Below are 60,948 nucleotides of genomic sequence, written 5' to 3' on the forward strand. Positions count from 1 at the left end.
TAAAATTGCATCAGATTGCAGCAGTTATTTTTATGCAATTTAGCAATCCAGCCAGCCTAATAAACGCAAAATGAGCTTCAAACTCTAATATGAGACAGTACTAAATTTGAATTCCATAATTTTTAACTAAAAAATCGTATAAAGTGATTTTAAATTACCCACAATTAAGTGGTAAATATACTTACCAATGTACATTCGATTATATTTTTACCCTTAATGATAAGTGGTAAGTAAGCTTACCATTTTCAGTTTTCTCTGAATTATCTCTGGTATGTATATTTACCACCCCTTATTTTATAAATTAAATGACAAATCAAAGAATTTTTGACGTTTTAGTATTTTCATCATCAATTTATTATGATATAACCCTAAAATAATTTATTGGTCAATGTCCCGGAATTATGCCATAAAAAGGCTTAAATCTTCACAGGGACAACAGATATTGATATATATACCTTTTGGAAAGAGAGAGTGAGGAAACAATTCCTTCTTTCTCTATCAGGAATCCTCTTTTAAAAATTTGGTTGGGAATCTTATTCACAAGGAATCTAAATTTGTAGCAGTTGCATTACTCTATCTTCTCTTTTAGATAATAGATGGCGATACCTGATTAGTTACGCATCCCATAGTGCATTGCGATTGTTACTATAATGTGATGTGATGAGATTCTGTTAAGAGGGGCACGCTTTAATGCCTTGTCTTGTCTTAGTGTTTGTTTTGTGCGAAATGTGATCATTACGAACATACGTCTTCTTGCTGCCATTGCACAGATCAAAATGATCTTCATTCCACCACCAATTTATATCGTGATCTTAAAGTTCGACTTATTTTTATAATTTATAGTTATACACAAGTACTGATAAATATGACATTTGCTGTGTATTGCAGGTGCTTCTTCTAATTTTTTTTGTCCTTTTTGCATGGTGCAATGGACAAAGAAGAGGTTCAGCAGGATCAATAACTGTGGCAAGGGCTGCAGCTGAAATTGGTAGAAATGGCAACAGAAGACAAGGTTCAGCAGGATCAAGGACTGTGGCAAGGACTGAAGCTGAAATTGGCGGAAGTGGTACCAGAAGACAGGGTTCTAGAGGATTTGAAATCGGCTTAGGTGCCGCAGCTGGAGCTGGCGCTAGAGCACGCTATTGAAAGCGTGGATGTTTTTATTTCCCCAATTTTGTTTCTAAATATTACAGTATTTATTTTATAATGTTGCAATAAAATCATAGCATAAAGAATTATTTTATTTTTTCAAGAATATAAAATGTTTAAATAACTTGTCAAAGAGCGTATGCAATTAAGTTTCTTTTGGAACATTTTCATATTGAATTTTCCCGCAAAACCTCATCAGTTGATACAACGAATAGTTGAAAATATATTATGAATAATATTATTTAATTTTTTAAACAATAAAATAAGATTATAAGATACAAAATATAAAGCAATAGATATGTCATAATTTGTTGGACAAAAATTGGCAGATTGAAATCTTAAAATTTATGCCAGCTCATTTTATGAGAATTTCAATGTTATATTTAATCATGACTAAAAACTTCATATTATTTAGAATTGAACTTTAAAATGGAAAAAGCTCAGTGAAGATTGTATAAATGGTAAAAGAGTATAAACGATGTGCAGAATTTTTAAGTTCAAACAAGCCGTATTATAAAAGTTTGAATAATATTGCATACTGCAGACTATCGCACCGCAGCAGCACATAAACTTAATCAGCTCAAATTCTAAGATTCTGTGTCTCTGTCAATTTTTGTATAACTGAATTTAGACTTTTTGTGCTATAATCGTTAGTATACGAGTATCTAGCACTTTTAACATCTCACTATAAGGAACTAGGTACAATATAAAAAGTTAAATTTAATAACATTTATAAAAATTATTATTTTTTTAAAACTTTTCTTATATTTAGTATAGAAAAAATATAATAATCGGCAAAAAGTTTGAACACTAGATTTTAACGAATCTCCACGTTTTAAACCTCCTTGAGTTCGAAGAATATATTTTTGGAAAATGTCCGTCTGTCTGTGACAAAGATAACTTAAAAACGATTGGAGATTGACAGTTTAAATTTGGTGTAGGGTTTTCAATCAAATTCGTAAATTTCTATCAAAGTTTAAGTAAAATTTGTTTATAGGAAGTCCGTTTGTCTCCTACCACTGTTCGAATATATGTTAGTACGTTAATTCAAAAAGAAAAACAGCAAGACAGATAAAATTAGGATCACAGTTTCAACATCTATAGTATAGCCACCTTTCAAATTTTGAGCTAAATCAAACAATGGGCTGATAATCTGTTGATCTGTATTTTCGGAAACATATAAACAAAATAATTCAAACAAGTAATGATTTAAATACATCAAATTTGGCATTGAAATCTGTATTACAAATGCAGTTTTGTATCAAGTCTTTGTTTCCATCGGTTGAGAAAAACGTATTATTATTAAAGCATGCCAAGGATTAATCGCCAATAAAATCGCCAAGGATGAAGAGATATATTCAGTAAAAATGCTAAATTAACTCTAAAAATTAATATTTTGTAACTATTGTCCCCATGCCCTGTGATTCGTTCTCCAGCAAGACAAATTTATTAGTGAGTATGAGAGAAAGTTTTGTGGAGACAACTTCCACTGGTTTACTTTCAAAAAATGCCATAAAATGATAGTTTATTTAATTTGAAATGTTTTGGTAACAATAATTAATATCTATGAAAATAAAAGCCCAAATGAAGAGATGCATTGTACCATATATCTATATTAATTTCACATGGTATTTTCCATAATAAAAAAGAGTATAAATTATCTTTTAAATGTATGAAAACATTGATGGTAATTTCTGCAGAAATAGACGCACAAATTATATGAAAATAATTCATTTGGTTATATATTATTATTCAATAATAGTTTCTACAAATGTGTAATAGTTTTAGCAAGTTAATATTCAAACTCCTTTTAGCTGTTTATATGAATTAAGATTAACGTTGAATCCGTTTTATTTACTAATTTCTATTATCACTGAAACGCATTAAAGCGGACTCAAGTTCTTCATGACTGAGGTATTTTTTTTTGTTTTGCAGTCAACACAGCCATAAACTGAGAATAAATGCTCATTAAAGACGCAAAATACGCACTACTTCTAAAAAAATACCGAAATTTCGGGTTTCATGCGTCTTTTGTCGACTTTTGCTAGCGTACTATATTTATGATATTTCATGGCATGTAGGAGATTATGAAAGCGTGACGTTCTGAGGTATATATGAAAAAATATACAAAAAAAAGGTTTATATCGCTATTATTTTGCATTATACGAAACAAACGATCATAAAAGCAAGAGTTTGAAGACAAAAATGACGTTGACTAAGGTACATTTCGGGATAAATGGATAATTAAACTAAGTGACTCAGATACAAATTACTTCTACGTAGAAGTGACTCATGCAGAACAAATCGGTAACGTGTAATAGGAGCCTAGTCAACAGAACGATTTATTTGCATTAATTTATTTTATACTATCCGCCTTTGGCGACCAGCCGGTTTGCAAATCTTAATGCTCGTTAAAATTTTAATAATTAAATATTTTATGTAATTCCTACTTTAATAGCTTCTTCATCAAATATTTTAAAGCTTCAAATTTTGATAGTCATGTAATTCACTCATAATAATATAAAGTCCTTCAGCCGTAACATAATATGTATCTCTCTAATTTTCTGTTAGTTCCGGTAGAATTTATGCTTAAAATTAAAATGGAAATGACTAAACTGCAATTAATATAATAATATTTTTTATTGGAACAAAGCATTTTTTTTAATAATATGATTACTGATAATAGAATCACTGAGCGTTTAAACTTTATGGGCACTAAAGAATATCTTTCTTAAATTATGTAATATCTCAAGAATTTGTCAACAAAATTTTCTCAGATTCATCATGAACAGATCGATTCATTAACAATGTTTAATTTTAAATGCATCAAACTTTAAGAAAATAAAATGAATCGTTTAAAATAATCGGTCGGAAACAGGTTTAAAAAACTACTTAAAAAACGATGTACTTAAAACTATAAGCATATACAAAAAATATATAACTAACATAAATACAATTTAATTACAAAAGCATGCAGCTAACCTAAAAATAATTTAAATAATTGAAAACAGGTTAAAAAAATCTACTTAAAAAACGATGTACTTAAAAACTATAAGCATGTACAAAAAATATATAACTAACCTAAATACAATTTACTTACAAAAGCATGCAACTAACCTAAAAATAATTTAAATCATCCGTTGATAACGGTTGTCATGGCAACAATTAGAATGCGCATGCGTGAATTTTCTTCGCCAGCTCCGGTAACGCAAATGCGTGAATTTTTCTACGCCAGTTGGGGTAACGCTATGCAGATTATACATTTTTAATTTCCTTTATTCTGTGTTATTTTAATTCAAAAGTACTACAGAATGAATTTGAAACACGGATTCATTAACAATGTTTAATTTTAAATGCATAAAACATTAAGAAAATTAACAGAATCGTTTGAAATAATCCTCCGAAAAATGTTAACCCTAGCCTCGTGACTGTTGGGAGAAAAAAAAATTGAAGCCTTACTCATTTGGCGGTGGGGAAAATGGAAGATTTTTATCGCGGGAAAGTTAGTTTTTAATTAATAATTAAAATTCAAATTAAAATTTCAAAAAAAGGGACCCCAGGTGCACATTCCCGACCTCTAAGGTATATATGTACCAAATTTGATAGCTGTATGTAAAATGACCTGGTCTGTAGAGCGCCAACACACACACACACACACACACACACACACACACACACACACACACACACACACACACACACACACACACACACACACACACACACACACACACACACACACAATTCTATTCATATTCATTTATAGTTTTCCTATTTTCGAAAACTTTTATATTCTCCCTTTTAGAGAACATGGTAACAGCGCCATTTTGAAGTTCAAACCGTATTCGAATGAATATATACCTGGTGCGTATTAAATTACTCTAATACAAAATCCAAATCGCGCCCAAGCCAAATTGAAACGGGAAAACATCCGGCTAGAAAATGCTAAACAAAATCGGAGGTTACCAAACAGATAAACTGAAAACCGGTAGCCAGTTTATATATATTTAGGTCCTTCGGAATGCTAAACACTAGTAAAAGCAAACTGTAAAAATAGAAAATACGGGAAAAAATAGAACAAGGAGTAAAAAAGCAAAGATAAAATAGTAGAATATATTAGAAAATCATAAGATGTTCATAATTAGATTGATTAAGCATCTTAAAGCTTTTTAGTTAACAGTCTCTCAACAATCAGGATTGCAGGGTTCCTGACAGGTTGGAATTTCAATCAGATTTTCATTTCCATTTTCATCTAGCCAAAAGGTCACAGTTCAAGTTGATTTTTCTAAAGTTCCTTGAGTAGAAGGATTTATTATATATAAATATATAGGACCAAATTTTGACAAGTATCTACACTAGAGGTGTGAAAACCGTGTATCGAATTTTATCTGTCTTGCTCTCTTCGTTTTGTAAATATCGTATTAATTTACATACGAACAGCTGGACACTCGGACTTCCTTTGAAAAAATTTACTCAAAATTTAATAGAAATCTTCAAATTTGATATAAAAACAGTATACCTAATTTCAACCGGCTAATCTAATTGGGTTTGAGTTATCTTTGTCACAGACAGACATTTTCCAAAAATGTGTTTTTGAACTCAAGGAGCTCTTACACGCGGAAATTCATAAAAATATCAAGTTAAAGTTTTTTGATGATTACTATACTTTATCTATGCTACATGTACGAAAATGTTAAAAAACTCTCAGCAATAAAATTCATTTGGGAGGCCATTTAATAACTATTGTTTATTACCAACTTCTTAGACTTGTATGAGTTCAGAATAGCAAACAAAATATCATAAGGTAATCACTCTTTGAAAGAGATTAAAAATTACGATTTATTTAAATATTTATCATAAAAAACAATATTCTTCACTTTAATACAAATTCGCAAACTGGAATTCGTCAAATTCCTTAAATAAAATTCTGATTCATTCGGCACGTGGGAAAATCTTATTGCATTCTATTTTTAGAATATGTTTCGCATTATTTTTTTTTATGACGCTTGATCACATGATACTATAATTTGATCTACTTGGTTCCAAAATGTAGCTCTCTTAAGATACATAATTTTGACGAGTAATAAATGGATATAACACGTGTATCAATCATAGGCCTCTACTTATTGTATCTTGATATCTGTTAAGATCACTTAGCTCTTAGGTTTTATTTACTGCACAACAGCAAGTTGAATTATAAGGGGCATTTATATTTTATTTTTCCTTTACTGTACCGATATTTACTACGTTTACGTCTTACGAATTCATCATAATCATATGCACAATAGATTCTTCCCGAATGTATAGACTTTTATAGGGATATATAAAAATAATATTTTTTTTCTGTATAAAAGGGTTTTTTATTTGGAAACCATGCTACATTCTTACTCTAAACTTTTCAGCATTCTTAACTTGCTTGGAAATTCGTAAGACTTTTAATAATGAATACCATGGTAAGTTTTTTCTCTGAATTATTATTCTAAATTTATTCTGAAAATATTGTTTATAAACCAGCCTCGGCAATCATCTTATTCACTCAACATTTTAACTATGTATTATATAATTTTTCATTGAACTTTGAAACAACTTATATAATCTTTAATAAACTGAAAGTCTTGCTGTAAAAGAACAAATAATGAATTAAAAATACAGGGTGGTTATAATTAAAGTTCCACTTTGAAATGGTCATAAAAGAAAAACTACTGCATCCAATGTTATTAAATTTGGTAATAGTTTAAAGAATATGATGGGAATTTCCTTTCCGTCAAAAAAATAAAAAAATAAAAAATAAAAAAAATAAAAGGTGTGGGGTTTTAAAACTCCCACCAGGGGATAAATGGTGTTGCATGCAATATTGATAAACAATATAAGACATGGAGACATTGGTTTAAAATGTGTTTAATCCTTTCTGAAACGTGTTTATTGTGTTCAATTTGGCGTCCCCCATTTTCTAAAAGCAAGTTAAATCGCATTACTGCATTCTCAACAGTAGCTCTTAACATATCAGGAGGAACTACTGCATCCAATGTTATCAAACTCGGTAATAGTTTAAAGAAGTTCATGGGAATTTCCTTTCCGCCAAAAAAAAAAGAAAGTTGTGGGGTTCAAAAACTCCCACCAGAGGAGAAATGGCGTTATACGCAATATTGATAAACAGTATAAGACATGGAGACATTGGTTTAAAATGTGTTTAATCATTTCTGAAACGTGTTTAGTGTGTTCAATGTATCGCTGCCCACCATTTTCTGAAAGCAAATTAAATCCCATTACTACATTCTCAACAGTAGCTCTTAACATATCAGGAGGAATGTTACGCACATGTCGGAGTATCGCATCTTTCAGTTCCATCAAATTGTTTAGATTATCACGATAAACAGTATTTATGACATAACACACATTGAACATGCTTTTAACTCGTCTCAGAAACTATTAAACTCATTTTAAACCTTTGTCTTCCTGCCTTATATTGTTTATCAATATTGCATACAGCGCCCTTTCTCCCTTGTTGGAGAGTTTTTTGAACCCCCACTCTTTTTCTTTGACGGAAAAGAAATTGCCATGACCTCCTTTACACTATTACCAAGTTTGATAAAAGTTAATTCTGTAGTTTTCTTTTTATGGCCATTTCAAAGTGAAACTTTAATTATAACCACCCTGTATAACGGGAAATAAAGAAGAAATGTGTTAGTATTGGAACCTTATATTTTTTATGTATAAAAGAAAAGATATCGAGTTGAATGCTTGTATACATCAAAGTGATGAGTTAATCTTTCTTCTTTAACTGTTAAAAAAGTACCAGCAAGGACAGCCCCAAAATATATAAAATGTAATGATTATTACTGTGTTTTAATCACTATTTTAAAATTAAAATATAATAAAAACATCAATAGTAAATTAAATTAGTTTTAGATTCTGCTATGAATAAATGCTTTCACTGTAAAAATATGAAAAAAAATCAACATCTTCGCATGGAATAAATAACTAAATGCAATTATAATTGATCAGTAAATGTATTTTAGTTATTGGTTTGCATACAAAATATATTCCCATCCCAAATATAAGCATGAACTATAAATTATCATTTTATTAATATATTAGAAGGTGATATTTCAAATTATATTCAAGATTTAATTTTTAAAAGTATGTTGGAAATTAGACACAAAATATTTTTGTTACGAAACTGACATAAGTACAGCTTTTAATTTCGTAAATGATTAAGATAAAAGAGCGCACAATGAAACGCCTCTTTTAATAAATGAATGAATCTTGTTTTATATTTCAAAGCACTTTTAAATGAATAAATATGTTAATAATTTATTTTAAGATATTTTTTATTTTAATAAATTTGTGAAAATGTGTTTGTTTTTATTTAGATTCATGACTACTTTGCATTCATTTTTATACATTGAATTATATCAGCAGCAGCTTAATGTATAAGTACTATACGGTTAGAAATATATTTCATGGATGCAAAATAAAAAAAATATTTTATTTCAATTGAAAAAAATAAGTTTATTAGAAATTACCAGTTTAAAATTTCAGTATATAGCAATCCTTAAGCGGGTTTATGATATCCATACCCCCCCCCCCCATCCGAACATTACTACTCCAGGCGGTTTACAGCTAGTTCTGATTATTGTGGAATAAGTCTACCTATTGAAAGTATTTGTGTTAAAATTTTCTGAGCACTTTTAGAGTTAACATAGAGAATGAGATTTGCGGATCAGTTAGCAAGATAGGCTACTTATAATACCCCTGTGAACATGAGGAATGATATTCCTATACTATGCCTGCCGTAATAATAATCTCAAAATGTTTTTCAACTCCTTTGAAATTTAAAAGGATAGATGCTACTTTTTGAAATGGAATTTTGTATCCTTTTTTTAATATTGTCCAAGACTTTTTCAACAAAATTTTTCAATTTATTACCTGCTAGTATTAGTCCTTTGTGACCAATCTCCATAAGATTTGTTTATACTGTAAGATTTGTAGTGATAATAATGAAGAATACGAAGATTCTATCAGAAAGAAAGTAGAAGATTTTCTTTGACTAAGCATGACTTATGCATTGATTATGCATGACTTAAGTTTTGACTAAGCATGATTTAATGAGCATGACACTTAAGCCTTGACTAAGCATGATTTAAGTTTTGACTAAGCAAGATTTAAGCATTGATTAAGCATGATTTAATGAGCACTACACTTAAGCCTTGACTAAGCATGACTTAAGCATTGACTAATGTTTTAATGAGCATGATTTAAGCTTTGACTAAGCATGATTTAATGAGCATGACTTAAGCATTGACTAAGCATGGCTTAATGTTTCATTAACAATTAACAAATTCATTGTGTTCTGAGTACTTATTTTTATTTTTCTACTTATATCCTAGATTTTTCTTTAAGCTGAAATAGGGAGGGGCAAGTATTTAACCATAAAACTTATTAGGTTTATTTCCTCTTGGCAATTTAGTTCTGATAATAATAAGCACCTTAAGATTGCTAATGACATTAATACAACACATAATCTGGGGATGAATTAAATAATATTTTAAAATATCACTTCATTTGAAATTTTTGCAAAACTTTCAGATTATTTTTCTGTTCGTCATTGCTGCTACGTTCTACCTTGCCGAAAGCTTACCTCAAGGAATGCCTGACATACCGAAGATCCCGGAAGCTCCAACCATGGATAAAGTTCCAGGAGCAGATCAAATGGACCCAGAAAACGTTCCCGGAAAAGACAAATTATCCGAAGTACCAGGAATGGACAAAGCTACCGAAGAAAAAGACAAGGCAGAGGATATGACAAATCTAGAAAGCATAAAAAATATTTCCCAAAATCCAGATATGGTTAAAGATATGCCGCAAATGCCTTTTTCTTAAATGCGCCAGTTTTGTACCAATTAGTACTGAAAATATGTCCTTCAATTTTAACTGTGTGAAAAAATTAAATAAAGAACAATACCTTTCAAAATAGTTGTTTCCTTTTTGAGCAACATTTAAATATTTTTTTATTCTCTATTAAATTTATAAACGCATGTCAACTCTGTTTTTCGGTTTTAAAATTAACATTTAATAAGAGTTTGTTTTTTCACCATAGAAACGATTGAAATTATATTTAATTGTAGTTTATACGTTGCATTAAGTTTTAATGATCCTATATTGTTGTAAATGATAGGGCTTCTGAAATATATTTTAGGTAGACACCTATAGGAAGACTACCTATTTCAATGGTTCTCAAGACACGACTTTAGGAAAATTTCTGTAGATCTTCACAGATCAAGGTTCCTAGAGCCCAAAACCACCCTTCATTTAAAAATTTCTATATCTATATCTATCAATATATATTTATAAATATAATACTTTCCCCATGTTATCTTGTGAACTAGATAACAGCAGTAATTTCATTTGGATTTTAATCGGCTTGGAATATGCAGTTAGAAATATAGAAATTTCGGATGAGTTCGTAAATGGGCCATCTAGGGGGTAGAAATGGTGGGAGGTTGAAATTTTCATTTCGCTATAACTTTTTAAATATTAAAAATAGAAAAATAAATCTAAATTATCGCCTTATTAACATAAATAATTTCTGTATTTAAAGTCTTTCGATAAAGGCAATATCTTAGAAGTTAGGGGCTAAAAAGTGATTTTTCAAGCCCTAATTTTGCTTTAAATTAGATTAAGGAAATATTAATTCAGATGCAAAGGAATCTAACTTTACCTTTCAACTTGCAGAGAGGATTTTTTTTTATTCATGATTTTTTTTTTTTCATTTGAAATTTTTTTCCCAATCTCATTTCCGTTAGAAAAATTTCGTTCCATTACTAATGTTCTAATCTTAATATGAAATTGATATGATAATTAATAATGAATGAGCACTATTTGGAGTCAATGGATAAGGAATCGTTTTTAATCTTTCTTGAAATTTAGTAAGGAATTAGATCTTGAATAGTTGATATAACCTTGTCTCTTAGGATAGTTTCTAAATAAGCAACATGTAAGCTTCTTTGAGATTTAGTAAGGAATTAGATTTTGTATAATTGATATATAACCTTAGAGCTGAATATAGTCACTTGATAAGCAGTTGCATGCAATCTTCCTTGAGCTTTAGTAAAGAGTTAGATCTTGCATAGTTGATATAACTTTAATGCTTAAAATAGTTACTAGATAAGTAGTTGCATGTAATCTTCCTTGATATTTAGTAATGAAATATTTAATCTTTTATAGTTGGCATAACCTTAGCATTGAATATAGTCACTTGATAAGCAGTCAAACTGTGATCTTCATAGAGATGTAAAAATGATTTTGTCACTTGATAAGTAGTCGCTTGTAATCTTCATAAAGATTTAGTATTGAATTAGATCTTGTATAGTTAATATAACTTTAGTGCTGAATATAGTCACTTGATAAGCAGTCAAACTGTGATCTTCATAGAAATGTAAAAATGATTTTGTCACATGATAAGTAGTCGCTTGTAATCTTCATAAAAATTTAGTAATGAATTAGATCTTGTACAGTTAATATAACTTTAGTGCTGAATATAGTCACTTGATAAGCAGTCATTTGTAATCTTCATAGAGGTGTAAAAATGATTTTGATATCATTTAGTTGATATAACCTTAGCGCTACAAATAATAATAGGCAATAGGTGCTGTTGAAAATATATTACGAATTGATATGGACATAAGATATTTTCAATATTAAATAGTTCATGAAATTTGATGAATGGTACTCAATAAACGAATTTTAAACAAATGCAATAAATTGCGTTATGCATAAGGATTCTTGGAAAATTTTTACAGGAAATGGCACAAATGTCATTTATGAAGTCTTAATGACATCACGACATGGAATATTCTAAGAAATATTACGTCTAAAAATTCACTAAAAATTTTTTTCTCCCAAAAAAACTTTGTTTCATTCAATTTGCGTTTTATATGATTAAAGTCGCAGTTCTCCGAATTCTGTCTAAAAATCTGTTATGAATTACAACTTGCCACGCAAAGTCGAATATTTAAAGTATTACTCCACATATAATAAACAAGTTCCGGAAAAATATCAGGTAAACTGAACTGAATTATAACTGAAATAGGAGAGGGTGTATTATTTGTGTCTTTATTCAGAAGTGAAAATACGCCTCTTCTGTATTTGTCACCACGCAAAAAATCACTCAAGCTTTCGCAATGTATTGATTACAGAGGAAAGGACTGTTTATTTTCGACCTCAGAAACCGTTTGAAAAACTATAATTTGTTACATATACATATTTAGAGGAATTTCCTTTAAAAATAGGTATAAAAGACTTGTGAATGATCAGTTCGAAATATAAACATATAGAAACGTATCTACATACATCTTGGATTATATAATCAACTGACTTGGAGATGAAGAAAATCATGGTAAGATTTGAAATTTCGTTTTGACCAGTTTTCTTTTCTCTTTTCTTTTGATTAATTTTTCCCCTATTCACAGAAAAAATTATTGGAATTATGTCTATCGGTCTATAAAAACGATAATTCTAAAAAGCTATAAGTAGACGGAAGAAATCTGATATGCAGTCTTTACTCTAAAATTACAGATTTCTGTCAAAGTTTAAGTGAAGTCTATTCACAAGATGTATCTTTGTCTGTGCATATGAGTACAGTGATAGTTACAAAATAAAAGAGTTAAATAAATAAAATTTTATACTGTGTTCTAGCATTAAAACAGCAGATTTGCCTCCATGTTTAAATAATCTGTTATAAAGTTTGCTTCTTTCAATCTTCGCATTTGCATACATATAAAAGCAATCATTCAGAAACGAGACCGATGAAAGGACAAGATAAATGAAATTTGGAATATATTCTGATTATAAAATGTTATATTCTACTACTATGGTTGTAATAAGACGAAAATAGATGTTCAAAATGTATACTATTGTATACTTTATGTATGCATTATTATATTATATTTATTGTGTACTCTATGTATTATATACAAAATGTATACTATACCAAATTTATACAAATATCTGAGTAACAAATGAGTATGAAATGTCAAAAGTTAGATGAATGAAATTTGGCACACAGATTAAGCACCCAAAATGTTATTCTGGATCAAAGTTGAAAAAAAAAAACTGACGAGAGGTTGTCTGTAATTTAGAGTGAATATGAACACGATATTTCAAAAATATAACTCCTTGAATGAATGAAATAGGATATGCAATCATGTAACAGCAGCTGTATTTCTGTATCAAATTTTTATTTTAATAGAATAGAGAAAAGGCTCCAAAATAAATATTCGCGATAAAATTACCAAAGATCTTTCATTAGATTTGCATCCATGATCGATCCTTTATATTTATATTTGCACATGCCATTCATTTAAACCTTGATAAGGCCGTGGGAAGTATGCTTCCCACCAAATTTATCAATCTTTGTATGAAATTATGTAGGTTGGCATAAGTTCTGACACATTTTTTTAGAAAGACAAAAATTTAAATGCTTCAGTTCTTTATCTCACACCAAATGATGTGTCTTGGTTTGTCACTTAATTATTAATTAAACAAATTAATTAATGAATCAAATTAAATTTATCTAATAAGCTAAATGAATCTCTTTTCTTATTCTAATTTCAAGCCTAAAAATATTTTAACATAATATGACTAGAAAAAAATGGCCCTTTAAAGGGTTAATATACATTTTTCATTTTCCTTTCTATACTATGTAGTATACAACTCTTATGTGTGCGACTTTTAAAATAAAAATTTTAACACTCATAGATTTCACAGCCTTGCTTAAGGCTCACAGTTTTACTCGAGGCAAGGCTTAGGAGGCAAGAGCAAATTTATTAAAAATTACGCGAGAAAGATGTGGTGAGACCAATCCCGTCGGTTTGTTATTAATTCACATTACAGTTTTGTGGCACCACTAGGACTCATTTGGAGCGAATGTTGTTTTTTTAAGCCGTGTCCAGATGCTGCTACCAGACACGAGCATAACCTTTTCTCTCTAACATTCAGTTTTTTTCTAGACATCAGATTATTCTCCGAAAAAAGGTAAGATGATTTATGTTTGAGAAACTGGATAAAATCCTAATCCCTAAACAGAAAAGCAGAGATTCTATGTCTACGATAATTTCCTTAGATGACCATTTATAAATCAAATATAAGAAGTCCTGTAAGCGCTTTCTTTCACTATCATTTTTAACTGCCTTGAATGACCTTTAGTGTAATTTGTTAAAAACAACAACCGGGATTTGTCTTTATAAACGTTTTTCTCTTTTCTTCTAATTAAAATGCTAACCACCCAACATCCGCATATATCTAAAATCATTGGAGTTAAGAAAGGGCATGGTGGCTACGAGTACTCCGAGTTATTTTTTTTAAAGTCCCTCACACTAAACTTTTGTGCTTCGTGGTAAAGTAAACAAATTTGCATTATGGGTGCCTTTTTTCAACAGATTAAATCTGAAATTTGACACAGAATTGCAGTTTTAGAAACAAGATCATATATCAATATTCACTTATTTATTTCATAGTATTTAAGAGTTGTTGTATTTACATAAATGAACCAGCTGGAGTGGTTTTCCCAAAATTCTCTCGCATACTCTTTAATAAACTAATCATGCAAGAGAAAGCATGATATGGTACTGTATAGGATACAATAGTTACAAAATATTAATTTTTGGCGTGAATACAGCATTATTACTCAATCTGTCGTGCCATCCTTGGCTAGTTATTTGGCGATTAATCCCAAATGTGCATCAATAGTATTCAAAAATCGAATTTGTATTTTAGATAGGTTTTTCTTAACCAATTAAAACAAAAATTTGATACAAAACGGAACTTGTAGTGCCAAAGTATCATAACAAATTCGATATATTTAAATGACTACGTTTTTGTTTACATGTTTTTGAAAGTTCAGACTGACAGACAGACAATCTGTAGCTGGAATTGTTTGAAAGTTAGACAGACGTCTACAATACAGATGTTTAATATATGTACCGAGTTTTTTCTATTAGTTCCCTTCGTTTTCTAATTATCGCTTTAACTTATGTGCAAACAGCTAGACAGACAGACTTCCTCTGAACTGAGATTACCCAAAATTTTATAGAAATCTGTAAATTTGATGTAAAGACTGCATATCAAATTTAAGTCTTCTAACTCAGAGAGTTTTTGAGTTATCTTTATTGCAATCAGACAGGCAAACAGCGATTTTATAAAAGCGTGTTTTTCGAAATCAGTTAGATCTAACCCGTGGAGATTCGTCAAAATGTCACTTTCGAATTTTTCCATGATTACTATAATTTCTCTATACTATGTAACTCGAGAAAGTAAAAAGTACAGGCCAAATAAATATCAATGTTTTTCTAAAATTTCTTTAAATTTGATATAGATAACAATTTTGCTGCGAAAATCTGTATGAAATTTATTTATTCTTTTATGAATTATTGCGTTTCTATGCATGCAATAATACGAACGGACAGACAGATTTTACTCAACACTCTAATACAGATTTACATTTTAGATTATAAACATGAATATTAAATTTCATCCATTTATCGCTTAAATTCTTCCCCGTGATCTGGGCTTCCCGGGTACGAATCCCGGTTCGGGCATGGTTATTCTTCATCTGTGTTCTATCTGTGAGGTGTGTGAATATGCCCCCCTGTAAAAAGGGGTTGTGCAAGAGAATGTGTGAGTTTCATCTTCATATGAGCTAGAAGTCAGACTTCTGCCCTCGGGTGTTCAGGGATCTTTACCCTCAGAAGCTACTGCACCCCCTTTCCGTGGTAACGCGGACATGGCATCATCATCATCGTCATCATCAATTGAATTTTGTACTTATCATACTCACCTTGCACTAGAACAGCAAGACAACAAAGCTTTCTTTCTGGCTGTTTTGATGCAACTAGGATTTTCATTCCGAATTTGAACGAAATTTATAAATTTATCCATCTAATTAAAAGCGTTCAATTTTGAGTTATCTAGTCCATTATAAAAATTCAAATACACAGAGTTATAATTCAAAAAATGTCTTTTCTCAGAGTTGTTAGATAATCTCTATTTTGAATTTTTTGACGATTATAATATTGTTACGAATCTGCGATGCGGCTTCCCAGCATAGGTGGTTCCATAGGAGGTCCCAGAGCTTGGCGACAAACTTGGCAACCATTTGGCGACGAATTTGGCGACTTTGACGCCAAAATAGATTATACCCGAAACATCGAGAATTTTCCCGATCCGTCGAGTAGGAACGGAGATACGCCTCGAACTTTCCTGATTGGTTGAGAGGCGTCTAGCCCCGCCTCCTGAGACTTATAAAAGGAAGCAGCCGCAGCTGCCGGGCAGTCGTGAACCGGAGCGGTGAATTGTAAAGAAGTCGCAAGCGGCAGAGCAGAGTGGAGGAGTGGTGAGTCGAGTGGTGAACCAGTGGTAAATTGGAGTCGTGACCCAGGAGTGGTGAACCAGCGGTGGACCAGTGGAGTCGAAGAGTAGTCGGAAGCGACGGTGAAGAACTCGTCTTCCAGGGACTTCCAGGGAGGGACAGAGTAGAGCTGATGTTGTATGCTGCACGTCTCGTCTGAAGATAATCGTCTTCTGTGCTGTATATAGTTGTCGTCTTTGTGCTGTCCTGTGTGTCTTCGTGTAAATAAACGTCGTTCTTTTATTTTCTACTGCCACCTGCTGATTGAGCGTTCTCCACACCATATAACTCCCACTATCCAAACGAACCCCCGGAAATTCCGTAACAATATTTTTGTGCACTTCGCATTCGAGAAAGTAAAAGATATATGTTGATATAGGCAGTGAATTGTCAGGCCACATTGAATTTCTATTGTCAAGTCTTAGGAAATTCACTTCAAAAGTGTAGCTGGAAGTTGGTATATCAAGAATGTAATTTTTTTTAAAGTGTTAATCAATTTATTTATAAAATTTAGAAATTCAACTACGACCATTATGCCTATGTAATAAAGACCTTATCTGAAATATATATAGTTCCTAGATGAAGTCATTCATGAATGTTTACAGCTTGTTAAGAGTGACATGAAAACGATAGGATATCTGAAGTAGTTGTGGTGGTAACATCATAAGCCAGATAACAACTTCCGGAGAAGAGTGTACACTTTTGTCTAGTGGCTTTATTACTCTGTTATGAACCCTAATTTTGCGAGTTCGAGCCTCAAACTTGCACATTGGTGATCCTGGTTCTGAACAACCGCATCCTTCATTCAGCTGTCGTGGCTCCATCTACCGACAGCAACTACTCACACACGCTCGCCATAACACTTGGCGCGATAACAACGTTCGTCGCTCGCCATAACGCCTGGCGCGATAAACTCTACCGACTCACTGGTGGGGGACTATTGTGGTGGTAACATCATAAGCCAGATAACAACTTCCGGAGAAGAGTGTACACTTTTGTCTAGTGGCTATGTTACTCGGCTATGAACCCTAACGTTGCGAATTCGAACCTCAAACTTGCACATAGTTTTTTGTTTTGTCGTGTGACTATTTTAAGCCAAGTTTTTTGAGCAGTAACTTCAGAGGATAAAGACCCCTAAGCACACGAGGGCAGAAGTCATATGAGGAAGAAACATGCACACACTCGCTTGCACAACCCTTTTTCACTGGGGGGGGGGGGACTCAATCCCGCACCTCACAGATATAACACAGGGTAGAGAACAATCATGCCCGAACCAGGACTCGAACCCGGGACGCCTAGATACCCCTACGCCAGGACGCCGGCATCTGAAGTAGTAACACTTTTATTTATAATTCGGATGGAACGCTTTATGAATATCAAAAACCTTTCGATAGACACTTAAATCTGATATTTTTTAACCACTGGAAAGACTGTGTTTCATTGTTTTGTTACTTTTATTGGCGAAAGATTTATTTTTTGGCTAAGCTGCTTAAAATGTTTAAAATAAACAGAGTGGGAGTTTCTCTACCTTGCTTTTAGCTCTGTGATTCGATTTAATTTCAGACAAGAATAATTCCGAATTTGGTGGAACCACATCTTTGCATTTGCTACATAATTTTTAAAGTGATTGACCATTATATCCAAGCAATTAGCAAAAACACTTACTATTTCAAGTAATCTAATATTTTCCAAATTCCTGAAACCAGTTGCCGCCAATATTTTTAATCTATGCAGGTGACTATTTCGAAGGATTATAAATATATTAAGCTAATACCACGCTACATCAATTGTAAATAAATGATTGCATCTTTTAATTTTCCATCTCCTGCATTAGCTATCATTTCCAATATTTAAAGTCGACATCTCGAAATCAGTTCAATTAGCAATTTGAGAGAAATTTGGCAAAATTGACTAGGTACATTCATTTTATAGGTAACTGTTGCTGCTGTTCTGTTGATGACTTTGGTGCTTGTTGAGGCCGCTCCTGGAGGAGGACAATCTGGAGGCGGAGGTGGAGGTGAAGCTGGAGCTGGAGCAGGCGCTAATATGGGATTTGGTGGTGGTGCTGGAGGTGGTGGTCAAGGGCAAGGAGGCGCAGGAGGTGAGGCAGGCGCTGGTGCTGGAGTTGGTTTCGGTGCAGGAGCGGGAGCAGGAGCTGGAGGTCAAGGAGGAGCAGGTGGCGGCAAATAGAAAAGTCTTAATGCGGAAATGAAAAATATATTTTGATATTTAACTGTACTTCTGTTTTCTTTTTTCAATAAAGTTCTATTCCTGTTATGCAATTTATGAAATGTGTTTCGTTCTTTAATAATTTGTATATATTTTAGAATTACAGAATTATAATTTTTTTCTAAAAATAATTTTGGGTTTTGATAGTTCTAAAAATAAACCTCTTAAATTATAAAGCAAAAAATTCTTTTATTATAAATAGATAGTTTATAAAAATTAATAATAATAGAATTTCCACTCTATTGAAGCAAATTCTGATTGCCTAAGGCTTGGTTTTGAAAGTAAGGATTGATATTTGGTTTAACTAAAGATATAGATTAGATAAAAATATACATTTTTTTAAAAACAGTATTAAAGACGATGTGGAAATATTTACCGATTGAAAAAATCAACTAAATTTGCTTTATTCGATTGTATAGGAATTTTTTGGAGTTTAAGTATGCTAACTTCAGCATTGTAATTTGAAAATAAAAATTAATCTAAAAAGTAATTTCAGATTTTATCAGGGATATTTAGAATATAAACCGCAATGAAGTAGCTGAACTACAAAATATAATCTGTATTACATTAATTGACTGTTCGAAATGTTTGTTTGCTTTTAAAACAAAATAATTTATAAGCTAGATAGTTTATTAGCACAGAGGAAAGTTAAATGGTATGAGCAAGATTTGTGATGGATCATATTTTCAATGAATACTGTAAAAACCGTGAATGTATCATTTTATGCAGTTATTTCGCTTATAGAAATTTAATTACCTTTCTTGGGATGAGATTTATTTCAGTCATTCAAAAATGAAAAAAATTCTTGATTTAAATAGTTTTTATCACATTATGGAAAAGGAATATCGTTTAAAATATACCGAAAAATATTAATTAGAAAAATTTTTGGGAAAAAATTGATCATTTAATTATCATGTGTGATAAATTTAATTAAAAGATTTTCTTATGTAAAATCCCGAATTTCTGTTATATTAACTATTACTAACAAAAGTAAATTTCGCCATATTTAATTAAAGTAATGTTGCTAAAAAGAACAAAATAGAATCAATGAGAAAATTCAATGTAACTGAGTAATATACTATAAAGAGTAGATAAAAATTGGTGCCATAATTTGGAGCATTAGTACTAATACCATGCTAATGGTTTTGGCTTAGCTAAAAATTAACGCCATTTGTAGACATGATTTATAGAATAAATGGCTAGATAAAAAAAAATCAGGCTAATATTTGTAGACAACGTAGCATTATAATCGAATATTGGTATGAACCCTTTGCACATTAGTGTCATGACAGCGAAAACCATTCAGAGACGTTAGTTTGGATGTTTTATTATTTAATTACATTTTAAAACTTGAACAGTTTCGTTTAAGAAAACTGCATTTAATATTTGAATTGACCAAAAGTATAATTAGTGCACTCATAGAAAATAAATATAATTCTCCAATTTTAAATAAAGTTTTTCTTGAACTTGAATGGATATGTTCAGATAAAAATAATTAATGACTAAAAATGCATGTATTATTTTCATGTAATGTGAACTTTTAAAATGTTCCGGTAAATATGTTTATTTTTATGGAATTGTATAATATAATAAAAACGTTTTGAAAATAGGTTTAGGGAAATGTTTTTTAGTTTTTCGTACACCAAATACAAAAAGAAGAAGAATTTGATATCGTCAGGAAGTTTGACATCGAATTCCAATCATCTCCGAGTCCGAAAAACACATTTTTGGAATTAAATCTATCTATATGTCAACATGAAAACTCAAAAACATTTTCATCTAGATGGGTGAATATATAATATATAGTCTTTACATCATATTTGTAGATTTCTATTAAAAATTTGAACGAAATTTATCTCACTATTCGAATATAAAGCCAGATAGATGAATAAAATCTGGTGCCCAGATTTAACATCTAAAATACAGTTATCTATCAAAATTAGAAACAAATCCGTCCTGCGTTTGCTGTCTGACTGTCTATACCTTCACAAACATGTAAATGCGATAACAGAAAAACACAATGACTTTAGTAAATGAAATTTCAGATGTGATTCTGTGAGTACAAATGTAGTTCTGGGTCAGATTTTGGATTCAATCGTTTGGAAAAAGAAGGGACAAGATGCATAACAAATTTTCTGGTACTGACATTAACTTATTAGTATCTGGCCTTATTGGTATTATCTTATATCTTAATTGCATCCCAGCGATTAATCGCCAAATATAACACTCTATTGGGCTTTATAATAACTATTGTAAAAATACATTTGTAAGAGATAATGAAAAAAATATATTAGAGAAATCCACTCCGGCTGTTCCATTGACAGAGATACAATCCTGAATTTCATATATATTTATTTTTTGGTGGGCATACTTGAAGTTATTTTTCAATTTAACAGTTTATTGATGTTTAGAATTGTCATGCTTCCTACATATACGTGTAGCAGAATAGAGGTCTTTATGTGAAGGAATTTGTCCAAAAGAAAATTCAAAACCAAAATTTTAAAGTTTAGAACATGTAAAAAATTTTTAGCTGCCTATTTTCTCACATCTTTGTGTTATAGGAATTCACATTCAAATGGGCAGACGGACATTATTTTATTGTTTAATGCAAGGCAAGCCCAAAATCAAAATCTTATGGTCGAATTTTTAGTCTATTGCATCCTTAAACAGTTTTATTAAAACTTTCTTATTTCATGTTCAGAAAAATGGATATTTGTAATTAATTTTTTTATTTCATTTATAGCGCAGTTATATACAGCTCATAAAGATCGGTTATTGCAAGGGATTATATTTCCGGAATGATTAACTCAGATTATATTTCAAATTTAAATGAAGCGAAACTATATCATGTCGACATATTTTTAATTCCAAAACTAGCAACTGGTGTTGCCAATTTTAAAAAGAGAAACTTGTGAAAACAAAGAAAATAATATAAAGATATAGCTGCTACATATTCTTTAGTTATCAGAGTTCTGGACGTTTGCGTTTGGAGAAATCCTGAATGAAAATGCTTTACTTAAACAATTTTAGAACTTAATTGTCATTTAATCGGGAGATTTGAACGAGAATTTATTTCATACTATTGGTACTGTTTATTAACCAAGATGTCATATTATTCCAAGATTCTTGAATATCAAGATTCCATAATATTTATAAAGAGGAATTATAAAAAACGACTAAAAAGGGAAGATGATTAAAATAATTGAAATTCTACTTTTTAGCACTTAAAAATTTAAGATTGGAAAGTATAAAAGGATTAAACTGAAAAAGAAGTTACTTTTATATAGTGCACTATTAAAAAGGTGTTCTTTAGTGACTACTTTTATTAAATTTATTTCTATGTAAATTTCAGGTATGAGGTAAGTGCGAAAACAAAATCAATATGCAATCAAAATACGTTTTAAAATCTGTTATAAATAGTATCCCACATGTAATAGAAATGCATGACATGGGACTGTATTACGTATAGCTAAAATAAAGAAGATAATATTTATGGTAATTATAGGCTATATTTTTTTTAACATTTTGAATTAGAACTATAATTTTCTATACAAAAAAATGTACATCATTATAATTAAAATTTTAAGTAAAATTACACACTCTAAACTACATTCCATGTTAAAATATATAAAGGGTATTTCTATCTATAAAATCTATTTTAGGGCTGCTTACGCGTTCTTTTTTTATGACACGGAATCACTTCACAAAACAACCGAATCTCTGCGGTTTCAGAACAAAGCTTTTCTGGATATTCAGAATTTTATGCGCAAGAAAGGAATTAATCATAGATTTAATATTCATATTGTTCCTAATCATTTGTTATTAGTTCACTCCTTTTAACACTTGGCATTTTACGACTACACTCGACTGCTGGATTATATAGAGCAATTATTGTTTATGTTCCTTTTGAGATACCATTTTTTACTATGCATTAATTCGTCTTAAACATATGCACAATGGATTGTTGTTGACTGCATATATTTTTATTGAGTTACATAAAAAAATAATACTTCTTTTTTTTTCTGTATAAAAGCGTTTCTATTTTTTGGAACTGGTACAACGAACTTTCAATATAATTTTCATTATCTTGAGTTTGCTCTGAAATTATAAACCCTTCAACTATGAAGACTGTGGTAAGTACTTCGATAAGTTTATTATTATTATTATTATTGGTATTATTTTTATACTAGCATTATTTAAGAAAACATGATTGCTTTAATTCTTTATGAGCATTTTAAATACTTAAGAGTTTTTATGAAGGCTTATAGATTTCTAAGTAATGCTATTCTTGAACAGGGTATACCCCCCCCCCAGAAAAAAAAATCTTGAGGCATTTTGAAAAGCTATTATAGAACTTTATTATTTATAATTCTTAATAAACCATTAATACATATTCATTTTAATGTGTCATTCACCAAGTGCACTAGTTATTAATAATTATCGTTTGGTTATAGCTAATAAAAACAATTTATTGAATTAAAAACGGCGCTAGGTACCTTAATCCTCATTTGGACATATTTTATTCCAAGAATTCTCTAAATTCGTTGGAGTTATAAATAACACGTACCTTGAAATACACAAAAAGTTATGCATCGGAGTAGTATTTGATGATTGCGTGCGATGGAATTTCATATTTTTTCTTCATACCTCACTATTTCTTTAGTAGAGATCCTGCCCTCCCCAGACAGGCCACCCAAATCTTGTAAATTGTAAAACGTAAGATTTTCCACATGATGCACGATATTTTTCTTAATATTACACACTGTTTTACGAATTAGTCTTGGTAACTACATTGTTGATGTCGTGACATAAAGATTTAAAGGAATTTACATTAAATTTTATTAATTTATATAATCATTAATTTATATAAATAATAATAATTTATATTAAAAAAAGATTTTTTTTAAAAAACATTTTGGGAACAAACTTTCTCTAAAACTTCTGTTTCCATTCACTTATTTAAATGCTTACATTTTTTTCTCATTGAATCACATTTAATTTATATTGATATATAAGTACGATTTCTTTCCTTGAGCTCGATGGTTTTTTACCTGAAGCTCTTTCTTATGGGGCTAACCCGAGGCAGAATTGCGTGGCAAATTTTTTATGTAAATTAATAAGAAAATCATTAATTCTATCATCAATCATCAGTTAGTGATTAGAACACATTTATTTCAAAGTGAGCTTCGAATATCTGTATTACTCTACGTTTACTACAGAAAAAATTCTTCATAAGTAGTTTTTCAATTATTTAAATTTATTTAATGTTTTTGTAAAATAGTTACAAATAAATTCACAAAATTAAATCGGAGATCCGGGATACATTATTTAAAAACTGATCTATTTCAAATGATATGGTGTGCATTCTCACCTAGTGTAAAACATTTTTATAATCAAGTACGAAATTACAATAGAGCTTTCGATAATATATAATAATAATATTATTTTTCATAATAATAATAATGATGATGATAATATATTTCATAATAAGTACAATAATATTTAATAATAATAATATGTTTCATAATCATCATCATAATAATAATGTATCATAATAGTGTTTTCAATAATATAATATTTCTGTAGTATAAACGTTGTTTAACATAGAGTTTATGGAATTGTTTTCACCATTGATATGTTCTATGATTTTCATGAATTTCATTTTTGAAGCTTTTTTTTTACTTCATCCATTTTTCCATCTATTTCCCAGAAAAAAAATTGATTTTGTTTTTTGTGAATAATAATTTTTATTTGTTTTTGAAATATAATATTATTATAATCAAAAATTTAACCTAAAGATTTCAATGTTTTAGACTTACATGAGTTTAAAAAAACAATTATGTGATAATTTAAAAGCGCAGTAGGCTAGAAGAAAGAAATGTGATACGTGACACATGACTCGCATTTAAAGACGCATCAAATTTTGAAAGAAAATCTCCAACGGAAGTTCCTTATTGGTGATTTTCATTCAAAATTTGATTCACCATTTCCTAGTTCGTCTATGCGCATACAATTGAGGGGGAAAACCCCCTTCAGAAATGTAGAAAGCTACAGATTGGTGAAATTTGGCGTACGATTTCAGCATTAAAATTACTAATGTGTATGAACGATTGGACTGAAGTTACTAAAGAGTGAATTAAGAGTTCATCTGTCTATTTACTTATTCTTTTTCTTTGATCTTCCTTGTTATCTATTTTAGATATTATTTAGTCATGTATCTTTCACGTTGAGTCACTTGAAACTAATCTACTTAAATGCATATTAGTTTACCGTAAGTCATCCATTGAATAAATATATATTAACTATTTTCTAAAATATAATTCAGCTAGTTATAATTAAAATATTAGGCTATTTAGAAATAAAGTTATTTTTTAGAAATTGTATTTTAATTATATTCTTTTAAGAAAATCCTTTTTCCTGCACGCGTTATTTCTGAATTTATCTATCTTAAAATTATTTGAACTTTATATCTAATAAGGCCAAGAAAGAATTCCGAATGCATACTCAATTCTTTTCATTGTACTGTCCAACTTAGCACTAAATTCAAAACTCATTATATATGCAATTTGAAAGAAGAAATTCACTCATAATTTCTCTAAATTGATATGAATATGAATATTTTAATCATCAGTCGGAAATGGGTCAACCGAAATTTTTGAAATGAAACTTGCCCATTGAATTCCTTATTAATCTAAGAATTATTATTTCATTTAGAATTTTTGCTGATAAACTAATATTAATTAGATTTTTACTACCACATTTACTGTTGAATCATTACATTACTGTTTTCAGTTAACAATCTTTGCCAGTAATTAGATTTTTGCTTCAAAATTTACTATTGACTCATTATATCATTTATTTCATTTAACAATTTTTGTTTTATTTTAGATTGCTTTGTTGGTTGTCAGTGCTGCTATATTTTATCTAGCTGAAGGCTCACCTCAAAATGGCATGGAGTATTTCAAGCAAGACGCCTACTCATCTGCTTTCAAAAATCCAATGGATCACTTTGGGAATATGGATATGCCAGGAAAGGAGCAAGCCGAGGAAGGAATGGAGCAAGCTAAAAAAGTAGCGGAGCAGGGAATGCAACAAGCTCAAAGCTTCTCCAGCTATGGAAAATAAATTCCTTGAAACATGTCATGCATAAATTAGCTTCTATCGAACGAAAGAGTCTCTAAATATTTTTTTCTGTAGTGTCTGGATATAATAAATACTTATCAATAATTGAGACAAGTGTATCTTTATAATGTAGTTCTCCAATTATCTCTGTGCATAAAGTATCATGATTTCTATAAAATTAATATAATGGGAATTAACTAATTCGAAACTGACGTGACTACACTAAAAATTCGATTTATCTAACTATTCGGATGATGAAAATTTACCCTAATATAAATATGGTAGGGAAGATTATAAATTTAAAATTTAAAATTCCTGTTATAATTTATTCTATTTATTTAGTGGTTTTTATAAATTATCCACATTTGAAAAATAAACGGTCAGTATCTTTTAATAAATATAATATTGACAATTACAGATTTTTTATATAGTAAAAATAATCTTTCTGTTAAGTTTAAAATAATTTTTAAAAATATAAAAATAATTATAATAATTTTTATTAATTTATATAATATTATATATTATTAATAATAATTATTAAAAAATTTAAATATGTATTGATTTTTAAAAATTAAAACAATTTTTTATCCCATCTAAATAATTTTTCTATTATTTTTATTCTATTCTTTAAATTAAGAAATTAAATTTATAGTAATTATTTAGCTCTGTTCATAAAATAATCTATACTTATAATAAAGCTCAATGTGTGTGTGTGTGTGTGTGTGTTGGCGCTCTACAGGCCAGACCGTTTGACCTACAGCTACCAAATTTGGTACATGTATACCTTGGAGGTTGGGAATGTGCACCTGGGGTTTCTTTTTTCGAATTTTTAATTAGAATTTTAATTATTAATTAAAAACTAACTTTCCCGCCAAAAAAATCTTCCATTTTCCCCACCGCCAACTTTTCCGCCAAAAAAATCTTCCATTATCCCCAGCGCCCAAACGAGAAAGGCTTCCGTTTTTTTTTCTCTCAACAGTAATGAGGCTAGGATTAAAATTTTTCGGCAGATTATTTCAATCGGTTCTGTTTATTTTCTTAAGGTTTGATGCATTTAAAATTAAACATTGTTAATGAATCAATCTTTCAGATTCATTCTGAAGTACTTTTGAATTAAAATAAAACAGAATAAAGGAAATTAAAAATTTCTAATCCGCATAGCGTTACCTGAACTGGCGTAGAAAAAATCACGTATTTGCGTTACGTAACCGGCGAAGAAAATTCACGCATGCGCATTCTGTTCTGATTGTTGCCATGACAACGTTATCAATGGATGATTTAAATTATTTTTGGGTTAGTTGCATGCTTTTGTAAGTAAATTGTATTTATGTTAGTTATATATTTTTTGTATATGCTTATAGTTTTAAGTACATCGTTTTTTAAGTAGTTTTTTTAAAACCTGTTTTCAACCGTTTATTTTAAACGATTCGTTTTATTTTCTTAGTGTTTGATGCATTTAAATTTAAACATTGTTAATGAATCGATCTGCTCATAATGAATCTAAGAAAATTTTGTTGACCAACTCTTGAGATATTACATAAATTAAAAAAGATATTCTTTAGTGCCCATAAAGTTTAAACGCTGAGTGACTCTATTTTCAGTAATCAGATTATAAAAAAATGCTTTGTTTCAGTAAAAATATTATTATATTAATTGAAGATAAATTCTTTCCACCTTTAATTTAAAGCATAAATTCTATTGGTGCTAACAGAAAATGAGAGAGACACATATTACGTTATGACTGAAGGCCTTTATAATATTATGAATGAATTATATGATAATCAAAATTTGAAGTTTTAAAATATTTTGATGAAGAAGCTATTAAAGTAGAAATTGCATAAAATATTTAATTATTAAAATTTTCACGAACATTAAGATTGGCGAACCGGCTGGTCGCCAAAGGCGGCTAGTTGAATAATAAAATATTAAATTAAACATTGTAATTCATATATCAGTTATACGAAACGATTTTTAGATCCCCCCCTCAGAGAAATTATTGGTTGTATTTTTGATTGAATGCATCGTAAATTATTTAAATCTTTAAGTGATTTAAATGTCCCATGATTTAATAATTTTCAGTTTTGACTAAAAATTAATCAAAATTTATTCGATTTATAAATGATCTCTAAGCATTACATTTTTTTGAAAATTCAAGGATTGTATTTAAAAAAAAGAATTAAAAACTTTCAGATGAGTTAAAGTCCATTGATATATTTGATTTCAATAATTTATTAGCTGAATATATAAATTATATGTATTTACAAATTATATTATAATTAGAATTATAGTTTAAATTTTATTTTTGCCATCTAAAAGCTGTCTTTGGCGACCATTTGGTTCGCCAGGAATATTGGGTGAGCTTAATTTCAATGAAATGCCCTATGCATAACTAAATGATAGTATATATTCTCCCAGAAATGCATATTTTAAAATCATGTCATGGAAATTTGCGGAATTGGGAATTAGGCGGGCCAATGCAAATTGGGATTCTGCTTGAGCAAACCATACGACTGTTTTGTCGGGCCAGAAAGGATACAATTTTGGAGAAATTCGATAAACTGTGGGCATATCAGTTAACTCGTTTTCATCCTCTGGAGCAGATGTTATCCTTTGCAGCTGCTGAATTGTTTCTTGAAACTTCGCAATTTCTTTTTCAAATTCTCCTCTTCACTCTTGAGATGAAATGTGAGGAAGTAGGCAGAAAATCGGAATTCCTTTGAATCGTGGCAAAGTTCAACTTTTCAGACTGAGAGAATGTCACAGATGGCGTTCCAGTAGGTCTAGATTACGACGTTAAGAGAGTAATGCAAAATCACCATTGGAGACTAGTAGCGACATCTGCAGCGACAAAGATTAGTAACAACATTCACAACGCAGAAACTGGTGGCGACATCTACAGCGGCGAACAGAAGAGACAGCCAAAAGAGCGGAATGTGACACACGAGTAGAGTCCAAGCGGGAATAAGCACCAAATCCACACAGAAGGAGTAATCAAAGAAACTGGGTTACCATTGTAGGTAGCTAGTTAGCTCAGGCTTGTTTTGTCTGAATAGTAACCAGCTATCTACAAGCATAATTTTAACAGATATCAAAGCCGTATCACGGACACTTACATTCTTTCTGTCCATTGTATATGAACTTTCCTGGTAGAATACTGCTATTAAAAATGTAAATGTCCGATTCATCTATCTTATAAGTTTTTTGATACTGTGATCTCATTTTCTTATTCTTCATATAAAGTACACAGATATTAAAGGCAATTAATTTTTCTTAATATAAAACAATGGAAAAAATTATTAAATACCCCATGAACAGTGGAACAATTTTATTCAAAACACTGAAGATATGGCAGTATAACATACTATTTTTAAAAGTCAATTAAATTTAATTTAAAACGTAATAATTTTACAGAAACTATATTAACATCCACAAAAAGATTTTTTTAAACTTTAAGACGGTATAATATAATTTATGCACGAGAATATTTTCGGTAGTTATTGTATAGAAGTACAGAATATCACTTTATTTTTAATTAATTAAAATTTTAAAAAATTGCTCTGAAGTGCTCATTCTTACCCATCTAGCACATCTATGTTAAATTTGGTTCTCTAGATCACACACACACACACACACACACACACACACACACACACACACACACACACACACACACACACACACACACACACACACACACACACACACACACACACACACCTTTATTATTAGTTCTTAAAATTGTTCTGGATAGTATTTTTTTAGTTTAATAGCTATTAAATAATATTAAATTATTTGTGAAAGTATTTAATCGGAAAGCAATAAGAGGAATTTAAAATAATATTTTTGAAGAATTCTAAAAACTGATGTAGTATCAATAAACTTAAATAGCTACAAGTTAATTGAAATCTAATATTTTAAACAGCTAGATATTATCTTATTTCTCCTAGTGGCAGTTATATAAAGTTTTAATTGAGTAGTCATTAGAATTATTTCCTTAACATATGCATTACACGAACCCTAATGAAATATAATATATTTGTACTTGAAATTAGGATTTTTAAACAGAAATGAGTCCTTTACAGTCGCTATTTTGTTGGAAACTTGAAAATAACGACTTTTGGGGGTTAAGAATCCAAATGAATCTAAAGGCATTTATTTGCATAGCTGAGCAAGAAATGTGACTCTTAGATATGAATCAATAACGGGACAAAAAGAAATCGAAATGAGTTTTTAATGTCTGGTTTATATAAAATGTTTATAATGACTTTCAATTCAATATAAAAAGTTGAGAATTAAGAAGTTTTAAACTACAATAGATAAACTTCAGGTCTCGGAAGGATTGTCGATGTTTTAAAACTATATTATTATTAGTCGATATCAGACTCAAAATATAACCATTGCGCATGAGGTTTATTAAGAAGAAATCTTTTAATCACATTTTGAACCTTAAGAATTTAAGATGTAGTCCTTAATAGGGAAGAAACTCTTTCAGAAATAATGGAAATAAGTTGAAGTCTTTGGACAAATGCGAAAGCCAATAACATTCTCATACGTTTCTGTACTATACCATTTTTCATATGTACTTTTAATAAAAGTACCTCCTTTAGGTTAATTTGAACTAAAATTTAACATGGATTTTCAATTTGAATATGAGGATTTTATAATAAAATTAATAAGCTAGTTATGATTTTTGAATTAACTGAGTTCACATGCATATAAACAATTAGAAGGAAAGATTACCTTGTGAATTGATTCTAAAATTTGATTATTCACCTAAAATTTTTTTCCTAAAGCCATAGTTAAATTTAATGGCTCTAGCTCGACTTTTCGTGTATTTAGAGCCCTGAAATGCACACAAATGGATAGATAGATATCTTGTTGCCAGGTATTGTCCCAAATTTGACCGCAATCCACAAGTTTGGGACCAAAATCAATTTCATTTGTATAATTTCTTTCGTTTTTAAATTATAGAGTTTGCAGATAGATAACCCTAAATTTAATAAAGAATTTTTGAACTTAGCAAGAGCAAAAAATTGTACATTCAAAAAAATCGTTTGGTAGAATATTTTAAACAAGATAATATATATATTATGTGAATATGAATAGGAAATCTTATCCTTAAAATTAAGAAAATATACATAAATAAAATACAAATATTTTTTATATTAACAATTAAAAATATTAACAAACGAAAATAATTGAAATTTTGCCAAAAAATTAAAAGAGGCAGCGATTAAAACTGAAGTGAAAATTTTGACCCTAGCCACAACTGTAAAAGTATTTTTTTCTTGTTTACTTCAATTTCCAAACGTATTGTACAATATACTACACGATATTAAGGCCATATATCTTTGAATTCCGTTCATATTTTTTGATGTGGGTGGATATAACACAATCACGCGATCCTGAGTTTTCAGCAATTACAACCGCATAAATCGAAAACAAGTCCAGGAAGTGCAGCTTAAAATTTATTTATTAAACTTGGAACAGTGATAGGATTCATTATTTGTAGCTTTATTCAGGAGTGAAAATACACCTCTTTTCAATTTATTTTCACGCAAACAAAAAGGAAAGAAGCCACTAGAAATTTCTAAATACTGTGCCTACGCAATAAGGGGTTACACTGTTTATTTTCATATTTAGAAATCATTTGCAAAACTGCAACTAACAATACACATATTTAGATCAATTTCCTGTTGATAGGGTATAAAAGATTCATCGATGATCGAGTTATATTATAATCTGTACAACTGTATTCAGATTTATATAGTCGCGATAAAAATTCCTTAAAGATGAAGAAGACAATGGTAAGGTTTAAAATATAATTATTTGTACTTTTTTTCCATATTTAATGTTTTCTTTTGATTAAATTTTCGGTGGATTTTTCGCGCACATTATATTTGTCTTTATATTTGCTGTCTATATGTCGATTTGATGAATAAGTTCAAAGAGTAGATGCCCTGCCTCCGTTAGGCGTATTCAATTTGTCGTGGTGTCTGCTATCCTTATGTTACTGTGGTAAATAAGTTTGTAGAGTAAATTGCAGATCTTTAAAACTTCGGTAAATCCATCGCAGTATTTTTATTTTTATGTGGGTTTGGTAAATAAGTCAGAAGAGTAAATTACAGATCTTTAAGACATAGTAAATCCATCGCAATGTCTCCATTTTTATGTGGCGGTAATGAATAAGTCCTTCTAAACTACTGCAAATATACATATAATCCCATTTGGGAATATGTTTAAAATGAAGGAAAGAATAATATTTTATATAATTTGTTTCAAAAAATATATTGCTGAAAAAGTTACGAATTCTTACTTTTTATACTGTCCATCTATCTATTAATCCTATTGAGGAAAGAAATGTTGACTTCTAAAATATATTATAAGAAATACCATCGTTTTACGTCTAAAATATACTGAGCTGTTTAACCAATCAAAGCAGTCCTATACAAAATTGTTTTAAGGAGAAATTTAATAAAGTAACACAATTATATATATTTCAATTTGCAAACGATCCGTTAAAATCGTTCTCGCGGAACTGAATTTGTACCTAAAATGTGGCACATTCAAATTAAATCTTTATGTAAAATCGTACCGGAGGAAAGTTTAATAAGGCAAATATATTAATTCCTCCAAGATAAGTATTTTATATTTATTTAGTCACTTTTTTACTATCATTTTTAAAAAGTCATATCATTTAAAAAGAGAGTAGTTTATCGAAAATTTTGATGCACACAGAAAATTAAAAGCCAATGATTTGTAGTTTTGATATATATTAACTCTTAAGCAATCAAATATTTTAAGAGAAATTATTAAAAAAATAGTTTAGTTTTTCAGATTTAGTCTTCCATATCTAGGCTATCTAAAATTCAATCTTATTGTGAATATTATGAGAATATATTGTACTAACAAACATGAGAATATATATAATGTGAGGATATGAGTGTTTGAGCACATATTCTATTCTTCTGTTTAATCAAAATAGCCCTGCATTATTTCAGCAGGAGAAAATCTATTTCTCATGCTTTGACTTTGATTTTTTTGTATAAATATTGGACCGAAACAGTAAAAAAAAAAAGAGAGAGGCTCGGACTTCTCTCGAAGAAAAATGAAGATTTTAGATTTCATACCTTCTACCTGCTACAAAATTAAAAAAAAAATCAGATATTTAAAAATACTATTCAAATTAAAAAGAATTGAGCTTTTTTCTGCAGAAAAAAAAGAAAATCAAATGATAAATTAGTTAGGATAAGTTTCAGGTAATTTAAATACATACAATATATGCTCTGATTATAGGTATTCAAAGTTTATAGCAAGGAAAAAGATAATGAATTTTCTTTGATCATAAGGATTAGACTGAGCAGCATGGTTGTACAGTTACCTTAAGAAGGGTGCATTAAATTCTTAATAAGCTTATACGATTGAAAAATCTTTGGAATACCAAAGATATCTGGAAGACAGAGTGATGAGAGATTCCTTACGATAATGCATTGTCTCACTGCTGCATCTTGGTATTTAATTACCATTAAAATCATTACAATTCAATGCATCCACAATAAATTTTTTTTACATCGCTTAATGTGGTCTTTACTTTGATTAAAGAATACATTTAAGTAGAAACGATTCTCAAGTTCCGAAGAAGTGCAATGACTCGACATTAATCGATGAGGCAAAAGGAAGCTTGCAATCTACATTTGTGTGAAATATGACAAATTATCTAACCACGCAGGATATTCAGTTCTGTGAAGCCACCAAATAAACAGATTTAATGTGTATCCGTTTCTCAGCAGCAGAAAGAGCATTTTTTTATATTTTGCTATTGATATGTTTTTGTGTAAACATTTTACATAAACGGTAAAGAAAAAGAGGCTGAAACTTGCTTCGATGAAAAATGATGATCATAGATTTCACGCTTACTACTTGTAATTGAGTACCAAAAGTTTCAAATCTTTAAAAATACTTTTCAAATTTGAATGAATTATGTCATTCCATTAAATTCTTTAAAAATTATATGATTCGACAAGACATAAACAGAAAGATCTTCAGTAAGCTCAATGATAGTAATTTCTTCCCGATAATGCACTGATGCACTGATTGATTTAATGCACTCTCTTGGTATTTAATTAGAGGCCGCGGTGACCTGGTGGTAACATCTCGGCTTCGGAACTGGAGGGTTTGAGGTTCAAGACCCCATTCCACCGAAGAACCGTCGTGTAAGGGGGTCTGTTGCACGTTAAATCTGTCCTGACCAAACATCCTCCCGCTGGTGTGATGTGGTGTGGAGAGGGGGATGCCAGCTCAGGTGTCGTCCTCGTCATCTGACCGCGGTTCAAAATTACGAGGCCCATCCCGAAATAGCCCAAGTGTTGCTTCAAACGGGACGTTAATATAACTAAACCAAAACCAAACCAAACCTTGGTATTTATTTACCATTCAAATAATCATACTTCAGTATTTCCATAATAAATAATGGATTTTCTTCATCTCATTTATTGTAGCCTTTAATTTAATTAAAGAATGTGTTTAAGAAGAAACGATTTACAAGTTCCGAAAAAGTGCAATGACGAATACCTTAATCGATGTGGTAAAACTAGACTTGGAATCTGCATTTATACAATTGTAGAAACATGACAAAAGTGCCTAACGGCACAGAATATTTACTTTGGTGGAGTCATAAAATAAGCAAATTTAATATGCATTTGTTTTTCAGTAGTAGTAAAAAGCACTTAGGAAAATTTTGAGATTAGAAACGTTCTATTAAATATTTATGTTCTTAAATTATGTTTATGCAGATTAATCTAAGCCATTTATTCCTATTTTAGGTTATCTTTGCTGTTGTTTTGCTCGTGGTGCTTGTTCTCGTCCAGAGCAGGCCTGGTGATAGTGAAGGAGAGGGAGGTGCAGAAGGTGAAGCAGACGCTGGAGCAGGAGCAGGATTTGATGTCGGTGGAGGTGCTGGAGCTGGAGGCGAAGGAGGAGCAGATGGGGACAGCGGAGGAGAAAGAAGTGCAGGAGGTGATGCTGAGGCTGGAGCTGGAGCAGGGTTTGATGTTGGTGGAGGAGCTGGAGCTGGAGGCGAAGGAGGAGCAGGAGCTGGAGGCGAAGGAGGAGAAGGAGGTGGAAACTAAAGATGTCCCATTTAAGAATTAAATAATGATTTAAAGAGCTTTTTTTGTGCTTTTCAGAAAGTTCGTTCAATAAAAGCTTTTCTTTTCTTTTTTTTTTCTGAATTTCGAAATTATGTGTTTTTATTTCTCTTAAAACGAATTCCATTATTGTCTTATATTTGGCAATTACCATCCTTGTAAGCAGTGCAATTTAAAAATGTATTAAATGTTACATTTACTTCTTCAATAAAGTTTACTGAAAAAAAAAACTAATATTGTAAAGATAATCGTAATTTACTAAATATTTTTCATTTTTAAGGAGTCTTCCACATATGTTTTAACCTTAACTGCTTTTTAAATAAATCAACTTATAAACAGATTAAATGTGATTGGAAAAAGCAAAATAGTTTTACTTCTGCTTTTAAATTTGTTAAAAGTTTGTTATTTTTAATGCATCATTTCAAATTTGCGATCTGAAAAATAAAAATTAGAAAGAAATTTTTAAAATATATCATTATAGAAAAAAGTTAAGCATATAGAATTTATTGAGTTCATGTTTTGTAAGGTTGAGTTTCTTTAGATATTCCAATTATTTATGCTCCTTTATTGACAATTTGATCGTTCTCATTGTACGAGATAGGTAATAATAAAGTAATGAATAGAATAAATAATCATAAGATGATAGTTATTTATCATTATCATGCAGGGAGTAATATTCCATAGCAGTTATTCTGTTTTTTTTTAAAGTAAATAACTCACTTCCTTGATGAATAACTTTTTTAAAATTTACATGTGTGACACAATTCCAAAAAAGTAAAAATTGTATAATTCAAATATTTTTTTTGCTTCTTATCATTTAAAGTATGTTATTCTAATTATTTATCTGAGTATGCTTTATTTTCTTAAATCGTTGTTTAAAGTTTGCTTAAATATCAGGGATATTTTTTTAAGTTCGAAAAGAAAAAGACAAAATAATCTTTCGAATCGAAGACAAAACAATCTTTTGAAAGCGCCTGATAATCACATGGATCCTATACCTGATATTGACATTCATCTTTCTTGAAAGAAATGCTTATGAGAATATGTTTCTTAATAATTTTTTTACTTCATATTTGCTACAATTTTTTTTAAGAATGTAAAAATAAAATAATTTGATGAAGATTAACTAAAATAATTTATATAAAATTGCATATTTAGTTCAATTAATTGATTTAGAATTGTATATTTAGTTCAATTAATTGATTTAGAATTGTATATTTAGTCAAATTGATGCATTTAACATTCTATAACTACTTTAACCAATTAATACAAAAGGCTCTTTATGGCTAATTATCTTAAATGAAATATATAATTTTTCATTTAAAATAACCAAAATAGCACATCAAAACTTTTAAGAATGACTCTGACTGAATAGAACTACATACATAGAGATACATAGTTTAATGTTTTAGTTTTTTTACATAGACAGTGTAAAGAAAGTGGAATTATTCGAGGAATTAAATTTATTAAAATTTATCATGAATAATTTCATAGAGAGCTTTATCTCAAAAATAATCTGAATTGATGAAATAGGATAATTGATTCAATGCCTAAAAAGATTAATGATTTGATATAAGCTTTAAAAATAATAAGTTTTACCATCTAAAAATTATTTTATAATGGATTGACAAAAATTGTGTACACATTACAGTTATTTAACTAAAAAATTTCATAACAATTATAGAAATTACACAGATTATTTAGAAGAATAATTATAAGATTTCTTGATTTGGATTTCATTATTTATTGTTGTTGGTGATAAAGTTACGTGTTCATAGAAGGTATTTGTGATTATTTTAATACTGAATACAATAATAAAAACCAACATAATTATTTCAATTTACAGTTATTATTGTTTTGCATTCATTTCTTTGATATTCTGTGATAAAAACTATTTCATATGAATATCTTGAATGATTTTTAATTTAATTTGTAAATAAAGAAATACGTAATATGTTTGAAAAAAATATTTTATTCGGAAATATTTGAATACAAAATGTGAATATACTTGACTTGGCACAATTTTGAAAAAATGAAGAAAAAGAAATAAAATATTATCTTTCCATCTTGGGCCTCAATACCCTTATGTAAATATCTTGAGCAGTTAATGAAATAAATTTTTTAAATGAGAAATGTGAAATATGTTAAAATTAAATATTTTATTTGGTAATGTTTCATTACAAAATTGGAATAAATAATAATATAGTGCCAAATAGAAATAACTGGTGAAAAGAAATCATTCCATTACGCACTAAGGCTGCTTCCATATCTATATTCTGAAATATTTGTCTATAAAATATGAATATGCTTAGCATGGCACCATTTAAAAGAATGAAAAAATTAAATGTCATCTTCCGTTCATGGCAATTAAGTATGCTCCAATACTTTCACATAAATTTGAAATGCTGGTGAAATAAATCTTTAGAAAAGGAAAATGTAAAATATGTTTAAGTTAAACATTTTATTCAGAAATATTAGATTATAAAATATGAATATGGCTCTGTTCTAATGATCTCATGCAAATTTCTTGAATTACTGATGAAATACATTTTTAAAAGGAAAACGTGACAGATATTTGAGTCCAGCATTTTATTCAGAAATATTTGATAAGAAAATATGAATATACTTGGCGAGACATCATTTATAAACCATGAAGGAAAGAAATAAGTTTTATCTTCCTATCATCGCACCAAGGCCTGCCCCAATATTCATTCCTGCTGTCACGCCAGCTCCCAATCCTGCTTGAGCAGCTCCACCACCCACTCCAGCCCCAGCTCCTACTCCAGCTGCAACCCTTGCTCTAAGTGGCAACACAGATCCCAGCAAACCTGCCATGCCAACTCCTGGCATTTGGGGTGCTCCTTTGCACACGGAAAAGAGAGCAACTATTCGGATTAGAAATCCCTGCAACAAACAAATAAAACTGATTTAGAGAGGTATGCTGTTTATAATGGCGCTTGTCAAGAACAAGCTCGCTGACGAAGTCAACGATTTTAAGCCAAGGCAGCGCATCTTGTTTTAGTAGCGCCAACTAGGGTCAAGAGTACGTCTTAGCTACTCACACATCATATTCGCTTGCACAACCCCTTTTTACGGGGGGGGGGCACATTCACACATCTCACAGACAGAACAGATGAAGAACAACCATGCCCGCACCTGGACTCGAACCCAGGACCCCAGATGACGCGCTACCCCTATGCCATGACGCCGGCAGAGAGGCATGTAAGTATATGGAGCTAATCCCGTGTTGACACTTAAGTAGCATTGTGAAATATTTTGCGAGCAGTTAGCGTCATGAAGTAATGTTGTCTCAAATTATCATAGTGAGTACCTGAAAAACCGAGCTTCGCTCTGCAGTTTTTTTCTTTTTGTAAAATCGCAAATTAATTCCTATAACAGGTGTCGTTTAAAGTTTTATGCGAAATTTAATTGAACTACAAACGCCGAATTGAACATGAGAAAAATGAATGGGAGTCTGCAGCCCTAACCAGCAATCCACCTCTGATACGCGTACGCAGATGATGTAGAGCCACATGTCAATATTTAGTCATTAAAAAGGGCTTTTTTTTTGTGTGTAAAATTGCGATTTTGCAGGAAAGACACCTATATAGAAAAATTTAAAAAAGCAAAACCTTATCTAAGTATAAAGTTTGATGCAAATCGTTACAGCTGTTTCCATGATAAACGAAATACATTTATATTTATGCAAGAATCGCTCGTTTTAAGCATAAGATGTGGGCATAAAAACAAGTTACTATCTTTATATTAACAAATTAAAATAGCGATAAATTTATTTATCCTTACTTTTATTTTTTTAAAAATTCAGTACATATGTTACCAATATAGTTTTTTTTTTCGAATGACAATTTGCCGCGAATTGTATTTAAAGAAAATTAAATAATACATGATTTTTTTTATTTACCTTACGTTTATTTTATGTAACTCCATCAGCTGTATGACTTTTATGTATATTTTAAAGTTCTAATTTGATCTCTTAATGATCTAATTTAATTCTTACGATTGAATAATGCAAATATATACTTGAAAAATAAAATTTAAAATTAAGATTAATAACCACTTTTTCAGAAATATCAAAATTTGAATGAAATCAGAAATATAGTCTTTGCAAATAATACCAAGAATCTGGATTATTTTCAACACAAATACTAGCTGAATCGTCCTTATTATATATCCTTGAAATAAAGATACAAATTATTTATTAAAATAACTTATACTCATTCGAAAAGTAATGGCTGTTTTGAATATTTGGGAATGGATAGATAGAAATTCAAAATGTGAGAGATGTTGCGAATTTGTTTAATCCCTGTAATAACTTTTGGTCAATAAAATAAAAGAAAAAAAAACTTGAATAATAATTGGAATTTATTTGGCCAATATAAATATCACACCAAAGGGTACAGATAAAAGGAAGATAAGGCACATTTGTTTGGAAGGTGGAAAGGAAAAACTATTTAAGTAGTGGTAAAGGAAAAACTATTTAATGGAACAAAATATCATCACAATATCGATGTTAAATCTACTGGTCTCTACTAACAACGTGATTTGTTAATTTGACTTGATATTGTTTATATCAAGTCAAATTTAAGTTTATTTGATCTATGCGATGCTTGGCGAGACTTTTTGACAATTTTTCCTTGGCATGCCTATTATTACGAAAATTGAATTTGTGTTTTAGACAATTTTTTTTACTAATTGTAACAAAAATTTGACACAGGGCCACAAAATCAGCCTATGTTACGTCCTCATAATCTGACCGTGGGTAAAAATAAAGAGGGGTTTTTTTTTAATAAGTGAAAAAAATACCACTGTTTGCATTTTATATGCAAAAAAAGTAATTGGCAGAATCTGTCTATAAAAACATACTTTTATTTGTGGGCATTTGAAATTTTTTTAATCTAATTTTTAAAAAAATTTGGTCTTTAAAGTTTAGTTTTTAATTATAAAAATTATATCAACTTGAAATCAATTTTAGTCATATTCACTAGATGGCGCCACCTTCAAAAATGGGTATGCTTTAATAATATACTTAATTAACCTGATAAATTCTACGCTTATTAGAGAATATGCAAATGTAGAAAATTTCAAAACTCCAGGACATAAGACAGCATTTATTAAACTTTTTTTTTTATTTCTGTAACCCTATTGACACATCATGTACTCCAACTCGCCCAATTATGTATAATTACTAACATTCACAAGTATAAGTTAATATCTTATATATAGTTAAAGCAATAACGCTATATGTCATAAAAGCATTTTTATTTTTACCTTTTATGTAATAATGATTAATTATTTAATTAAATTAAAAACACGCAGATACCCATTTAACCCTCTGGCTGTGCAATTCTTTAAAATCCCTATGTAGATGCGATGTTTGCAAATAGGTTCAAATATTTTTTCAAAGAAAGTGAACTGATACTATATGTTACACGATAATAATATATTATAATAAAAAAATCTGTAATCGTAAAAATAAACACTCTAAACAGCGAAAAACGCGAGATGCAGCAGAAAATGGACCGATTGCGAACCGTCGAAATCACGGGATACGCAGTTGGACGGTTAATAGGAATCTAGTAGCTGTTTGGTAAAACCCAGTAATTTGAAATCTGGATCAGAAGATGATAAATACAGCTCTAAAGTTCTAACTTATGCTGAGAAATCCGTTCCTGTACTTATTTTTTTTAACCCTTTCTAAGGCCGTGGGAAGTATGCTTCCCACCAAATTCATCAATCTTTGTATGAAATTATGTAGGTTGGCATAAGTTCTGACAAACTTTTTTAAAAAGACAGAAACTTTGATGCTTCAGTTCTTTATCTCACACAAAATGATGTGTCTTGATTTGTTACTTAATTATTAATTAACCAAATTAATTAATTAATCAAATTAAATTTATCTAATAAGCTAAATGAATCCCTTTTCTTATTCTAATTTCAAGTCTAAAAATATTTTAACATAATATGACTAGAAAAAAATGGCCCTTTAAAGGGTTAAAATACGTACAGGACAAAAATGTTCTTTCAAATCAGCATAGAATGAAATGAGGAATTCCTTTTAAAAATCTACCTCAAGCGAAGATTCAGTTTTCATTTCAATCAATTAAATATTATCGGCTTAAAATTATTTCGGATTCAATTTAACAACTTTTATTTTTTATTTTTATTTTGAAATGAAATATATTTTGGATTGGAAACAATAACTTTTTATATTTTCTCTTATATTCAATCTGTTTATCAAAGTTTACTTTTTTTCTTTAACATTTCTTCTTTACCACATGTCCCCTAAGATCATTTTATGTATACCTAGAGGTACACTCACCAAAGATAGGAAAACTCTGATAGCAGAATAAAAAAATTCAATTTTTACTAACAAAAAAAACAAATCAAGCAAAAGTGTGTTAAAAAAGATTTTTACACACTTTTTCATTTTCTCTTACCAGAATAAAAGAAAATTAAAACTATCTTTTCAATGCGAAGGAAAGGTATTTACTCACCTTAATTTTCATACTGCTTCGAATGCGAGATCAGTTGATTAAAAAAATGAACTAAACTAGATTAATTCAGATGTCTCATTATATACATAACCGAAGTGATATATAAAAAATTCATCCTTGTTACTGCTTTTGTTGAGAATAAAATATGTAGTTTTTGTGATATACCACATTTATCCTCTTTTTTAATTGAAAGCAAAGATGTTGATCTGTGTGGTAAATAGCAGAAAAAATACGCAGCTGCTTCGCATAAATTCATTTAATTTCGCAGCCATATTGTTAAATGAAATAAACACAAGCCCGAGAAACAGTATGGTGTATTTTTGCTGAAAGGTACCAGCGGAACTTTTCCTTTTTTTTAATTTTCAGGTTCAACTTTCTCGATATTAATTAACAAGTCGTGTTTTGTGCTTCACTGTAAAGCGATGAAAGATAAGAATCGGTATTGTGTGTCTACATAGTTTTTTCTTGGTTTTGAGTTTTACTGCGATATATCAATGCATCGTTATCAAAGTAATAATTTGATTCTAGCGGCAGTGGTCACCCCAAAACTTTCTCGCATACTTTCTTATAAAGGCATTATCGCAGAGAATACTTTGCATGGCATTGGTGTACAATAATTACGAAGTATTGACTTATGACAAAATATATTCATTGCATGAGATATTCAGTAAAAATTTAGCATTTTTACTGAATCTATCGTGTGATATTTGGCGAGTTTTTTGGCGATTAATCCATGATATGCCGTTAATAGAGTCTGAAAATCGAATTTGTGTTTTAGAAACTTTTCTCTCAATCAATTAAAACAGAAATTCACATAGAACTACACACATAATCAGAAAATTACATGCCAAATTTGATATATTTAAATTATTACGTTTTTGAACTGTCGCGTTTATATATTTCTGAAAGTACAGACCGACAGCCAGTGGATGGTTTCGGCTCAAAATTTGAATGGTGTCTACGCTATAGACGATAAATCTATATACCGAATTAATTTAACCATTTTAGACCTCTTCGTTTTGCAGGTATCGTGTTAACGGACAGCCAGACTTCCTCGGACGGACTTCATCTTAACAAAGTTTTGTAAAAATTTAATAGAAATCTACACATTTGGTATAACGACCGTATACTTAATTTCGTTCGTCTACATAAAAGCATTTGAGCTGCCTTTGTCAGAGACAGACAGACATACAGATATTTTCCAAAAATGGGCTTTTCGAACTCAGAGAGGGCAAACACGTAGAGATTTGTAAAAATTTCGAGTTCGAATTCTTTTACGATTACTGTACTTTCTCTATACTACGTATATTTGTTGGAAAAGTTACCAGTTTGTTGTTATTTTATTCACTGATTGAATCAAAAATTCGATTACAAAATTTCGGACTAAACTTCACTTGATTGACTTCATTACAAAATTTATTTGCTGTGTTTCCAAAGTACCTTAGAGCACATTTGCAGACCAACAAAAATTACTCCTTTGGTAGATTATACCCAGCATTTTATAAATCTACAATTCTGTAGATAAATATATCTCCTTAACTTTGCCAATTTTTTAGCTATTTGCGATTTTTAAGAAATCCTTTTTTCATATGAAGATGGACGGTTGAACAGACCTGCTTTAAAAGGACGGATTTCGTTCAAAATGTGATATAATTCAGCAAATTTGGTGTGAAGGGCAACGTAACAAATTTAAAAACTATTATGTTGCGCACTTCTGTTAAACTGCTTAAAGACGAACTTGCAGACATACTTTCAATTTTTTTTTCCCTCAGAGTGATCAAAACAGTTTAATTAAAATGTTGAGGTTTCTCTTTTTGATAGTTACAAGAATTTATTTTTATTTATTTCATAAGAATGAAATTAAAATAACTGCGTTAGAATAGGCACATTAAAGGCAAATTTTAAAGACATGCAAGAGAATAGTCACAAACTGCCTCACCAGTGATATAAAGTAAAATGTCATTATCGTTGTAGATAGTATCTAATTTTTATTGAAAACAACCTGAGAAGAAAATTTTTAAATACAAATTAAAGTGATTTTTTTATTATGGACTAGAATATGAACTAGTTATACAATTTGTGAAAAAAAACGAGTCCAATTTTTTCATATAGATTCCTCTTATGACCTTCGAAGTTAGAAGTCTCATGGGGTATTATTAGCCAGAAAATAATATGACTTGAATGCAATGCTTCTAGATAGTATTCATAGATAATAGTTTGATTTCAAAATTCTCTGATAATAGTCCCTTTTTTAATATAATAATTCTCTGATAATAGTCTCAAAACGTTTTGGTCCAAAACGTGTCGCAAATTTTTTCGATCTCTTGCTTATTACATTCATTCATAATGACATCTACCAAAGGTTAAAAGACATTATTTGGTACTTTTCCGTTATCCGGGCGCAAATGTCGCCAATTGTGAACCAAACTCGAATTTGGCGCAAGAAATTTGGCGGAATTCTACATTATTTGGAGATTTTTCGCTTGCTCCCGGCTAACGGAAAAGTACCCATTATTTAAGTTGTGAGCTGTATAATAGTTAAAACTTGAACTTCAATCAGTATATTTTTTCATGGATGAATTTTTAATTTAATCCAATTTTATAAGACTTTTTATATAATCTACTTTGTTACAATTCTTTATCTGCGAATAAAAAAAGTCGTGTTGTTTATTATTTTGAGAACTAAATTTGCATTAATTATGTATTGCGCAGAAAATATCTTATATTTTTTTTGTATTTTTAATGATATTCATCAGCTTTTCAAATGGCTATTTAAAAGAATTGGGTAGTATAAGATTGAGTAAAATGATATGTTTTTAATCAGTAACACGAAAAAGTAAATTAAAAAAAATAATTCGTAGAACATATAATTCTTTTTCATTTTTAAGGATAAACTAAACAAAAAAATTGTTAAAAATTTCCACATTTTGAAAGGCATTTTTTAAGAATTATAAGTAACACAAATAACTACTAATATATTGGCAAATTAATAGAATCAAATTGAAATTTTTTTCCAGTAATACTTTTGACGAATATGACTATCACACATTTAATGGAAATTAGGAGCAAAATCATAAATCATTAGGAGCAAAATCATAATTATCAACTGACAGCTCTCAATTAAGATGTATAAATATTAAAATAGTGTATTTTCACAGAGAATTTACGTAAATATACAAAATCCACTCTCCTAGCCCATTAGAAGGTAAATAAAAAATTAGTTACAATTTTTTTTTTAATAAGTACGAAACAAATCAAGTAAAATTAAATTGCCTGAAACCATATCACTTACCTTCGTGTTCATGATGTTGAATTTAATGAAATGTATAACATCTAATAGTATTTGAATTATAATACCATTATCTGAAAATTTTATTGCATATATATAAGTATCTTTTAAAATAAATCTCAAAACATTCAATTGTTGGCTCAACAGATGTTTCGGGATTTATTTTTGAATGAACAAATATATTCATCAACGATCACATTGCAACAACTTTGCTGTTAAGCAACACAGTTCCCTTTCTTTCAAAAACATTTTAGACAATAATATTAATGACCTTTCAGATGATTATACTAAAAAAATTGAGTTTAACATGAAAAATCCAATTTAAAAAGCAATCTTATTTTACTTAAAAAATTATTAATATTCAATTTCAATTTAAACTGCTAGAAAGACAGATCTCCTCTGAATAGATTTCTTTCAACATTTGGGGAAAATTTACAAATTTGGTGCAAAGTTCATATACCAAATTTGTTCCGTTTAGCTCAAACTATTTTTGAGTTAGTATTCTTAGGCAGATAGAGAAATATATTTCAAAAATGCATTTTTCCGATGTGTGTGTCGGTTAGTTAGGAAAAGTAGAGATATCTGAAAGTTTTGATTGGAATCGTTTTAATACAAAAATTATGTTTGCATAAAATATTCCACAAAATTCTTTTTAGCTTCGAAAATCTTTTTCGTTTGATTTTAATGAAAATTAGAATATTAATTTAATCAGTCTATTTTTAAACTCTCTAATTAATGTTTATTAGGCGAATAATTAATATTAAATCGAATTTAAAATTTAAAATTGTTTGTTATATTAGTTCCTCAAAATTTGTTCACAAATGATGAAGGACAGGAAAGGTTGTCTTTGTTTCAATGATTGACTCAAACTTAGCTTTAAGCATAATTAGATTACCACTTTAAAAGCAATAAAAATATTTTCAAAAATACATTAAAATAAAAATAATTAATTAGTTAAAATAATTAAAAGTTACTGACAGCAGTTCAAAGCGAAAAAAATTCTATTTAACAGAAAATTTGAAAATTTTATACATTTTTGCACTTTTAAAAAGAAGAGAGTATTGTTTTCCATGTCAAAAGTTTGTTTAATACGGCCTATTAGTTTAGGACGAGATGTGGAGGACACACACTCACACGCACATGCACATGCACACATACATACACTGGTCATAAGTTTTTAATGAGCAATTGGGTAGTAATTACTCGTCATTAAATTAAACGCATGCATACACACACACACATACAGAAACACACACACACACATGCAGAAACAGACACACACACACACACAAACACACATATATATATATAAACACACACTATCTAAACTGGTGATAAGTTTTTAATGACTTACTGAGCAATAATTACTCATCATTAAATTAAACTTATACATGCGCACACATGGACACACACACACTAGCTAAACTGGTCATAATGACCAATTGAGCAGTAATTATTCGTCATTAAATTAAACACAAGCATGTTATGTTTAATCATACTTAAAATTTATATAACATCAAAAAAATAGTTAAAAATCATCGTTTTCTTCCCTAACAATTTATGTTTTACAATGGTCAATTCAAATGAAATGATTATCGAAAAAAGCTTTAAATCGAAATGCAAGAGGTTAATATAATTTGTGATACCGCTACAATATGGAAGATGTTCAAAATTCAACAAATCTCCTTCAAATTCATTGACCAATTTGTACATTTTTTTTGTTAAATGATATAATCAGATAAATAAGGTTACAAATTTCTTTTGTTGTACAGTTTATTCAGGTTCCCAGACTGCGCGGTGATGCAGCTGTCCAAAACTCTATATGGTTAATTACGATGACAATTGCTATGAGGAAAGAAAAAATGAATAACGTAAAAATCTTTAGTCTCCAAATAAAAGAAAGGGGCAGCTGTGCGTTGCAATGATAAAAACAATAGCTTTTTTGTCTCATTTTGGAGAAAAACAAAATCATAATTCATGAAATTGAATTAATTCATTTCGTTATTACTTAACTATATTTGCAGTACGTTTTCAGTACTTTTACGTTATATTAAATTAAATACATATCCTTGGATTACTTTAAATTGATGATGTGCATATTCTTTTCAACAGCAATTTTTTCCCATTTTTTTTTGTGGTTTTCTTTTCTGGTTTCACATAAATAAAAATGTGATGTAAACTCTATAGGATTGGTAAACACGAGAAGAGTCATAATAGACTGGATAATAAAATAATCATGTAATAACTTTGCAATTTTTTCCTTTTTTACTTTCACAAATGCGTAGTATAGAGAAAATATTAAACTCGGGATTTTGACGAATCTTTACGTTTCTGACCGGAGTTCAGAAATAACATTTTTGAAAAATGTCCGTGTTTCTGTCTGTCTGTGACAAAGTAAAATAAAAAGCGCTTTGAGCTAGAAGACTTAAATTTGTTAATAGATTTTACACAAAATTTGAAGATGTCTATACAATTTTGAGTTAAATCTGTTCAAAGAAAGTACGTCTGTCTAATTTTTCGAATATAAGGTAACACGATAATTGCAATAAGAAGAGAGCTAAACAGAAAAAAATTCAGTGCAGAGGTCTAACGTCTACAGAGTAGACTACATCTACACTTGTTAAATTTTGAATCACATCCATCTAATCTACGGGTTGTCTATTTATTGGTCTGTATTTTCAGAAACATGTAAACTCAATAATTCAAAAATGCAAATTTGATATGGGATCTTGTTACTATAAACTTCGTTTTAAATCAAATATTTATTTCAATCGGTAGAGAAAAATGTGTGTGAAACAAAAATTCAATTTTTGGATACTATTATCCGCATGCCAGAGATTAATCTCCAAATAACTCACCAAGAATGACATGACAGATTCGGTAAAAATGCCTCAAAAGTTAATATTTCGTAATTTTTATAGGCAAATGCCATGTAAGGGGCTCTCTGACGTAATAAGTTTGTTAAAGAGTATGCTAGAAAGTTTGGGGGAGACCACTTTTTTGTGGTGCTTTGGGCATTCAAATTATCCTGCAGGCTAAGGGTTGAAGGTGGCAGCGTTTTGTGGTATTTATGAAATATAAAACAGTTAATATCTTGAGGAAACTAATTGCTCAATGGGGGACAGATCTAATTCCAAAATCGCCATTAGGAAACAGAACGATATCTAGTAATACACACCGAAAACACTAAACAAAATTTTTTCCATTTCATTAAGATAAATATTTGCATTTTTGAGCTAACGTGTTCACATATATGTAGTTATACTTTCAGCCAATGGGAATAATTCCTCCAAAATTTCTTTGTTCAGTCTCTAATAAAGTTATTATCCCCCTTCCACTCGTATACATTGTGGATTTTGGATAAGATTGTAAATTCTTTGTAAGGCCCTTTATTGCCCCTTTCCACTCGCATAAAATTGTGGATCTTGGATAAGATTATGAATATCTTGTAAGGCACTTTATTGTCCCTCTTCCGCTCGCATAAAATTGTGAATCTTGGATAAGATTGTGAATCCCTTGCTAGGCACTTTATTCTCCCCTTTTCCCTCGCATAGAATTGTCGATCTTGGATAAGATTGTAGATCCCTTGCTAGGCACTTTATTCTCCCCTTTTCCCTCGCATAGAATTGTGGATCTTGGATAAGATAGTAGATCCCTTGTTAGGCACTTTATTCTCCCCTTTTCCCTCGCATAGAATCGTAGATCTTGGATAAGATTGTGAATCCCTTGTTAGGCACTTTATTCTCCCCTTTTCAATCGCATAGAATTGTAGATCTTGGATAAGATTGTGAATCTCTTGTTAGGCACTTTATTGTCCCTCTTCCACTCGCATAAAATTGTGGATCTTGAATAAGATCTTGAATCTCTTATGTGGCATTAGAAAACAATATTTACGAAATACGCATCTTCTACAGGTGTCACGCGCATGGTCTTTGGCGATCAATCAATTGTATGTGGTTTATACACGAATATCCTATAAACTAATATGCATTTTGGACGCCTTTTCACCGATTAATTGAAACAGAAGTTTGTAATACATGTATAATTCTAGTCATAAGACCACCAACTAAATTTTAAATATTTACTTCACTGTGTTTGGAGGTTACTACTTTTATATCCATGAGAAAGAACAGACTGACAAATGGCCAATAACAGTATTTTTTTCAAAATCTGAAATGGATTTACAGTCTAGAAGCTAGACCTATGTAACAAATTTTATTTATTTAGCCCTTTAGGTTTTGAAGTTATCATATATTTAGACAGCCGGACAGATAGACTTTATATGAATAGATTTCACTGAAAATTTACAAAATTTGAAAGAAGTACAGTAATGTAATGTGAAATCCATATACAAAATTTTGTCTATCTAGCTCAAAACGTTTTTAAGTTATATTCAAAGATATATAGACGCAGTTTTGTAAATACAGTTTCATACTCAAAAAGTTCTCAAACGAGGATGTTTGTCAGAATCTCGAGTTCGAATTTTTTAAATAATTGAAATACTTGTCTCTGCATATTTCGTTCTCGTGTTCTATAGTATCGTTCTGGAGAAAGTAAAAAAATTTTTGTTTAAGGTCCAGGGAAGTTTAAATCATAAAAATTCATATAAGCCTTTAGACCGAAATTTGTGATAATTACGACACTTTGTGTAACTTGTATACGGAAAAATTTAAAAAAAATTATGTTTTATGCATGGAATCTTAAAAAAATGAAGGAAGATGAATTAAACTTCTTGGTATTTTATTATAAAGAACCTGATCGCTTGCAATAGTCAAATAGTTTTCTCAGAATTGCAATAGTCAAATTGTAATTTGCTTGCAATAGTCAAATAGTAATCTCAGAAAGAAAGAATAATTTAAATGAATTTTTTTTAAAGAGAAATGAAGTCTCATGAGTTCCAAAATGATGTAGTAATGAAAAGCATTTGGATTAAGTTCAAATCTCTGGTTTGAGATATAGCTGCATATTGATATGCTTTGCTTACTTTTATTTTTAAGTCTTTGGTTTTTAAAAGTTTACTCTTAATTATAGAAAATATGACTGAGACAAAAAACAAACAATCTATTTCATATTATGACAATCTCTGCCTGTATAAATGCAATCACTAAAGCAGGGAAATAAAATTAAAATATTTAAGAAATAAATTAAGTTTTGAGATAAAAACTGGAATTATAGAAAAGTTAGTATTTTGAATTTTAAAGTTAATAAATATAGTTCTTGTCTAAAAACCTATTCTGAAATCATTTGGGAAAAAGCATTAACATTTTCGTAGATTTTCAATCAAAAATCTTATAAAAGTTTTATAATTCCTTTTCTTTGTGAAAATATACAATCCAAGAATCAATTATTCACCGAATTTGGAAGCTTTAAAGGCAGAATAGATCTATAACTATACTTTGTAGAGCACTCTGAATAAAGCAAATGATACAATTTATAGGTAAAATATACAGCTTATGAACATTTGCAAAACAAGGAATTTCAGTGACCTAGGGATAAAATGTTTCAATTAAAACAATCTGTGATGGAAAATAAAATACTAAATTTCCAAGAGCTATTACTAATGCCAATAACATTAGACAATTCAAAAAGTAAAGGGTAGTAATTTCCCCACTAATTACTTAAGGCTTAAAAAAGATGCATTTGGAAGAATGTATATTTATTAAAGATATTTAACAACTTAGTTAATATGACTCATTTATTTATTAGCTATTATATTCGTAGTTTCGTCATTCAATTCAAAATCATAATTACTCAAATGAATCTATTTCATCCTTATTATTTGGTTAAAAACATAATAACGAAAAAAAATTACATTGTCCCAATCAAAATAACATTAAAAGCTGTTTATCATTAAAATTATCGTTTACTACTATCAAAATAACATTAAAAGTTGTTTAACATTAAAAAGTATTGTTTATTACTATGAAAATAACATTAAAAGTTGTTTAACATTAAAAAGTATTGTTTATTACTATGAAAATAACATTAAAAGTTGTTTTAAAAATATTGTTTATTACTATCAAAATAACATTAGAAGTTATTTTAAAGATATTATTTATTTCTATCAAAATAATATTAAATGTTGTTTATCATTAAAAAGTATTGTCTTTTACTATCAAAATAATATTAAAAGTTGTTTATCATTAAAAAGTATTGCTTTTTACTATCAAAATAATATTAAAAGTTGTTTATCATTAAAAAGTATTGCTTTTTACTATCAAAATAATATTAAAAGTTGTTTATCATTAAAAAGTATTGTTTATTACTATGAAAATAACATTAAAAGTTGTTTTAAAAATATTGTTTATTACAATAAAAATAACATTAAAAGTTATTTAAAAATATTGTTTGTTAATATCAAAATAACATTAAAAGTTATTTAAAAATATTGTTTGTTAATATCAAAATAACATTAAAAGTTGTTTATTACTATCAAAATAACATTAAAAGTTGTTTATTATTATCAAAATAACATTAAAAGTTGTTTATCATTAAAAATATTGTTTATTACTATCAAAATAACATTGTTTTAAAAATATTATTTATTAATATCAAAATAACATTAAAAGTTGTTACTTATTTGGTATAAAAATAACAAAAAATTACATTGTCCCCATAAAAAAAGCATTAAAAGTTATTTTGCATCACAGTGTTACTAACCTCATTGCCCTTTTATAATAGATGGCCATTTGTTTGCTACGGTTTTCATACAAGTTTCGTTTCCGATCTTTTAACAGCGGTTAATACCCAGTCAAGCCCACACCCAAATATTTGATCATTGTCACAAAAACAGCAACAATCATTTGTTTTGTTTCCAGTTTTAAAATGCGTGACTCTTTAAAAAAAGCGAATGAGCGGAAATGGTACTAAAGAATTAGAAACCAGAATCGTGATACAGAGGCATTGACATCTAGTGATGAAAAGATAGAGATTATTTGTTCATGCAAATATGAATTCAAAAATATTTGATGGGATAATAAACGAAAAATCTTCACGCACATTTTTGCAGATACATATATACGCACTGAAAATTTAAAATCATTATTTCAGCTCATAGGTTGTTAGGTGGATTTAAATAAATTCAGTATCATGAGAATAAAGGTAAGTTGTATGTCTTTAAGACTGTTGTATTTATTGAAAGCATAATTTATCCACTTAGCTGGCAAATAGTTACAAGTCATTTTTTAAAATTATGTAATAGTAACATTTTTCGTGTCATTTTGAATCTTAAGATGTCCCGAAAAATGACCAATTTGCTTTACACGGTGAATCATGTACTTTACTATTGCTACATACGACATTTTGAAGTTTAAAGAAGTTAAAGATTAAGCCTTCAGAATGTAAAAATTCAATTTTTTTTCGGTGTGGGAATGAATTATAACAATTTGCCATTTCAAATAGAGATTAAATTTTAATTTAAAAAGTGCAGTTTATTGAACAATATTTTTGAAAAATATACGATTCAAAAATACTAAAATAAAAAAAAAATGCATTTAAACTTTTTTTAGTTATTTTCTACTTTTTAATATTGAGATTATAATTCATGAATATTACGCATCTAAATTATTTCATAGATTCTGTAATAGGCGAAAATATATTACTGCTTTATAGAATTATAGAATTAAAATATAATTAAAATTAATTTATTAACAGATATTGCTAATTTAATAATTGTAGTTTTTGAAGCAATAGCTTTGAAAAAAGTAAATATAGTACAAAAGTACTGAAATAAAAAAGTTGATTTTTAAAATTTTTTTATCATTTTCTGCTTTTTAATATTTAGATTATAATTCATGAATATTTACTTTTATATCATATATATTAGTTAGTGGCATAGTAATTCAAAATAAATATTCATTTTAATCAGTTAAAATGTTAAGAAAAAGTAACTATTGAAAGAAATAATGACGAAAACGGAATTCATGCTTTGAAATGATGAAATTTTGAATTTTAGGACGATATAAAAGTATTTTTGTATGATATTTTGCTCCAAAATTACTGTAGATCAATAGCGAATTTTTGGTTAATTTTTTTATTTTTAATTAAGTTATGCACATTGAAAAAATCGCACATTGAGCATCGACCCAGTCATTTAGGAATACAAACACTTACTTTTACATGAATGCATACATATCCACAAAGATTTTTAATTATATTAAAGTATGGAAGGCTAAAAAAGACAATGGTTTAAGAGCTCTTTGATGCTGGATATTCTGCGGATAAACTCCAACAATTAAAATGTCGTGGTTTTAATGGCATTTTTTTAAAAATAATTATATAGGTTATTGTATTCAAATAATTTCAAAGATCGACTTTAGCCGCAGACATTTATTCCCAGATTGTAAAAAAAGGATTAAAAAGTTCATGAAAAGGTGCGAAAAATAAAATAGCGGTAGAAGAAAATGTGAGGCTTAGAACAATGTTATTACTGGGGTTTTGGCCTTATTACAAAACCAAAATTGAGATCTTTTTGGCGCAGAATTAGTAAAAATGGCTTCGAAGGTGTAAGTAATTAATGAAACGACAAAGTAAGAAAATGTTTTGACAAATTAGCATTCTTCAAGGGCAAGCCATTTTGGTTTGAATGATGATATAATATTAAAAATGATGTTCGTAAGCACTATCCAAAAATTGAATTCTACTATGGTTTCAGCTACATTGGGAAGAATTAGAAAATTGCCTATAAAATCAATCTATATAAAGGAATAAATGCAGAATATTACTAGCAGGACATCGTGACTGCAAAAAGTTCTACATTTTTATTGATTGCATTCCAGAAACGGATAGGACACTTTAGCAATATATTAGAAAGAGAACATCTTCAAATCGGAAAGAGTAGAAGAGATTCATTTTAGTCATTGATAATGACTGTCTCAATCTATTCAATATTCAAATAAAATTATTTGTTATTTATGTAACATTTCATTTGTAATGTTCCTCTTTTATTATGTATATTAATGATGTATTAACACACAATTATCATTTTTTTAATAAATGTAGATAAAGTTATTCAGATTGCAATTGCTTATTATAGCTATTATGTACATTATTCAATGGTATTGGAATGAATATATTGAAAATATCTGTAATTAGGGTTCTTAGTTATGAATGTTAAGGATACAATTAAAATATCAAATATGTGTTTAGGAAAAGAAATCTCTGTTGACTAGTTTGGTTTAAATTTCATTTACTACCTATAATTTTAACATGATAATAATGTTTATATTTTGGATACTAGATATAATTTCTCAATGTCTCTTGCAAAAATAGCTTAAAACTCTCTACAGGGCAGACCTTTGATTTTATAATATACAATTTCGAGAGTAATTACTTCATAAATAGTGGATACTCGCAAAAAATGGATTTTAGAATTTTATTTAAATATTTTATTAACCAAGCAAAATTTTAATGCGTATTCCCAATCATTCCGAAGTATATCATTATACTAAATAAATTATAAACCTTATTTTAACTTAAAAAAATTAACTTTCTATTGATACCTCTTTGATTTTAGAACATTTTTTAATAGCTTTAATAAATTACGAAAATATGGCAAGCCTATTTTGTAACAATACTTTTCATTATTTTAAGATATATACTCGGGGAAATGATATTAAATACATTTTTGTGATCTTATCATTATTGTTATAGTCAAGGAAAAATTAAAAAAAAAATAATGTAGATAATAAAATAATTCAGATGTATAGATCTTAAACTATTTTATGCTGTTTTAAACTAGAGATTTAAACATTTTTTTTATTTTGTAAAAATCTAATACCGAATTTAATCAAGCTTGAACATTTTCTGAATTGGAAAAGTTTTAAAACTTGCGAAATTTTAGGATAAAATTTTAAGGAAATAGAGATTTTCTTTTCAATATTTCGAATACAAGAAAAGTAACAGAGTGTTGACATTGATGCAGGATTCATGTATGTAAAAATGATAGAAATAAATATGTTGAAGGTAATGAGACTGATCTGTTTGGAATAGGATCTTAATTCCATAGAATACCTATAGGACTAATGGAACACCGAATTGCAACTAAGTATTCCTTGCACGATTCCTTGTATGATTCCTTGCATCAGAGATTACCAGCTCCTTTTTACTATTAATATCGAAATATTATTAAAATAAGTGGATAATTTTCCTTATAGAGTAGCTAAGTCCTATGCCACAAAACATGGCCGCACCTCAAATTTACTAATATATTTGTAAGTTTGCATCAATTAATAAGGAATCAAGGATGTTTCCAGTTATAAAATAGTATAGATCACGTTAAAAAGTTTTGATGTTTATGCTAATAGTATGAATAGTATAATAATAGTTATTGATATTTATGATACCTAATTTACTACAGTTTAAATTATGCGCATGATTTATAAATATTCAAAGATATATAGAGTATTTTGAAAATGAAAATATCGATTTACGAAAAAATTCTCAATTCACTTCTTATAAGGAGTAAATACAAATCATGATGCTGCAATGTCAATGAATCATGTAGGTACTTAATTAGAATATAAGAATAAGTTGCCCAATATATCCAGCTACAAAATTATGAAAGAAAGCAGCAGGAGTGATCTCTCTAAAACACCCTCCCATACGCTATAATAAAGATGTTATCTTCCATTCCCTCGCATACAATTTTGAATCTAATGGGAGTCCATGAAGTGCTCAGGCTATTTTTATATCCAAAATCCTGCGAATGACCGTTTTGTGCTTTATTATATTGTAAAGAAATTCGAATATGCTTTTTGGAAATCTTCTTTTACCAAATGAAATCAAAATTTGACCCGGAATTACTGTTTTGAACAGGTAGATCAGATACCATGTTTCATTCATTTAAATCATTGCAGATTTGAGTTAATGTACGTATTTTCTGAGTATTCAGACAACCCACTTGATAGATTTATTCAAACTTTGATATGAAAATATACTTTAAATGTTAAATCTATGTACCAAATTTTATTCATCTAGTTCTTTATGTTTGTTAATAATCGTATTTACCTGTAATCGAAAGCCAGACGTTCAGTTAATAGATTTCGTTCAAAGTTTGTTAAAAAAAATGAAGAAATTTCACGTGAATATTAACCGTTTTGCTCAAAACGTTTTTGAGTCATCATGCAAAGAATTAGACATACTGATTTCAAGACCCAGTGAGGTATGATAAATGGAGATTAATCAAAATCTCAAGATAAGTTTTTTAAAAAAATTATTACAATATTTTCACATTGTATAGTACCCAGGAAGCTAAATTTAAAAAAAAAAAATCCATGTTTTGCACATGTGCAACTAAAAGCAATTTTAGCCTTCATTGCACAAACTATTTGTGAAATGCAAAACAAAAGTACTGTCAAATATACTTTGAGACAGGTACGTAACCACTATCTAACAGTTAGTCAATATAACTTTAAAAATCAAAATAAAGAAAATAGGAAATTTTTCCCCGTTAATTGTGCAATTTAATTTTACAAGTTAAAACTATGCTATCACCTTCAATTAATTTAAAGCTGATTGATTGTTTGGTCTGTTTTGATGTTTCAATGTGTTTTTTTATACATGAAGAAAAATCAAGTAAAATTAATTGCAATTTTTTAATTTCAGATTCAATTTATAGTGGTGTCAGGTATAATCCTCTACATATTTTCAACTTTCTTGGAAACTAATGCTCAGTATGCCCCTGGAGGTGGCAACTGGGGAGGTTATTGGGCAAATAGATATGGGCCTGGAGGCGGAGCTGGAGCTGGAGGTGGAGCTGGTGGTGGCGTTGGGGGCCAAGCTGGAGTAGGTTTTGGCTTTGGAGTTGGTGGAAATGTGGGCGCAGGTGGAGGTGCAGGAGGTGGAGCTGGAACAGGAGCAGGAACAGGAGGTGGTGCTGGAGCAGGAGCTGGAGGAAGAGCTGGAGCAGGAGTAGGAGCCAATGCAGGAATCAATTTTGGAGTAAATGCAGGTTTGGGAGGAGGAGTAGGTGGTAATGCAGGTGGAGGTGCGAATGGAAGAGGTGGAGCTGGAGGAGGAGCAGGTGCAGGTGCAGGAGCAGGTGCTGGTGCAGGAGTGAACGCTGGAGTCGGATTTGGATTCGGTGGTAATGCAGGTGTGGGTGGAGGCGCTGGTGGGGGTGCAGGTGGTGGAAATGGAGCTGGAGCAGGGACTGGGGCAGGAGCAGGGGCAGATGCAGGTGCAGGAGCAAGAGTAAACGCTGGAGTTGGGTTTGGATTCGGCGGTAATGCTGGTGTGGGTGGAGGTGCAGGTGGTGGTGCAGGTGGCGGAGCCGATGGTGGTGCTGGCGGTAATGCTGGAGTTGGAGCAGATGCAGGTATTGATTTTGGTTTTAATGCTGGTGTGGGTGGTGGAGTTGGTGGTGATGTTGGTGGTGGAGCTGGTGGCGGTGGAGGTGAAATTCCAGAACCTGAAACACCACCTGAAGAACCTCAAGAACCTACGGTAGAGGAGACTGAAACGGAAGGCGATTATCCCCAACCTGAAGCAGAACTGGATCCATAAAAAATGAACTATAAGAAACTGTCTGAAATTTTCTAGAGCATTAATTTACGCGTGCAGCTATTCGTAACAGTGATTCATCAAACTTTAATAAACTGATTTGAGATAGAAAAATTTTTCAATATTATTATCCCTGATGAAAAAATCTGTTCCTAATAGTTTCAATTCAAAGCCAACCAATTCGTCTTTGACATTAACTGAAACTGTTAACTATGTTAAACTGTTTCAAACTCATAACTTATTTACATCTAGACATACTGCTGCAGCTACATATTTATAAGAAAATCACAAATTGAAATTCTGAAAAATATTTGTGATAATATGAAAATAAGTCTAAAAATTACTATTGCATTATCTTTTGGACATAATGAACATCTTTTGATAAAAATGAACATAAAATTTTGTTTAATTAAAGTAAAATGTGCGAAATGTCATCTTTCCATATGTATTACCGACAATTGTATTATACTATATTACAGTATCATGAGTAAAGATCTGAAAGAATTTCTCCTATATGTTTGCATTATTGTGAAAAAAAAAAGAATTGAAAATTATTGAGGTATTGATTCTTAATGCAAAGTGTCAATATAAAACTTTGTTCAATTAAAGTAAGAAGTGTAAGATCTTAGAGTGTGCATTAACAAGTATTTTATTATACTGTATTTCGGTTTTAATGAGCATGTAATCTTGTTTATTATTTTCCAATAAACGAAAAAAGGAAATTCGGTTTTATGGATTTTATTTGCTGCATGTATTAAACAATATAAACTTTTTGTTGTAAATATTCATTTTTATTTCTCAAGTAAAATAATGGAATGAATAAATTGTACTGCTTGTCATTGTTATTGATGTAGTCAGCAGTAACTTTTTAATACATAATTAACATTTGAAGTGGATGAAGGATATGAAACTGAAAATGGATTCTGAAAAGTTTTACTGATGCTCGAGGGACAAAATATGCACTCACAGAAATTAAACCCATGATATACGAATTTATTTAACTTCCTAATCAGATTGACGCATCCTACTTTGGACATTTATTGTTATTTGGATTCTTATAATAACATAAAGAACATCTGAGATACTGAAGCTTTTATAAGTGATTTTTACATTTTTAAATATTTAATTCTGTCATTTAATTGGAAATATAAAATTAAAAATTCCTTAATTCGATGAGCATGTCAGACGTGTCAACGTAAGAAAGACCGTTTTAACGTCAGGCCTGTGGATGCTGATCGGGTGACGCGTTAATGACCTCAGAGTTTGGCGACCATTTGGTGACGAATTTGGCGACTTTGGAGAAAAAAATGGATAAGGCTGGAAACTTTGAGAATTTTCCCGATCCATCCAATAGGAACTGAGATACGCCCTGACTGACCCAGAAGGTTCTCGGCCCACTTCCCGGGAACTATAAAAGGCCGGTACTCTCCAACTGTAGGTCGTCGTTTGCGAAGGTTTTAGTAGAAAATGGTATGAAACCCTCAAAAAATTCTCCTATTAATCAATATTAATAGCCTCCAGGCTATGTACACCAACTTTATAATACTAATTATTCCTTTCCACAAGATGGTGCAGCTACATTTTTTGTTACTATACATATTTTTTAAAGCCCACATTTTACGTTTCTATCCTTTTCAAAATCTCTGTATTAAATTTGTTTTTCATCCATTCATTAGTTTTAGATGTGGATGACTCCAAAAAAAAGTTATATTACGGTCATTCATTATCAGTTGCTTCACATTTTGTGGTACCTTGCGTTCTAGTTACTTCCAGATTGGACCGAACCAGTTAGAGACTGTGAGCCCACTCTAAAATTGTGTAGCTGCTACTCATTGAGGCTTGTTTTAGAAAGTATGAGTCATATAAAAGCCCCTTGTATTTGCCAAGTTTAAAATTATAATGTCATATTCATAAAACTAGTGGAAGTGCTCGCTGTAAAACTTTCTTGTATACTCTGTAACAAAAGTATCATCTCCTTCTTTGGATTTAAATTGCACCCTGGACAAGATCGGGAGTGCGAAAAATGTTCAGTTTTACATATGAGATTTGGGGGCTATAGTAAAGAAAATAGGCACTTGTACATTAATTGTATGGCTTTGGCGAACAATATATCGATCTTTGGCTTGAATCTCGTGTTTTTTTCTGAGTTTAAAGTGTTCTTTTAGGCGATAAATCATTCGTAAGCAGTTAATGCACAATTTCCCGAATATATTATATGTATTTTGTACTTTTTTTTCCCCTATTGATTCGAAACCAAAATTTGACATAGAATTATATCTGTAATAATAGGACCACATATCAAATTAAATTACTATTTAAGTCATTGCTTTTTTCGATTATGGTTTTTGTATGCATGTTTTAGAGCAGACCAACAACTCCATGACGGTTTGGTTCGAAATTTGACAAGATCTGCATTTTATGCTAAAACTGCTTACCAAATTTTATCTATCTTGGTCTTTACTTTTCATATCCGAAGAGAGAAAATTCATCCAAATGCATTTCGTTCAAAATTCGATAGCTACTAATTTTGTTTAAAATACATATAATAAATTTCATGATTTTATTTCAAAACTTTTTTAAGTTATCGAATCTGCAGGTAGACATTATTCTTAAATTGTGTTTTTTAGATTTAGAGTGTTCTGGAGCATAAAGATTCGTCAAAATGTTTTCGGAGTTTTTGATGATTACAATATTTTATCTTTTTATACTTCGTATAAGAAAATAAGAATATAAATGGAGATTTTTCAATATTTGAAGCTTTATTTCGTTCCATTCTTTTATTGATAGCAATATTAAAGAAATTGTTTTCGAGTTTTCCTATTGTAATTTTAATTTATCTGTAAATATTCATTTTGAAATTTCTTATCGAACTCAAAAAAATATCTTTAAACAATAGTTATATACCTTACACTTTATAATTAATTTCATCTTTTCTTAACTAAGTAAATTTCCCAGTGATAGCATATTTTATTCATTTTCCCCCGATTTTTGATTTTATAAAAAAATTTGACTTACTTTCAAAATTTAGCTATACATAAATATACATGATATCATAAATAACTTAGAAAGATTCTATTAGTATAAATCATTTTTGATCTTTAATAGTGTTGTCGTATTGAAATAATAAATTTAAAGAAGTTATTTAAAGATTATATATGAAAAAGCTGTATCATCTTGAAATTCAAAATTTCCCTTTTTACTACATGCCTTACGGGTTGTTATCAGTTTAAGATGTCCGTCATAAACGATCTATTATTCCAGAATTTCACACGATAATCATATTTTATGTCAATTTTTCTATTTATCATTAATATTTAAGTATCAACTACCCATCCAATCGCTTAAATCAGAAAGGGAATGTTGTAATTGATCTAGATCTACTTTTATTGCAATTGATCTATTTTTGTTGAACAAATAATATGTGAATCAAGTCAAATCGAAATTGCTTCAGATTTTTAGATATTTCCTGCTTTGTTATAATAACTACATGTACCATTCAATGTTAAATACATTGCATAATAATGTAATGCATTAGACTGCAACTCCATTGTAAAATTTCATAGAATTTTATTCGTATAAAGCAGACATTAA

General features: G+C 29.6%; 5 protein-coding genes across 6 annotated transcripts; 4 read left to right on the forward strand and 1 right to left on the reverse strand.

The window, feature by feature from the left end:
- The first annotated feature begins 6,537 nt into the window (after nucleotides 1-6,537).
- On the forward strand, nucleotides 6,538-10,100 carry LOC129971048 (uncharacterized). The gene is made up of 2 exons (XM_056084515.1): nucleotides 6,538-6,602; nucleotides 9,739-10,100. Exons 1-2 carry the CDS (start codon nucleotides 6,591-6,593, stop codon nucleotides 10,030-10,032), a joined length of 306 nt encoding a protein of 101 aa, XP_055940490.1. The 5' UTR covers nucleotides 6,538-6,590; the 3' UTR covers nucleotides 10,033-10,100.
- A 2,366-nt stretch (nucleotides 10,101-12,466) lies between these two features.
- LOC129973034 (uncharacterized) lies at nucleotides 12,467-18,846 on the forward strand. The gene is made up of 2 exons (XM_056087385.1): nucleotides 12,467-12,547; nucleotides 18,488-18,846. The coding sequence occupies exons 1-2, from the start codon at nucleotides 12,533-12,535 to the stop codon at nucleotides 18,743-18,745; spliced, it is 273 nt and encodes a 90-aa protein (XP_055943360.1). The 5' UTR covers nucleotides 12,467-12,532; the 3' UTR covers nucleotides 18,746-18,846.
- Nucleotides 18,847-31,634: 12,788 nt separating this feature from the next.
- On the forward strand, nucleotides 31,635-35,121 carry LOC129972952 (uncharacterized). The gene is made up of 2 exons (XM_056087277.1): nucleotides 31,635-31,713; nucleotides 34,729-35,121. Exons 1-2 carry the CDS (start codon nucleotides 31,699-31,701, stop codon nucleotides 35,032-35,034), a joined length of 321 nt encoding a protein of 106 aa, XP_055943252.1. The 5' UTR covers nucleotides 31,635-31,698; the 3' UTR covers nucleotides 35,035-35,121.
- A 2,575-nt stretch (nucleotides 35,122-37,696) lies between these two features.
- On the reverse strand, nucleotides 37,697-44,921 carry LOC129971217 (fibroin heavy chain-like). Of its 2 annotated transcripts, none has more exons than XM_056084799.1 (2): nucleotides 44,860-44,921; nucleotides 37,697-37,956 (listed from the first exon to the last, which is right to left on the reverse strand). In XM_056084799.1, exons 1-2 carry the CDS (start codon nucleotides 44,869-44,871, stop codon nucleotides 37,723-37,725), a joined length of 246 nt encoding a protein of 81 aa, XP_055940774.1. In that variant the 5' UTR covers nucleotides 44,872-44,921; the 3' UTR covers nucleotides 37,697-37,722. The 2 variants fall into 2 exon arrangements, with proteins under 2 accessions (XP_055940774.1, XP_055940775.1); XM_056084800.1 differs by lacking the exon at nucleotides 44,860-44,921 and adding an exon at nucleotides 41,568-41,687.
- A 6,988-nt stretch (nucleotides 44,922-51,909) lies between these two features.
- On the forward strand, nucleotides 51,910-58,061 carry LOC129972520 (uncharacterized). Its single transcript, XM_056086682.1, has 2 exons — nucleotides 51,910-51,957; nucleotides 56,461-58,061. Exons 1-2 carry the CDS (start codon nucleotides 51,946-51,948, stop codon nucleotides 57,358-57,360), a joined length of 912 nt encoding a protein of 303 aa, XP_055942657.1. The 5' UTR covers nucleotides 51,910-51,945; the 3' UTR covers nucleotides 57,361-58,061.
- Nucleotides 58,062-60,948: the final 2,887 nt, after the last annotated feature.

Source organism: Argiope bruennichi, chromosome 6 (genome assembly GCF_947563725.1).
Source record: "Argiope bruennichi chromosome 6, qqArgBrue1.1, whole genome shotgun sequence".
NCBI classification, from domain to species: Eukaryota; Metazoa; Arthropoda; class Arachnida; order Araneae; family Araneidae; genus Argiope; species Argiope bruennichi.